This window comes from Zonotrichia leucophrys, unplaced genomic scaffold (assembly GCF_028769735.1).
Source record: "Zonotrichia leucophrys gambelii isolate GWCS_2022_RI unplaced genomic scaffold, RI_Zleu_2.0 Scaffold_83_194374, whole genome shotgun sequence".
In the NCBI taxonomy this organism is placed as follows: domain Eukaryota; kingdom Metazoa; phylum Chordata; class Aves; order Passeriformes; family Passerellidae; genus Zonotrichia; species Zonotrichia leucophrys.
The window spans coordinates 34375-104358 of NW_026992288.1; the positions used below are offsets into that span (position 1 = coordinate 34375).

The window sequence follows — 69984 nt, forward strand, 5'->3', positions numbered from 1 at the left end:
GTAATGAAAGTAATGTCTTATTTCCATGGATACTAACACGTGGGTGTGCATGGTTTAGGGAAGTGATTCCTCACACACCCAGCACTGAAATAAAGTAATGCCTCTTTTCTCACACTGAGCTGGCAGTGTGGATCAGCCCTGCTCGGTAACTTTCATTTTGGTCATTTCTATTGAAGCATAAAGAATGGTCGAACTGAAATCTTTTCCAGCTGTTTCCCTTTGGTTTACCTGTTTGAGGGTTAAAATTGTGTGCTGCAGGTGTCCTGGGTGTGTGCAGAGCAGTGCAGCCCCAGACACCCCTTGGCTTGCCCACAAGGTGTCATGCCTTGCTGCCAGTTGTGCCCAGCTGTGGCAGGAGAAGGAGCCCACAGCGCAGTGGGCACCGTGCCCTGCCCAGCCAGGGCTCTCTGGCACAGAGCAGCAGCAGCGCCAGCACCGTTCAACCCGCTCCTGCCTTGGCTTCCCCTGGCACACAGAAGCCTCTGGAAATCAGCACCGCCAGTGGCGTTCCCAGCTTGGAGCAGCTGCTGCTGGCGGGCAGATGCTGCCAGTTCGACTGCTGCCAAAGGGGAAGAAAGAGCAGAGGAAGAGATGTACATACACAGCAGCCCTGGGAACATCCTATAAACATGCAGATATATGGGGTGATTTGTCAGGAATTACTTCAGCTGCTATGCCAATAGTGCTTTCTCTCCTGGTTCTGTACAATGCTTTGGGCCATTTTCTTGGTCTGGTTTCCTTTGCTGGTGTCCCATCTGTGTGCTCAGCTGGGGTACAGGCTTGGAGCACTCTTGGAGTTCCTCTTGGATCCCTGAACAACAGGGTTTGGCCCATGGGGGGAGTTTGTGCTGCTTTGTGTCAGAGGAGAACTTCCAAGGCCATTTTGTGTTTGCTGTAGGAAAGGCTGGTTATTGCTTTGCATCAATTCACAGACTAACATGCTTTGTGATGCTTTGCTTTGTCATACTTTGCTTTGTGATATCAGGGCATGGTTGGCACATCGTCGTGGTGACATCAGAAGGTTGCCTTGGTGCATGGAAGGCCTCAGTGCCAGAGCAGTCCTAGGGGTTGCTCAGATCAGGAGCATCCTCCTGATTGTGGCCTTTGTCAGCGTGTAGCTGCACACTGACAGGAGTCTTGGGTGGAGTAAACTTGAAGTCCAGTGCTACAATGATTGAGCAACTCGCCGCTGCAGTTTGCACCATGTATGGCACTGTTTATTCCGCCTATTTCATTACCAGCCTGGCAAGTAAGTAGAGGTTTCAACTCTATTTGGGCTAGGTTGTAACCTAACCTGGCTTTTGCATGTCTTCTTGCTCTTTCTTAGTGACTGAGTTGATTTTGAAAGAGAAAGAGCATTAGGATGCCTCTGGTTTGGTAAAGCTCCTGTCAAGAGGTTCAGCTAAAAGGGGGTGTCTGTAGCCACAGGGGCAGCATTTGCAGGGGAACCTGCAGGGCTTCCGTTCCCTCCATGGGAGAGTCTGTGGCAGCAGAGCCTGTCATTTCCTCAGTTTGCTGGGGCAAGCAAGACACCTTTGAAAAGTAGACTGCAGACTTTTGGGAAAGGCCTTCTAAAATCTGCAGTTGTTCCCGAATTCAGGAAAGCTTATTCTTTAAATTTTGTCATGAAGGTTTGACTGTCTAACTTTACTTTTCAAAGTGCTGAATAGTGATTCCCTTTGCAAAGGAAATGCAAACTTCTTTAAGCCGTTGAGTGGTCTGCCACAGCTCGGAGGGATTATAGGAAGTTTCTGGCAACTGTTCAAGCAAGTAAGGAACTGGGTGCATGCAACTGTTGATAAAAAAAAAAAGGACTCAAGAGAGGATGTCAAGCTATTTCATGTTTTGGAAGCTGGGCATGATGTTTAAGACAATTATCATTTCTGGCATGTTTTTTACATTTACTGGACAAAACAGGCCAAATTGCACATGGCAAGAAGATTGTCCTGATCTCTTGACTGACTGTTGATTGAATCTGCTTGTAGGAATGTATGAAACAGGAAATCAATCTTATTGGTTTCCTTGCCTTCGTGGGTTGCAAAGCACAGGCTATTCTAAGCAGCATCTGGTTCAATTTCCTTCCCACTTACAGGTCACCTGTAGCATGATTCTGCAGTGCTGAAGATCTGAGTGAGTGATAAAGGACATCTCATGTTCCCTGTGTTTAGAATTTAGAGCAAGCTGAAGCTGGCCAGTGCAGTAGTGTAGAGGGCCACTAGGAAGGCTGAAGAAATCCATTTCATGCCTGAAGAAAAGGTCAAGAGCCGAAATGGATGTTTTTAAATTTGTATGAGAGCTTTGAAGAATTACTAAACCTAGTTGAAGAGAGAACCTTGCTTGCTGAAGGCAGAAAGGGTAGAATATTTCATATGGAGCAATCCTGTACAGCTTAATTAGACTATTTTAATTTTAGTCAAGATCCTTCAGGAAGAATCTATTCCTATTCAAACATGTATGTACCTCTTAAAGATGTAGTTATAGAACAGGAAGGCCATCTTGCAGACTATTGCATCTGAAGTGCAATGGCAACTTTGTGGCTGGGTGAGCTGTGTGGCCCATAGGTACGCGGTGCTGCGCCGTGAGCAGCTGAGTATGAAGGCAGCGTGGGGATAGGGTGGGCAAGCTGCCAAGCAGAAGGCTTAGTTAGCACACGTGGGCAGCAGACATGGCCGTAGCGTGACCCGCTGGCAGCGCTGCGGCCACTGCTTGCAGGAGAGTGCTGTGCAGCTGAGCCCGTGGGAAGCAGAAAGTCCCTGGAGGCTGCAGGTGGCACAAAGGATCAGGGAGTGGGCAAGGGGTGCGCAGTCAAGGCCCGGGGGAGGGCTGAGGTCTTTAGCCCTGATGATGTGGCTCTGAGGACTCAGTGCAGACTTCCATAGATCCCTGCCTTGGATTCATAGAGCCAATGCTCAGCACAGGGGCTGTTTCCCTGCCAAACATCCCTTCACTGCATCCAAGTGCTTTAGACACTGGAGTAGGTAACACTTTCATATTTTGTTTTTTTATTTGTTTGTTTGTTTGCTAGAAGGAGAAGTCTTGTGTAATTTCTCCTTCTCCAGGGAGCAAGGGAGCTTTTTCTCAGTCTTTCCTGCCCTTTTCCAGCACTGGCAGAAACACATCACTTTCAGGTTAATTACTCCCGTGTCTTTTGGCAGCCCAGGGAATCAGTGTGTGTTGTGTTTGGGAATTGAGCAGGAAATCAATGCCCTTGCATTCCAGCTGGTGCTCAGATATCACAGGAGCTGGGAGGGGCTGGGCTGCATTTCTGACTCCAGCCACTTCAGCACCATCAGTGTGGTTGAGTCCAAGCGAAGAACTTGCCCGAGCACAGATGCACAAAGAGTGCAGTTCCCAGTGCATTGCTCTGGGTCTGATTGCATTCCATAAGGACCCACAAACTCCAGATTCCCCAAGAGTGTGGGTTACTGAAGCAACAGGAGAGCAAGTTCAGGATGGCTGCTGATCGGGGCACTGCTACCGAGTGCTGATGTGTGTAGTGACAGAAAGGACAGTATTGATTCAGGGTGACCCCCATGTGGGGAATAATGTGCTTTGACTCTATGATTTAGAAGGTTAAACAAATGCTTTCTTAAGCTATGTTACAATTCACTAGTAGTATATTAAAACTATACTAAAGAGATAGTATACTAAAAAGCTACTAAAGAAAAACTCATGACTGTCTCCAGACAGTCATGACACAGCTTTTATCTAATTAGCTAATCAAGCTAAACAACTACCACTAAAATCCAATTAACAAATCACTTTCAGTAAACAATCACTAGAACACATTCTACATGTACTAAACAACAAGAACAGCCAGTAGAGATAATAATGGTTTTCTCTTCTTCTCTAAGTTTCTCACTATCTTCCCTTTAAAAAAACCTAGGAGAGAGAACTATATCTCTCTGTGTTCAAAGAATGTAAATACCACAGCACAGTAAAAAGAGATTATAAAAGTGAGATCTGTCTATCTCTCTGTCTATTTGAATCTTCCTGGCTCTGCTCCAAAGCAGTGGAAGATGCAAAGCTCACCTAAAGGCATCCCTTCAGGAGAGGAGTAGAGACAAGTTCCATTGACTGATCCTGAGCAGGCAGAGATGTTTCCCCATCCAGAGATGGTTGTTTTTTCCCCTCATGTTTTCCTACTCCAGCCTCTTGTGCCCTGAAGCCTTCTTTTTATCCTTTAAATTTTTGCATGTCCTGAGGGAGTGGAACTATCCCATGCTGTATCTGGGGTCTTGTGACTTTGCTCATACATGCATTACATGACACAGGGTTTCCTTCACTGGCATCCCCAGGGCTGTATAAGTGCATTCGTTAATGGGGCCTTATGAGAAACTCTGTTACTGCTGGTCAGAATTCTCAGTTGACAAAAGAGGGAGAAGAAACACCTTGGTCCTCCTCCATATACTGAGGTGGCCACAGAGGTTCTCTGACTTCCATCAGAGATCTCTGCATGCATCCTCATCTCCTGAATGACCCGGTTTTCTAACAAGAGTGTGGATGTCAGGAAGGAGGAATGCTGGTGCAGGTCTGAAGAGAAGGTGAACTCCAGAAGTGTGTCTCACAAGGAGTGAGCTCACCCAGGAAGCCCCTGCAGAGCCAGGATGGAGCTGTGGGACAGGGCGGGGTGTCAGTCACTGCTGAAAGACAAACAGGACATGGCAGAAGCAGAGGGAGGCTCTCACCAGACCCTTGAGAAATGCCACCCCTTCCCTGTTAGCTGCCTGACAGGCTGTTGGAGCTTCAGTCCCAGATGGCCCCTGATTGTAGGGCCAGGGGCACTTTGAAATCTGTGCCTCCCCTCGGGCAGAGAACGACCCAGGAGAGCAGCAGCACAGTGCTTTGGGAGCGTGTGAGCCCAGCAGCCTTTGAGTCTTGGCCCACAAAGGGCGTATGGGAAGTTAAAACCCATCTTCTCTTGCTTTCTGTGCAGGTGCTTCTAGAGAAAGAGCAGGAGCACACTGCCTCATCTGAGCTGCCATGCCAGACTCAGGGAGAGCTGTTCCCTGCCCGAGGGCAGGAAGAGCAGCTCAGGCAGCAGGTGGAAGAGCCACAGGAGAATGGCCAGGTGAGCCTGACTGGCCAGGGCACAGAGGGAAGGGCAGGAAGAGGGGCATAAACCGGAGCTCTTGGGACAGAGGCGGCCAGGAGTCCCACAGGCACTGAAAGAACAGAGCCTTGCAATCTGCAGAGATCAGCCCTGGGACAGGAGGTTTGCAATGGAGGCTGATGTGGGGAGGGAAGCAGAAAGAAGTGGCTGAATAAATGTGATTTGGAGGCTGCAAGAGGAAAAAGCTGAGCCTGATGGCAGCTCCCAGTCACTTACTCTGCTTTTGTGTGTACAGAACATCAAGGCAGAGCCACAAGCAGAGCTGCCCAAAGCTCAGAGTGACATCATGGCAGTGAAGAGAAAGAACAAGGAAGACATGGGAAGAATTCAAGAGGAGAATCTCCATCAGCAGAGGGGTGATCAACAAACCAGGTGAATGAAAGAGTGGCAGCCACTCCACTCATGAAATGTCCTCTCTTTTGTTTGTTAGAGAACATGAAGGAACAGCTGGATGCAGAGCTTCAGACAGCTCACAGTATGATCAAGGCAAGGCATAAGCGGCTGGAGGAAGAAATGAAAATCTTCAGAGAGAAACTTAATCGCTTCCGTCAGTCTCTGCAAAACCAAGTGAGTGAAAGAGGGATGCAGCCACTGCAGTCACCAATCTGGTGGTTTCTGCCCTTCTTGCCTTTCCAGTGCAGAGCAGCAGGGAGTGGGGTGATGCCTCTGAGTGCCATGCTGCTGTAGTGTGTGTATCACAGTCACTCTGAAGGACATTTCCTGGTCTGCTGAATCTCAACTGCTGCCCTGGACAGTGAAACTTGTCCTTTGGCCTTTTGGCCAGCAGTCATCCAAATTGATTCCTGCTGGCCTGTTCCTGCTCTCCTTTTTTCTTGAGGGGTTTTTACAGTGGAACTTGGTGACCCAGATGGAGGATTGAAACAGGCTGTTGTATCCCCTGTCAATCTGTTCTTTGCCTTTCCTCACAGTCAATGACTCCTGGCTGACAGGGACAAGCTGTAGTGTCTGACTGCTTTGTTCTGTTTGACTTGAGGTGCAAGTGTTGACATCTCACCGGGCAGCCTGCGAAGACTTCCAGCCAATGTCTGGCAATGAAGGACCCCAAGTTAGGAGTGAGGCACAGGAGCAGTGCCCACCAGAAATGCTCCAGGTCCAGCACATCATGGGCTCTGAACCTGCTGCCGCAGCAGCATCACCTCGAGGAAGCCCTTCTGTGAAACCTGGGAACTCAGGCTCGGGCAGATCCTGGGAACAGGAGACTGAGGAGGAGTACCTGGAGCTGCTGGGTACGTCTGGGGTGTTTCTTATCTGAGGGACAGTGTGTTGTGTGCAGGTGTCAGCAGAGCTGTACCAAATGCTCCTCCTGAGTTTGGTGTCACAGGGCCATTTAGGACTCCCCAGAGGCAGTGCTGTGCTCCGAGGCAGCGAGAGAGCTCTGGGTGTTCCTGCTGCCTCTGAGGGCACCTGGGACTGGCTTGGGTTTGCCTGAGCTTCCCTCTCTGCTAAAGGCTGAAGCAGGGATTGTTCTTGGATCTGCAGAAGGCTGTGACCTAGCAAATGATCTAGGCAAGTCCTGTGTGCTAGTGGCCAAACTGAACAGAATTTTTAGCTTCCTAAATTCTCCTTAGACTCCTGACTTCCAACCAGTCATTAGAGCAAAAAAACTTCACAGAAAGGGACTGGCTTTGGAGTTTTGTCTTTTTGGTTGGGGAGTTTTTTTTTTTTTGGGGGGGGGGGCATTGCTTTTGTGTTGTTCATTTTTGGTGGGGGTTTTTTGTTGTGTTTTTCTCCGTCCTGAAGGAGCCCTTCTACCCCATGTCTTACTGATGTTGTTTTTATGACTGTTACTGTTACCACTACTACATCTGCAGTTTATTTTCATGAGAATGCTATATTTTTGTCAATAAGAGAATGCTATCTTTTTGTCAATAAGAACTACTTTGAAAGAACATCAGGTTACAGGACAAATAGAGAGCACAAGGTATTTTCCATGTGCCCCCAAAGAAAAACCAGAGATTTTGATAACAAACTTTATTTAATCTTCTAGTTTTATGCTTATCAAGATGTGTCCAGGAGACACGTCCAAGTGGCGTGATCAGATAAAAGTGTACTGCAGGCATTTCTCAGGAGAGAGCCTCCAGCCCAGCCATGGTATATCCCTCAGATCCATGGCACTTTTCCATACCTGATTCCCACTCTTTCCCATGACTGTTAGAATCCTACCCATTGGCCCAGCCCTGCTGAGATCAGTCTCTAGGAAAACACATCAAGCCCTTTGTGATTCTGCAGCACAACCCAATGAATCTGCTTCTTGCCCGTAACAGCTGCCAGTGCTGTGCTCTCAGATAAGACCTGGTGGGGCTGAGACCAGAGCCCAGTGGATTCTGTGTCTGCCATCACCTGTTGGGACAAAAAGGGCACTGATCCACCCTCAGTGTGGCTGATCTCAAAGCCCATCCTGTTGTGTCCTGAATGGGGGCAACAGCTTGTCCGGGGCTCAGGCTCACTCTGGCTTCTTCCCATCAGTGCCTGTCAGTGCTCATGCTTGGGCTTTGCCAGCCTTGTTGTGCTAGCTGCCCTGTCCCTGAGGGCTGGAGGGACTGCAGAGGCTGGAGCCTTCCTTAGCTGGGAGAGGGGCATCTTTGAGCTCAGCCTGCTCATAAACAGGTCAGGGTCCTGATGCTGAAAGCCCCTTCGGGATCAGTTACAGCTTGAGCTGCTCTGGTGTACAAATGGGAAGGCATTCCTTTTGCAAATTGCTGAAAGGTGGGGAAGATGTCCTCCTCTCCTGGGATTGCACGTCCCTGTGCTTTGTTTCCTGTCAAGAGAACTCTTCAAAAGACTCTACAAATCAGTCTCTGTGCTGGCCACTTGTGCTGCAGAGCTGTCTGCCTGGTTGTGGTCGTTGTTACCCAGCTGACCACAAAGGGCTCAGAGCTCCAGGCGCTGGGGCTGCCTTTTGTATCTCCTGGAAGCTGGGATCTCTGCTTTAAAGTCAGCATCTTGCATTTTGTTTCCCTCAGGGAGAGTGGTGAACCCCACTGAAAATCCCCTGGTGAAATACACGTTCCTGAAATATCTTGGCAGCGGGTGAGTCCAACAGCAGTTACTCCTGCACAACCATGAGCCAGGTGTTTTTGGGGTGGAATGTCTATCCAGCGTGAAGTCAGGCCAGCTGCAAAGATGTTCACACACTGGGGATAGATTGTCCCATCTCTCAATGCTGCTCAGAATTTGTGAGTGGGCTCAGAAGGCATTGTCAGAGATGCCTTGCTACCGAGGTCTTGCCTGCATCAAGGAACAGGACCTGGAAGGTCTCCTTGTCTCTCAAGTGTGGGACAGCTCTGTGTTAATTTCTTTAGCATTTTTTGTATGTCTCAAAATCATACTGGCACACTAATGAAAAGAGAAGAAACTTGCTTGCCTGAAAGAGCAAATTACGCCCTATCAAAGTTGTGAGATAACAGTTCCCAGGAACAATTCTTTCCCCTGGTTTGAAGAAGAAAACACTCTGTGGTCAGGATAGGAACCACACCGTTCAGACAGTGAAACCCAAGAGGAAAGACTAAACTCCCTTTAGAAGTTGAACCCCAGTGCTTCAGGAACAGGCCCAGTGCCCATGCACTTGAGAGAAAAATGCATCATCTGCCTTCTGGCAGAGTCCTCCTGCATCCCGCAGGTTTTGACACTTCCAGCAGAGATCTCCTGTGTGGGCTGGCTTTCACTGCAAGATCTAAACAGCTTCTCCTTTCTCTGCTTCTGTTTTGTTTCTAGGACGTTTGGAGATGTTTACAGAGCACTCGACACTGCCACAGGAGGAGAGGTAAATGTCAACAGCCCCTGCAGACTCTGCTGCACTCGAGGGCTTTCCCCTCTGGTGTGAGCTGTGGCTGGAGCTTTGGGCAGAGCTGTGCTGAAAAGGCACAAGAAGCACAGACTGGTGCCAGCCCACAAAACACATTTGGGACTTTGTCCTCCTCAGCTGCCGGAAGGAAGGCACGGAGGGCAGCGGTTCCTTTCAGAGAAGGACGCGCTCGCTCGCTCTCCATTGCTAAAACAAAGGTGGTGCCTGTGAGCACCTCACTGCTCTTTGGGGCTACAGCTTCAGAGTCCTGGATTCTCATTTCTGGCTGCCAGCAAATGCATCTGAAAGTTACTGGTAGTTCCTTAGCCACCTGCAGTGCTGCACTTGGGAACTGCACATAGGGAGAGACCTGCAAGGCGTCCCTGAAAGCCCTAAGCCCTGCCCATAGCCCAAGATGTATCCACAGAGTATTAAGGCATGGATTCCTTCTTCTGAGTCCCAAACAAAGCAGCAGAGAGTGTGGTCAGAGGTTTGTGGGTGATAACTGAGACACCGCTGTTACCAAGTGGTCAAGGCAAAATGTCAGTGGCCCCACGTGTCCTGTAACTGGCTCCCAAGGGAGCAGAGAAATGGGCTGTTGGAATGTCAGTTCCTGATTACTGCAGTGCCTAATCACAAGGCAGTTTGGCACAGCTCATCTGCGTCATTGCAAAATCACTCACTCCACGTGCCTTGTGGTCTCATGCCACCAACCTCCCAAGTTACTGATTTTCAATGTCATTTTAGGTGGCAATAAAAAAAATAAATCTTCAAGGAGTGAGGAGGAAGGAGCTAACCTTTAATGAAATAATGATCATGAAGAGATATAGGAGTCCCAATGTTGTGAATTATTTAGACAGGTGAGAGGTCATGGTCTTATCCCATGGATGTGTGTTTACATAAAGCAAACATGAGAGGTTAAAAACCCACTTTGGTCAGTGGCAGCAAGTAGAGCTGTTAATTTTTATTTATTCATATTTCTCTACTCATCTCCAATGGATGAGAAGAGAGTGCATCTTGTCTGCATGAGTCTTCCCTGGCACACCTAGTTTGATAATTACTCCAAAATTATTCAATACCTGGATCAGCTGTATCTTCCTAACTCAATAGCCTCAAAGTTCACTGCCTCCACATTTATTTGAGATTGATTTTTTAAAGTTTCTTAAGTGCAGATGAACCATCCTAAAGTGGATTTCCCTTGGATTGTTGCCCCTCTTTGCCATTGCTATGCATGCCAGGAAGACTAGGTGCTTATTTCCAGAAACACCATGCCTGACATGTTTTTTATTTGGGCTGTTTCTAAACTGCACTTTTCATTTGCTGCCCATCTAAGACATCTCCTTTTTCACAGCTGTGCCTTTCTCTTTGAGACTGCACGGATTGCAAACAATGCACAGCCAAGAGGGAATATCTATTCCTTTGATTCTGTCCTTGTCACAAAGGCATCTGGAAATAAGAAACCTGGAAGCAAAAAATCAACGTAGCCATGCATGTTCATCTCTACCCCCTGTTTCCTTCTTTCAGCTACCTTCTGGGCGAGGAACTCTTGCTGGTTATAGAGTACATGGATGGAGGTGTCCTGACAGATATCATCAGCCAGACCTGCCTGTCTGAAGATGAGATGGCAGCCATCAGTCGGGAGGTCAGCAATCCCAGCTGTGTTTCCAAGGCCTGGGCAGATTGTCTGGGAAACAGGGGCTCAGAACAGGAGAGGTTTCTGTGCCAAGCTTTGTTTCTGTGTTGCTGCTATTCTATGGGCAAGTAAAAGCATCTCAAGTGAAAGGCCTGCCAGTGCCCCTGCACTCCCTGTACTCAGTGCCAGTACTCGTATCTCCTGCTGTTGTATTCTTGCTCTGTCTCTTGTATTTGTGTTTGCTGTTCTCCACCTTGCCTCTCTAAACGTTTGCCTGGAGTCTGTCTTCACTGCATTCCTTGCCTTTAAAGCAAAGGTGCTGGTGGCAGGATTTGAAACAAACAGCAAAGAAAAAAGAGAGAGACTCGTTTCTCTCAGTCCTCAGCTAAAAAGGATAGGAGTGCAGCCAGAATGCTCTTTGCTTCTGAGCACATGCACTGCAGCAGGAGTCATCCTGGCTGGTTGGCAGGGGACAGCCTACAACAGCAGGTGCTGTTGCTCTTTCAAAAGCTGACGTGCCTTTCCTCAGAAAGGTCCTGCTCTGCAGGTGTTGGAGCAGCAAGCTCTTCCTCTCAGTGGCCATTACTGTTCTGCCATTACTCCCCATTCCCCTGGAGAGGGAATCTTTTGGAGCTGTTTCCTTTCTTGTGTGATGAAATCACATCACTCATTTTTGCCCTCCTCTTTCTGTTTTCTCCCTCAGTGCCTGCAAGGACTGGATTTTCTTCATTCAAACGATGTGATCCATCGAGACGTGAAGAGTGACAACATCCTTCTCAAAACTGACGGCTCTGTCAAGCTGGGTCAGTATATTCTTGGTCAGGTGCAGCATTCCAGGGATGTGGGTGTGGGGCTGCTTGGAGTGACTGCCAGCTCCCCAAAAATGGTGCTGGTGGCAGTGCAGGGACCCCTGCTGCGAGCTGAGGGCACAGTTGCAACGTGCACAGAGGTAGAAGGAGCCACAAGCAGTCAAGAGTGGCCTTGCTCTGTGTGTGTCCCTTCCAGAGGGAGGGAGTTACAAGTCTAAAGTTTCCAAAGAACAAAAGCCACTGCTGGAGGCAGTGTAAAAAATGGGGGGATTTTTAAAGTCACCAATGCCAGGAGATTCAACAGCACATTTTCAAACTTCTACTGGGGCATTCTTTTGCTTGCTTTCCTAATTGCACAGAATTCAGATAAAACCAGTATTTTGTTTTCTCCTCAGCTGATTTTGGCCTTGCTACTCAGCTCACCCCTGAGCAGAGCAGACGCTGCTCGCTAACCGGGACTCCTTGGTGGATGGCTCCTGAAGTGGTGACAGGTCAACCATATGGCCCCAAAGTGGACATATGGTCTTTTGGAATTGTGGGAATTGAAATGATAGAACAAGAACCTCCTTACTTGAACGAAAGTTCTGGCACGGTAAGGAGCAAATACTCACTGATCCCACTGTCTTTCTCACCTGTCCCATGTCCTGTATGCCATTGGACAAAATCCCATGCCATCTGCTGGAACTACTTCCACCAAGGTCCCCTCCTACAAATGTCCCTGCAACACATCAGCATCTGCTGTAGTTTTGGTTGCATCAGTGGGAGAATTCAAGCCTTACCACATGCAAACAAGCTCCAAACAAAGAAAGTGTTCTCAGGCAACACTTTCCTTTGGGTTAGTGGTTCCAGTTCTTTTGTCTGTGTAGATGGCCTTAATAACAGGAAAAAAGCATCTTAAAAGTGTTGTTATCTTTCCAGAAATGAAGGAAGGAAACCCAAACCCAACAAAGTTTCTAAAACCGTGGTCTTTAGAGAGGAACCTAACCCTGTGTGCAGTTTCTTCTCACTGGGAAACATGGGCATGAGGGTGTAATGCACAGAGTCTCTTCTGCTTCTTGTGCAGTGCTGCTGAAACACTCAGTGTACAAGTTTAGGGCAAATTTGTTAAAGAATCTGCAAAGGAGGGCCCCTCCAGAAAGCGAAACCCACACGGCCCCTCCCCCCAATCGGTTCGGGAAAAAATTCCTCGGAGAGAGGTGGAAAGAACCTGTTTATTTGACTGTCCCCGCACCCCCCAGCACACAAAATGAACAATACCCGATGACACCACTTTGAGAAAGATGACAAAATCAGAAAGTCTCTTTCGGGGGGTGGTTGCTCTGTTCTCAGTCCCTCGGGCTCTGGGCCAGCCGCTGCAGCCGAACCTTCGGTGTTCCCGGGTCCCAGTCCGGAGCAGGTTCGAGATGGTCACAGGAACAGGAGAGGAGAAAAGGTCCAGGAAGCAATGTGGACTGTTTAGCTAGAACTAGCTAATAAGCAGAGGCAGAAAACAGAGCAGAAGCAAGAGCAGAAAAAGAGAGCAAGCAAAAGCAGCAAGCTGAAACTGGAAGAAAAAAAACAGCCTTATGTACCGCTTTCCTCTGTGTGCCTGATAAGAGAAACCCAAACAAAACTTCCACTCTTCAGAGCTGGTCTTAAAGGCACAGAACAGATGAATGGGGATATACAAGCATCATAACGTCACCCCAGGACACTCAGAGACCCTGTTTCTCTCCTAGCCCAAGCAACATTCTGCACGTCACCAAGCCAGAGCCTGGTGATGCGGAGAGCCTGCCAAAACCTCCTGTTTGTTTCCTGGCGCTTTCTGGGATGAGCCTACCATTTATGCATTGTCTTGAGTAGCCAAATGACTGGAGGGTGACCATAGGGATGGAACCTCTCCTTCTTCTGACCTAGACAATTTTTCTTTTGCTGCAAAAATGGGAAGCTGAAATTTTCAGACTGCTGAGAGACAGAGCTGCAGGTGGCTTCTGTGTACCCAACCAGGCATTTTCATCCCAATACATTTGTGCAGGCATCTTAATGTGTCTGTGTTGAAAGGAGATTGTAAATGTTTGTTTCCCTACCTGGGTATTAACTGATGGATTTCCTTTCTTTTCTTCCAATTCCCATTGTTTTCAAGAACAGCACAAAAAGCTTGATGAGTTTTGTTCTAGGGCACATGCGCTTAAAGGACCAACAAGCACTGCAGAGATGCCTTTCATGTACTAACCCTTGAAATTAGTATAGCAAAGTCCCTCTTCCAAAAAGCCTCTCAAGCTGGCATGAATCCTCAGAGATGCAAATGTCCTTTTGCTGATGTAGTTCCGACTAACTAGGTCAGGCAATGAAATCAGCTGCCAAGGCAAGATCTGCGGGATGGTGGAAAAGCTGTGGCTGCATCGGGGTTTGGGTTTTTGGTTGGTAAAGGAAAGTCATCTCTGGGTCTCTGCCAGGGCAGAAACTGCCACTGAAGAACAGAGGTTAAACACAGGGATCTGGGAGAGCCTTAGAGATGTGAAAGCAGGAGGTGGAGCCTGGTGTCTCCTTTTTCTCCAGGCTACACACCTGATAGCCACAGTAGGGACTCCACAGCTGCGGCAGCCCAAGCTCCTCTCGGCTTTGCTGCGTGACTTCCTGAGCTGCTGCCTGCAGACAGACGAGGAGCGGCGCTGGTCTGCCAAGGAGCTCCTGCAGGTAAAATGGGAAGGGGCTGCAGGTGAAACAGGCTCTGAGGGATGGGCTCCTCCTCCACTCAAGTCCAAGGCAGCAGATGAGCCCCCTTCCTCCTCACCTCCACTCTTGCTGCTCTTCAGATGAAAACAGTGAGGAATCCTAGACTGGGCTGGGCTGGCAGGGCCCTGTAAATGTCCTCTGGTGCAAGTGTCCTGCAATGAGCAGGAACATCTTAAAACAGATCAGGTTGCTCGGAGCCCTTTGCCACCAAAGCTGGAATGGTTGCAGGGATGGGGCTCCTACAAGCTCTTGGGGCAAGCTGTGCCAGGGTTGCACCATGCTCCGAGTAAACAAGTTCTTCCTTAGACCTCTGATTAGATGCCTTTGGTGTTTAAAAATATTTGTCCATATCCTATTGCAACTGGCCCTGTTAAAAAAGATGTCCCCCACTTTCTTCAAAGCCACTCTGAAGTCTTGGAAAGTGGCAATAAAGTCTCCCTGGGGCCTGTTCTTCACAAAACTGAATAACTCCAGCTCCCTCTGCATTTCCTGTGAGGAGAGGTGCTCTGTCCTCTGACTATTTCTGTTGCCCTCTTTTGTGATTTGGTGGAGTGTTCAGTTTTATCTAAAGGCAAAAGAATTGAAGTAGAGCAATGCAGGGTACAGGGACATTAAATGGTGGTGGAGGAACCCAAGGAAGCCAGTCCCAGCCTAGGGGTCAGAGATTTGGCTGTGGGCAGGAGGGGCTGTGGGGGGCTCACTCTGAGGGGCCCTGATTTGTGCCCCCCAGCCCACCCTTAGAGGTTTCTGCCACGCAAACAGGGACAGCTGGGAGGGACTTGTCCCAGCCCTATCTGCTGCCTGGCACGCTCAAGCAGACGGGAACTGCGCCAGGGTTCCTGCCAGGTTGTGCGGCAGAGAGGGAACTGCAGGGCCCAGTGCCACTGGGCTGGCCCTGCTGGGAAGGAAGGTGCCAACCAGCACACGAGGGGCAGGGCATGGAAAGGCAGACACTGCTTTCTGTCCCTGTGGGAATTAGCACAGTGCCCATCTTTCAAAGGCAGGGGCCTGTGTGAGTCATTGGAGTTTCCTGAAAGGAAGAAAACCCAGGGACAGAAAGCACCATTTCTAGAGCATTGGCAGGGAAAAAATCCCAGCATGATGAAGAAATCACAATAAAAGATGAGTGGGATTCTGGGCCAGGTTTGCCTGTGATGGCAATGTCTTGCACACTGGGGATGACTGGGGAGCAGATGGTCCCATTGCTCCTCTTTCTGGGTCTTTCCAGGAACATGATGTATCCTGATTGAGCCCCTGAAGCAATGAGCTTGGAAAGTAATGGTTCACTGTTCTTTGTTGTATTTTTTTTTTCCGGTGGACAGCATCCATTTGTAACTTCAGCCAAGCCACCATTCATCCTGGCACAACTCATCAACTCTGTGAAGAAGACGAATAACCCTAACCCTAAACCCTAAACCTAAAACCTAAACTTAAATGCTAACCCAAACCCAAACCCTAACCCTATCCCTATCTCTAACCCTTACCCTAAACCCAACCCTAAGCCTAAACCTAAGCCTAAGCCTAAGCCTAAGCCTAAGCCTAAACCCAAACCTAAACCTAAGCCTAAACCTAAGCCTAAGCCTAAGCCTAAACCCAAACCTAAACCTAAGCCTAAGCATAAGCCTAAGTCGAAGCCTAAGCGTAACCCTAACCCTAACCCTAACCCTAGGAGACGAGAACATAGCAATCATGTCAAGATGTTATCTCTGTTACCAATTTAGAGTAGGATTGTAGAGTAGGGTTGCTAAAGAGATTTGTAGCATAGAATTATAGATTAGAGTTGTAATTAATAAAGTTTCTGAAACATCAACTCACTTGGAAGATTCTCCTCCTTCTGACCCCTTCAGAAAATTCAACATTTCCTTCTGAATTACCAATTGTTTTTTATTGGTGCTAAGTCACACATATGGCTTCTTTTGTATGGTTTCATAAGTGAGGAGGGGACTTCATATCATTCATCCTCTCCAGACCGCACTGCCTTTGGAATATGAGCCACTGGCTGGTTATTGCACAGCTGCAGTATTTCTAGTTGAGGCAGAAAGGGCAATGGCATTTGAGGGCAAAACCAAAGGAAGAATGAGGCAGCCCAAACACCCTGTGCAGATGCAGGCCTTCAGCTGTGACTGGAGAGCATTGGGGTTCCTGCCACTTGGATTTGTATCCCTAAATGCAATAATCTCTTTGGCTGGAGGAGAGCCTTGCTCAAATGAGAAAGCAGAAAGATCAGAGAGGGTGCTCGGGAAGGTCTCCTGTGGTGCAGAGCTGTCAGCGCCTGTGAGGTGAGAGCGGGCCCGGCCTTGCCCGGGCTGGAGCCCCAGCAGAGCCCCTGCAGAGGCCGGAGCAGCCTGAGCCCCGGCAGAGGCAGGCTGGAAGGAGGCCCTTGGAGCTGCAAGAGGCAGCAGCCGGGCCCTGGGTGCCTCTTGCTGGGAGCGGGTGAATCCTCCGCTCTCAGAGCCCAGGTGGCAGCTGGCTGCTGCCGAGGGGAAGCGCAGCCGTGCTGGGCACAGCCTGGCCTGGAGGCATTGGCCCTCTGGAGTGTGCCCAGGAGCAGGGAAAGGCCAAGGGCAGCCGAGGGCCGCTGGGCTGGCTGAGGATTCCTCCTCTTCTGCCGGCTGCCCTGCAGCTCCTGGCAAAGGCCAGCAGTGTGTGCAGCACTCTGGGCACCGGGGCAGGGAGCCGGGCTGCCCGGCAGGCTGGAGCACAGGGCAGCTCCTTCAGGCCCGGCACTTGTGCCAGGGAAGCGAGGCCAGCGTGAGGCAGGGACAGCTTGGCAGGACACATCTGCAGGAGCCAGCGCCTCACGCAGCTCTGGGAGGAAGCGCCTGCAATCCTGCAGTTCTGCACTGAGCCAGAGCAAAGGTGTGAGATGCAGAGTGTTTGGCAGAAATATTCAGGCCCACCAGGCCAGCCTGCTTTGTGCTCTCTGGCACACAGAAAGCGCTGTGCAATGCAACTCTGAGCTGCTGGGAGAGAGGCAGTCGGGGATGTGCCTGAGGTGTGTCAAGGGGTTAGCTGAAAATGTAATTAGGATAATTGAATAGGGAGGATGAGTTGAGGGGCCAGCTGGGAATAGAATTGGGATAGTAGAAGATTGCATATTTTAGTTAAGATTTTAAAATGAGGGAAGAAGCTAAGTTAGTAATACAGCTAGCAGAAATCACATACCTTAGGTAAAGAGTACCAAATATATTTGGAACATAAAGCTAGGAGTGACAGGAATAGAGGAAGCAATTGTGAAGAAGCAGAGACCATAGAAATACCTTGCTTTAAGAATAATTGAACAGTTAGGAGAGGCTTGGACCATGAGCAGCAGGTCCAAAGGTCTTGCCAACTGGCCATGGAAGAGTTCACCATGAGGAAGACGGCTTTCTTCCTCCCATAAAACCACTCCCTCATTTCAAAATCCCACCAACCCAGTTAAGGGAGTACAATTGCACAGCTGTAATAGATATTCAGCTGATAAAAATGCGAAGCAGGCAGGTAATAATTATGTATTATGGGTCCTTAGAAACCTATTGTAAAACCTTTTCTGTAGAAATAGAGAGCAGGAGTCTGCAACTCCTTGCACGTGTCTTTAGAAACTAGTTCACATGTGTCCAGTGCTGCAATAAATACCCTTCTTTTCTACTATAATTAGTTGAAGAGTCATCTTCAAGGGTTATGCTGGAGTAGTGAACTGATTTGGAAGGGAGCAGAAGAGTTTCAGCAGGCAATTTTTGGAAGAGATGGAAGGCTCTTGTGACTGAAGGGAAAGCCATTTGGAATGAGTAATGATCCCAAAGTCCATACAATTGTATCTTTGTGTCTGAATTTAAATCAGAATGATTATAGATAGCTTCATGCAATTTGTCTACAAATTTATCAAAGTCTTCATTCTTCTTTGGTGAATTTGTGTAAAAGACATGGGGTGTAACTTATCTGTAAGTGCAAGGACAGCATTATATGCTAGTTGTTGGCTCATCTGTAAGACTTCATCAATGCTCCCAGCCTGGGCAGTGGCAGTAGCCCAGGGCCCCTTGCCAAGTTACTGTTGTGCTGTTGAACCATACAGAGGATCACCCTGCACTCTAGGTCTTGCTGCTTCTTGAGCACACTTTTCCTCCCAGCTTTTATGAAACATCACCTGCTGATGGGGTGGCATTATAAGTTTTATTAGGGTATGCATATCTATTGGAATATGAATCCCAATATAACCAGTTAGATGGTGCCTGGGCCAGTTCTGACCCTCGCTGCTGGGCCAAAGGCAGCACTGTGGTGTTTTACCCCAGAGATACCTTGGCTGCTGGAGAGTGCAGCGGCGCATAGGCGCAAGTCCAGGCTTGTCAGGACTCCGTTTACCTCAGGAGAGAGAGCTTCTGGCGATGGTGGAGAGAAAGGGAGTGGATTCTGCTAGAAGGTTGCCAGATGTTTATTCCATGGGTACAGAGATGTCTGCACCGGGCCACTGCTGCTAACAGAATGGAGGCCGCATGGTCTCATTAACATTTTAAGCTCAGGCAGGGGAAGGGGAGGAGACAGGTGAGCCCAACCAGGTGAAGGGGCAGGGTCTCAAGGGACTAGGGACACCTATCACACGACGCCTTGCTGGTATGTTAGCCCGATTGACAGGGCACACTCAGCGAGGGGCGAGGGGGAAGGGAGAAGGTAAAACAGGACATTGCAACACACCGCAACACATATCAGCTGGAATAATTGTGTCAGATGTAAAAATATACTGCAGAAGTGACTGTGCACATTGGGATTTTCAACCAAATTGTGAAATTTCTGCTCTCAATTTTTCTAAAATCTTCCAATTGAAAGGTTCTCAAACTCTACTTGCAGCATTAGTTACTACAGGAAAAGCCTCTACATCATTGGAGAGAAAAGTCCCTTCTACAATAGCTTCTGTAATAACTCTCTTCCACTTTTGTTTCTGAGCTGCTTCAATTTCAAGGTCACATTCCAACTCCATTTCCACATTCTTTACAGCATGACAAGTAGGATTTCGTTTAACCAGCAAGAATGCTGGCTCAGAGACAAACTGAGAGGGTGATAACCGCTTTCCTGGTTGTCTGTCTGAACCTACTATCATTGACAAGTCAATTTTCTCAAAAGAATAATCTCTTTTGGAGACAACTGAATCCTTTAGTTGAATTACCAATTTTTGCAAATTGTCCACTAAAGATTTTAAATCCTCTTCAATAGAAGCACTATTCATAATAACATCTCCTTCCTTATTGTTTTCACTAACAGCATGTTTCTTTTCTGTGGTCAACAGCTTTTTAACTCTGAGTACAACTGTCCTTTGGTCTGTAGCCTAACCCCCCCGAAGAGGCAGCAGCTTCCTCATTCTCGCTCTGAGCTGGAGGAGCAGTCAGTGTAACGCTCGATTCTGAGCTGAGGGGTTGGGGGCTGCGTGAGGGAATATCTAAGGTGGTAGAAAACAGTTGCTGAACTGAAGTTACTGGAAATGCCTGAGGCTGTTCTGACTTGGAGGCGAGGGCTGCGGAAGCCACAGCAGCAGCTTTCCTCTCTGCCTTCAAGGCTTGCAACACCTCTATGATAATTTTCCACACAGTAGAATATTTAGACATCTCTTTTGCTCCATTCCGTCAGACGCAATACAGTCCCACGACATCCACCCCACAGCTTCCCATGTCAAAATCTCAAAAGCAACCTGTGCTCCTGCTATGAGATTATGGTCTCAAGGCAGTGCAATAGTCCCTTCAAATTGGAAGCATCATACTTTTGTTCTCTCTTAGAGAGGATGTGTTGGAGGAGTTTCTGAGCACCTTCCCTTTCATGTTCAGACCCCATCTCCTCCCCGGCTGCTCACCTTGATCAGAGTGAGATTCAAGTAATCTACGATTAGAGCTCCAGTAACCTTTTCCTCTCACCGAGGCAGTGAGGATACTTTAAACCAGCTTCTCCGCTCCTCGAGGGTTGGTTCCGATCTTCTGCACATCAGCCAAATTGCCGACCTCGAGTCCCTTTTTGTGCTATGACATTGAGCCTGCCCGCGTTCTCACCAGAAATGCAGGGTGTGGAGGTTCAGGGATATCACACCATAACCAATATGATCCAGTGAAGCCAAATTTATTATCCCTAAAAAGAGTACATTTATAATAAATCTCTACTGTCCATGCGTCTCTAGCTAATACATGGATTGGTTCCTTCTAGCTGCTCACGCGTCTAAAATAGAATGCTGATTGGATCACCTAATTTTTCACGCATCTTGCTGTGGTCATCTGGTCCAACCATGACTCATTTTTTTCTTACTTTCCCAAGCTCGCTGACAAACCTTCTGAGTCTTAACAACTCTTCTTCTTGTATCTTCTTCAAGGATATACCGGCCCCATTTCTGAATATGTCCATTATTCATTGTTTGTGGATGTGTCCATTGTCCATTAGTACAAGCAGGGTGAATTGTACATCAGCTGAATATGGCCATTGTCTAGCAAGAACTCCTCAATCTGCAAAAACTCTCAACAGTCCCCTATCCCCAGTCTGATGCTGCACATGGAGCCACTCCCACAAGTGCCTGGCTGCGTACATCTAGCCAATGGCTCGTGCCCACAGCAGCCCACTCTGCCAAGGCAGGGCTCTGAGGGTGCAGGTCAGGCTGTCAAGTAGGACCATGACACAGTGGGTGCACGGTGGGACTGTGGGAAGGGCCTGGGCACAGCAAGGGCTGCAAGTGCCCAAGGCCAGGGGCTTCTCCATGCAGCTTCCAGTGGACTCAGCTGCTGAAGGGGCGCTGGGTGTGGCACTTTGTGACACAGGGCCCTTGATTATGCAGGACATGGTGGTGCCTGGAGACCATTATGACATCAGAAAGCCCCACCGTGACTGAGCGTGTATCTAAGGGGCGCAGAGCCCTGGGGTGCCCAGTCCCGTGAGAGCTACTCTCGTAGAAGGAAGCAGCTCCCGGGATCTGTCCATGCTACAGGAGCTCTGAGATGGAAGAGAGCAAGACAAAGCTCAACTCCTTCCAGTCACCCAGCCCCCTGCCCAGCTGGGGGCAAGACCAGGCCCTCAGCGGGCACTTGGTGGGGGCAGTGGGTGCCTCAGCCTGGCCACGGTCAGACACTGAGGAGGAGGAGGAAGAGAAGAAACCTGACAGAGATGACAAGTGGGGAGATGTTGGGGCCCGAGAGCTTGGCCTGAGGGAAGAGGCGACAAGCTGTGAATTCTCCCAGTTGGTGCCAGCAATGGCAGCCAAGGAAGCGTCCCCACGCAGAGCAAGGAGTGCCCACGAGCTCCACCAGTGGAAGGCAGCTGTGAGGGTGCTGTGGAGAGATGGGGCACAGCAACAGCCCCGCCAGTGGCAACAAAGGGCAACAGTCCAGGAGCTGCCCCCAGTGGAAAAGGAGGTGACTGAGCCAAAGCTGAGCCAGTGAGGGGAGGGAAGTGTGAACAGCCGGGAGAAGCAGGCACATTCTCCTGCCCCCAGGGAGGAGGTGCCATCAGCAGGGACACAGAGCCCAGTCCCTTCTCCAGACAGCCCCTGCTGCCCCCCAGCCCTTCACCCATCCCACTGGGAGCCCAAACCCCCAGGGAGCAGCTGGAAGAGACAGAGCAGGGCTCAGTGCTGGCAGAGAAGGAGAGTGAGGAGGGCACCTCAGCTGGCAATGATGAAGACTGGGAATCCTACAGCCAGACTGAGCTGCCCCAAGAGTGCCAAGGTGAGGCAGAGCCAGAGCAGTCCCAAGGAGAGTTCAGCAGTTCCCAAGACCTCTCCAGCTGGGAAGACTGCAGTGAACCAGAGCTCAGAGAACTCCGAGATGATTCCACGGAGGAAGACAGAAGCAGCACAGACCTGCCACAGGACTGCTGTGAAGGTAACAGCATCTTCAGCTTCGGGCCCACTCCCTTGCTGTGGGAGGGGGAGGACAGTGACTGGGATGAAGTCAGCATCCACGAGCTGTCTGAAGGGGAAGGCAGGGCCCAAAGGCTGGCAGATCTTGCGGCAGATGGGCTGCCACTACCCATCCCTCAGGAGGTCTGGCTTGAGGGGCAGGCACCAGAGTCCCTGTGTGCCTCGCTTCCCTCCCTGTGCAGTGAAGGCTCCGTGGGCCAGCAGGGGCCTGAGGCAGGGCCACAGAGCCCAGGGCCTGCCCCGCAGAGCCCTGGCGGCACCTCAGCTGGCCAGCCGGGAGCGCAGGCCCACAGGCAGCAGCAGCTACCCCGAGCAAACAGCCCGGCCGCCTCAGGTGGGCGCTGGGGGCACTGTGGGCGCTGCTCTGCTGGCCCTGCCTGGCGCGGCAGCTGCAGGAGCAGCGCCCATGGCCCTGCCCAGCCCGGGCTGGCCGATGGCGGCTGCTCCCTGCGTGGGGCCCCAGGGAGCCACACAGGCGGCCTCGGCCTGGACATGGCCCCGCAGCCTCAGCTGCCCCGGCCAGCCTGGAGCATCTCCCCAGCACCCACAGGCACTGCTGGGGCCAGCCCCAAACAGCATGCGTGGGACACGATTGGTGACAGAGCGCTCAGCAGGGAATCCCAGAGTCATCGAGGTGGGAAGAGACCCTGACGCTCACCCAGTGCCACCGGCACCCTGGCAGCACCATCATCACTACAAAACCATGTCCCCAAGGGCCACCTGGAAGCAAGGGACCGTTGGGACACTGTGGGGCCCCATGGAACCCAGGGAACATGGAACACCTCTGGCTGGCTTGGCCAGGGGCCACCTGAGAGCTCTGGCTGACCTTGGGAAGTCAAGGGCTGCCTCTCATCAGCTCCTGGAGCACTGAGGCTCCATGCTTTCCTTGCTACGGAAAAGAACTATCTCACTTTTCAGATGCCCATTGCCAAAATTGGTACTCTCCCTAAAAAATTTCCTGTATGCAAGGGTATCTTGCAAAACAAAACCTGCCAGCCCTGGCTGGCCTTGGCCTCTGGTGGTCACCTCTCATCTGCCCCTGAAACAGGGGCTCTGTTCCTTCATTCCTATGGAAAAAAAAAACAGCCTTCTTGTCCAGTGACCATGGCCAAAATTACAATTTGGCCTCCCAAATTCCATATATCCAAGGATTGCTCCCAGACAAAATAGCCAGGACAGGTCAGGCTGGCCTTGTCCTCTGGTGATTTTCTTAGACTATGAGCTGAATGTCTTCATTTGGAAACACCTTGGAGAGGGCCCAGAGGTGTCCCAAGGAGGGGTTTGGAGGCCTTGGGCACATGAGCACTGTATAGGGACAATGGAGCTCTGTGCTCAGTGGGTTGGAGACTGAGGACAGTGGAGCAGAGCCATGAGAGTGTTTAAAGAGCAACTGCAGGGATGGTGGATCCTTTTGATATGATGGAAAACAGCCAGAGAGAGGAAGAATTAATGCAAAGGGGAGCAGGAAAGCCCCAGACTGGCACCAGGAGAAAGGAATTTCCCTGGCAGGGCAGGGCTGTGGTGCAGCATGTCCCCAGCAGGAGCCTGGAGCAGCCCAAGGCTTTGTGTGGGCAGGCAGAGGCAGGCAGGAGGCAGAGCTGTCAGCAAAGGAAGGGCCCAGCCAGGTGGGGCAGCCGGGGGATGCCGACAGCCTGCAGGGACAGAGGCGAAGGGCAGGGACACCGTGGGACAGCCTGGGCTGCACAGGGCGCAGGGATGGGCAGCAGCTGCAAGACAGCCCTGCCAGAGCCAACTTGGGCAGCACTTTGGCCACGGCTGGTAGGCCTGGGCCTGAGCCCACGAGGGGACAAGTGAGCCTTGCAGGCCTGGGGCCTCATTGCCTCCATGTCCCTGCTCAGCAGCCTGGCAGGGGCCGCCCCATGCTCTTGCCCTTGCCATTGCACATCCCCACATGCCAGTGCCCATCCCGGCAAGAGCCCTGAGCAAGGAGGGAGGGACAGCATCTGCCTGGCCAGGGGCTGGGGCTCAGGCCTTGGCCCTTTGCATTCCACAAACACATCCAGGTGTGCTCAGCACCAGAAGCACGTTGGCCTTGTTTGTCCCCAGCTGTCATCACTGCCTCCAGTGTTCTGCTCTAACTGCAACCTGGGGACACTTTCCCAGTTGCGTTCCTCAGTGAGACCCATTAAAACTTTTAGAAACTTCAGAGTTTAAATTTAATTTTGAGTTCTTGAGAAGTTTTTTGAAGACATTCTCAGGGGCTGAGTCTGATGTAAACAACACCAAATCCCCTAGAGGCTCATTAAAGTCCTTGTGCTGTGTCTGTGCTGCTGAGCTTTAAAGGAACAGCTCTTCCCAGGAACAGCTCTCTCCCAGCCCAGCAGGGCTGAGGGCTCTGCCTGCAGGCACTGAGGGGACAGCAGCCAGGCAGAGACAGGCTGAAGGCAATCACGATTGGGAAGACATTGAGCTGAGACTTCACTTGGGGCAAGATCTTCACAGCCCTGTGCATGGTGAGTGTGTGGGTGCAGGGCAATGTCCGCTGTGCTCCTGGAGGGATCTCCTGAAGCCAGCACACCCCACAGCCTGGGGATGTGTCAGGAGGACTCTCCCAGTTTCGCTGTGGCACAGGAGGAGCAGGAAGAGGAGGATGTGCTGCAGAGCGGGGCTGCCTTGGGCACCGTCCGAAGGACAGGGCAGGACAGCTCCTTCTGCCAGGGACGGCTGCAGGGGCTGAAGCTGGGGCTGCAGCCAGGGCTGCCCAGGGCTGTCCTGCAGAGCAGCTCCTGCAGCCCTCGGGGCTCTTGGCCAGCCCAGGGCATGTGCCACCTGCCAGGGGCAGCTCTCAGCCTGCCTGGCAGCTCCCCATGGATGCTGCAGGGGAGAAGTTGGAGGTGGAAGGAGCCACCCCCATCAGGGCAGATTCCTCCTGCTGTGGAGATGGTGCTGCATGGCCAGGGCTGCTCTCAGCTTTCTCCTGAAGGGAAGGGAAAGGGGCTGTCAGCTTTGGCTGTGTCACTGAGACGTCTGCACTGTCACCCTGGGCATCAGCAGATGTGCTTTAGATCTCCCTCAGAAAGTGCCTCCTCAGCCTCCCCTCCCTACAGACAGCAGCAGCAGCACCTTGGTTTGAAGCATCTCTGTTTGTCTGCCCTGCCTTAAGGCCCTGGTGCCAGGGAGATGCCCCTGGGCAGTGCCCTGTGCTGGGAGGGGTCTGCAGGGCAGAGCTGAGCCCCCAGGGCTGGGCTGGGATCGGGCAGCACTGGCAGGGACAAAGTTTGGATAGAGAGAAACAGCTCCCACTAGGCACAACTCCAGGCAGCAGAGAGCCAGACCAACCCTTGGTATCCCTTCCTTTTCAGGTGCACAGGGAAAGAGAGAAGGATTTGGAGATAATTATTTTTAAACTGGAGTGTTCAAAAATTGCACAATATTGTTCAATCAAGTTATAAGTGCAATCACCCTAAAACAGAGAGAGGTGAAATGAGCAAAGGGCACCTGTGTGGGATGAGTAGGTCTGATTTCACTGGGGCACAGGGAGCCCTGGTTTCCCTCTTGCTTCCCTGGTGCTCTGGCAGAGAGCAATGCTGAAGATGAGCCAGCAGTCTAAACCTGAGCTCAGAGATAAAAATGTTCAGCAAAGTTCCCAAAAAAAGGAAGTAATTTTGAGGGGATTCATAATAAAAAAGGATAAATATAACACAATTCATTCTTTCTCAGCTTATCAGTGTCTTCTTTCAACAGCCCATGATGCCCAGAGTGAAGAAATGTCCAACAGCAGCTCCATCAGGCACTTCCTCCTGCTGGCATTGGCAGACACGCGGCAGCTGCAGCTCCTGCACTTCTGCCTCTTGCTGGGCATCTCCCTGGCTGCCCTCCTGGGCAACGGCCTCATCATCAGTGCCGTAGCCTGCAGCCACCACCTGCACACGCCCATGTTCTTCTTCCTGCTCAACCTGGCCCTCAGCGACCTGGGCATGATCTGCACCACTGTCCCCAAAGCCATGCACAATTCCCTCTGGCACACCAGGACCATCTCCTACTCAGGATGTGCTGCACAGGTATTTTTCTTTGTCTTTTTCATTGCATCAGAATTTGCATTTCTCACCATCATGTGCTACGACCGCTACATGTCCATCTGCAAACCCCTGCACTATGGGACCCTCCTGGGCAGCAGAGCTTGTGCCCACATGGCAGCAGCTGCCTGGGCCAGTGGCTTTCTCTTTGCTCTGCTGCACACAGCCAATACATTTTCCCTGCCCCTGTGCCATGGCAATGCCGTAGGCCAGTTCTTCTGTGAGGTTCCCCAGATCCTCAAACTCTCCTGCTCACATTCCAGCTTAAGGGAAGTTGGGCTTCTTGTGGTCACTTTTTGTTTAGGTTTTGGTTGTTTTGTGTTCATGGTTTTTTCCTATGTGCAGATCTTCAGGGCTGTCCTGAGGATTCCCTCTGAGCAGGGACGGCACAAAGCCTTTTCCACCTGCCTCCCTCACCTGGCCGTTGTCTCCCTGTTCCTCACCACTGACACATTTGCTCACCTGAAGCCCCCCTCCATCTCTTCCCCATCCCTGGATCTGGCAGTGTCAGTTCTGTACTCAGTGGTGCCTCCAGCCTTGAACCCCCTCATCTACAGCCTGAGGAACCAGCAACTCAAGGAATCTCTCAGGAAAGCTGTGACTGGCTGCTTTTCAGCCTTTTCATTGTCCCATAAGAGCCCTCACAGTGCTTTGCATTGGGAGCCACAAAGGAGCTGGAAACACACCCCTGCTTTGGCTCCTGCCATCTCTCAGAATTCTCTTTCCCTCAAGGGGCTTCAAGTGGGTCAGGTCCTGGGAAGGGACAGCAGGCCAGAGACCCAAATTAACCAAAGGGATATTCCAGACTGTATGGCACCAGTTCTGGTATAAAAGCTAAGGAAGGAGGAAGAATAAAGGGCATTTCCTATTCACAGTGTTTGTCTTCTTGATAAACCACTCCACCTGCTGAAGTTCTGCATCCTGGGAAGTGGCTGAACATCACTTGCTGACAGAAGAAGAGAATAAAATTATTGGGGTTTTCCTCATTGCTGGTGCCTGTAAAAACTTCCCCTTTTCCTATAGAAAACTGCCTTATCTCAGTCCACAATTTGTCTCCCATAACATTTTCTCTCCCCTGTGCAGCCAAGGAGGGGAGTGCTAGAGTGGCTTGGTAGGCACATGGATTCAGAAGAGGTAACCCACCAGAACAAGCTACAGAAGGCCTGCTTTCCTCTGTCAGCAGCTCTCAGTGCATATCATGAGAAGCCAAGTCTGCCCTTAAGTATATTTTAAATAGCTTTCTGCTTCTGATTCTGTTATAATAAAAGAAATGCTCTTATCCACCCCCTTCAATTTAATTATCCCTCCTGCTTGTGTGACCCAGACAAATTGTGTAAGAAGAGAGTCTCACATTGTATCTAGGTGAAATAAATGAATATGCAACCACTTTGTAAAAAAATTTATACTATTCTTATCACAGTAGGAATGAAGAGAAATGGGCAGAGTTTTGTGGCTGCCCCAGCTTTGGCATGGGCCCTGGGCCTGGAGCAGGAGCAGCTCTTGAGGGCCCCAAGGCCGGGGCTCTTGCGTTGCCCTGGGCAGATGGGACGGCAGCAGGGGCTGCAGAGCTCTCTGCACCTCAGCCCGAGGGGAGCAGGGCAGCCAGGGAGCCTCCTTTGGCCTTGGCCAAGCTCCTTCCCCCATGGCTGGGGCTGAGTTCTGTGGCAGCTGCAGCTGCTGCTATGCCCTTGCCAGGGGCTGAGGCTGTGGGGCAGTGCCCAGAGCAGCCTGGCCTGAGCAGAGCTGTGGGGCAAGAGCCGGCTGGGCTGGGCTGGGGAGAGGCCCTTGGTGCTGCCCAGAGCTCAGGGCAGCTGGCAGAGCTTGCAGGGAGCTGGGCTGGGCTCAGAGAGCCTGGCCCAGAAACCGTCAGTGTCCGTCTCAGCCTGGCTGAGTGTGCAGGGGCAGGACTCAGACCAGGCCTTGTGGGGCAGGGCCAGCGTCTGTGCAAGGCATTGCAAACAGGCAAGTGGCCCAGAGAGGAGGCTGCTCTGTGCCCTTGGAGGCATGGACAGAGCAGGGAGGGGGCCAGGACATTTGTCAGCGCCAGCCTCTGTCCCCATGTGTTGGCAGCCCTGGCTGCTGAGCCCAGCTTTGGCCTGGGCTGAGTTTGCCTGTGGCCCAGCTCCATCCTCCTGCGGCACTCAGGGCCTGTTCCCGGCCATGGCCAGCCCTGGCTGCCTCTCTGCTGGCCCAGAGGCCGGCAGAGCCCGGGGCTGGGCTGTCTGTGCAGCCCCACAGGTGCCACGGGCTCTGCAGGAGCTGGCAGAGGCTGCCCAGCAGGGAGGCCATGGGGCACAGAATCCCAAGGCTGCTGTGGGCACCACAGCACAGGGGCCGTTCCCAGCCGCAATGCTCCTGGCCTGGGCTGGGCCTGCACAGGGGCTGGGCCACCATGGCTGGGCCAGCACAGGGCCCCAAAGGGGCCACGCAGCCACTGCCAGGGCTGACAGCAAGGCCAGGCACACACAAGCAATTGCTGAGCATGGCCTGCGCTGGCCAGGCCTGACTGTGCCAAAGGCAGAGCTCAGCTGCCCTTGGGGGCTGCAGCAACAGTCCAGAGCCCAAAGAGCCTCCATTGCTGTGCTGGAGACCAAGGCTGCAGGAGGGAAATGCAGGACTGCTGTGGAATGGGGAGGGCATTGAATTCCAGCACACACCTCACCTCTCTGATGATCCCAGCACCATGCTGGGCCCTGTTTCAGACTGGAGCAGAGCAGATGTTGATGGGACAGGAGCCCTTCAGGGCTGGCAGGGACCTGCAGCTTGCAAGGTGCTCTGCTCTTCCTCAGGTGCTCTCGAAGAGATCCAACCCCAGCTGGGCACCTCAGGGCACAACTGGCACAACCTGTTCACAGGCACACAACTGATGTCTGCTTGGAAAGTGGCACAGGTGGTAATACCTGTTAGTTTCACAGAATCACAGAATTTCTAGGCTGGAAGAGACCTTTAAGATCATCGAGTCCAACCCATGTTCTAACACCTCAACTAGATCATGGCACCAAGTGCCACATCCAGTCTTCCCTTAAACACATCGAGGGATGGTGGCTCCATCACCTCCCTGAGTAGATGATTCCAGTATTTGACCACTCTTTCTGTGAAAAACGTCCTCCCTAATTCTAGCCTATATCTCCCTTGGCGCAGCTTGAGACTGTGTCCTCTTGTTCTGTCGGTTGTTGCCTAGAGAAAGAGACTGACCCCCAGCTCATCACAGCCATCCTTCAGGAAGTTGAAGAGGGTGATAAGGTCACCTCTGAATCTCCTTTTCTCCAGGCTGAACAACCCCAGCTCCCTCAGTCTTTCTTCATATGGCTTGTGTTCCAAGCCCCTCACCAGCCTCGTTGCTCTCCTTTGGACACGCTCAAGCATCTCAACGTCCCTCCTAAACTGAGGGGCCCAGAACTGGACACAATAATCAAGGTGTGGCCTCACCAGTGCCATGTACAGGGGAAGGATGACCTCCCTGCTCCTGCCGGCCACACTATTCCTGATGCTGGCCAGGATGCCTTTGGCCTTCCTGGCCACCTGGGCACTCTGCTGGCTCATGTTCAGCTGATAGTCAACCAGCAACCCCAGGTCCCTTTCCACCTGAGCACTGTCCAGCCACACTGGCCCCAGCCTATAATGTTGCAGGGCATTATTGTGGCCAAAGTGCAGGACTTGGCACTTGGACTTATTGAACCTCATCCCATTAGATTCTGCCCATCCATCCAACCATTTCAAGTCCCTCTGCAAAGCCCTCCGTCCCTCTAACAGATCGACATATGCTCCCAGCTTAGTATCATCTGCAAATTTGCTAATGAAAGACTCTAATTTCATGACATACAAACAAATCTTTATTATCTGGGTCATTTGAGTACTTTTAAGAATTGGCAGAGTTTTCCCACCAGGAACAGGAATTTCCTCGAGGTGTACTGATGGCAGGAGGAAAAATACTGATCTTCCCTTCTCCGGGTGTCACCAATATTTGGTTTATTACTTCGTCTCCCTTTTCCTTCAGGTGTTTTCAGCTCTTCTGTTGAAATGGCCATGTCTAAGGACATCTCTTCTTTTACAGCAGGTGGATCTATGTACTTCTACTGCTCTCTGATTTCATCCTCTAGATGCTGTCTGGTCATTCAAGGGCCTCTCAACTGACTGGCTTCATGCTTTGAGCTGGAAGAAATTGCCCAATATTTCTGAAGTTCAAATAAATATATAATAAATATCATCTTAATTGTGTTTTTATCTATCACAGAATTACCTTATGCCTTGTTAAAAACTGTTGCTGTACAGAAATCCCTTGGGGATGGGGGACATGTCAGAGGCTGCAGGGACATCACAGAGAGCTGTGATGGTTATTAAACTGTTCAAATGTCCAACTTGTGTTTGTTGGCAAGAAACCTTTCTGTGCCTCTGAGTGTCACCAGTCCCTGAGCCCAAAGAACACAAACCTGATGAGTTGTGGCTCCCACTGCAGGGCCTGCACTTGGACCTTGGCTCTGCACAGGAGAGCTCTTCATCTCCTTTCTCTCTTTTCCTCCCACTGGGCATGGAGGGAGCTCCTGACTTCAGAGCTCCTGACGAGGAGGTGACTCGTGTGTGCAAAGAGCAAATCTGGGCAGAACTGGGGCAGGAAGGGTTTGGGGGACCTTGGGATCTGTGCTGGGCACAGAAGGTGTTTTCCATTGCTCTGAGACTGTCGACTGTGGAAACTGGATTCAATATCCAGCAGAGGAGTAACTTTTGCCTTTGATGGTGCTGAGCCTTCCCTTGACTTTGTTGGCTGACAAGAAATGAACATCCCTCTGTGTCTCGGGCAGCTCCTTCTCCAAGGAAAGCAGGTGGGAGTTGAAGCCAAGGAGCTGAAAGCTGCAGGTGCAGCCTGGGCTGGAGGGAGCTCAGATTTGCACAAGGCTGCTCTGAGTGCCAGGGCTTGGATGGGGGAAATGGTGGGGTGGGGGTAGGGACAGAGTCTGATTGATTGTCAGCTCTGAAGGGTCTTGATTTTCATATCTATTCAAACTGCATGAGGAGGTACATGGATTCAGTGTCAATTGGAGATTGATGTTTACAGAGGAAACAAGAAAAACCTAAACAGGACCTAAAAAATCTTTTCTCACTGTCCTTTAAAATAGATCATATTCAGTTGAATGCACTTCTGAAATCTCTCTTATTAACCACACAAGATTTAGAAACTGAAGTCAAATTATCCCCAGAGGCTTCGCTTGTTAAGCTGTTCTGGATGTTAATGAGCCCTGGGGGCACTGAATTCCTGCACTGAAGAGCTGAAGGCTGAACAAGCCTCTGGAGCCGTACTTAGATTCAGTGTCAATTGGAGATTGCACATATCAATGAATTAACAGGAAAAAAAAAACTAAGGAGGACCTAAAAAAAATGTTTTGTGACTGTCTTTTTAAATATATTGCATTCACTTTAGATGTAATACTGAGATCTGTCCAATTAACCACAAGAGACTTGAAAATTAAAATCAAATTATTCCCAGAGGCTTGGCTTGTTAAGGTGTTCTGAATGGTAATGAGCACTGGGACACTGAATTCCTGCACTGAAGAGCTGAAGGCTGAACAAGCTTCTGGAGCAGGAAAATTCAGCAGCAGCCTCCAAGGTGCTGAGGATGTCAGCAGCCCCCACTGAGGCCATCCCTGCCCAGAGACCGTGGGGGAATGGGCAGACAAGGAGAGCGTCCCTGGGGCTGGGGCAGCACAACTCAGAGGCAGCAGCGGCTCCAGCTGGGCAATGGAGTGTGGAATGTGGCTGGGAAAGCCCTGCCTGGGCTGTGCCAAGCAGGACACACAAGCCCTGCTCCCATTCCCCAAACAATTCTCTCAAACAAGGCGCCCTTGATGCCTCAGGCTCTCCCTGGCACAGCTCCCAGCACGGCACTCTGCCCTTGTGCCCGAGCCCTTGCCTGTCCTGGGGCTGGCCTGGAGCTTTTCCTGCAGCAGGACCTGCCCTGCTCATGGCACAGGAAAGGCAGTTCCTGCTGGAGCAGGAGGCTCTGCCTGCAATGGGCTCCAACAGCTCCAGCAAGGCCCTGTTTGCAAAGCCCCCAGTGGGAAATGAAGGAGGGGATCACGCTGCTTTTGGGGTGAATCATGCTGAAACCAGCCTGACTCCTCCATCCCAAATTTCAGTTTCCTCAGAGGGAATTGAAGCTGTGGCAGAGCTGGAAAAATCCCCCGAGAAAGGAACAACCAAGTGACACCACTGAGAGCTTCTGCAGAGCTGCTGAGCTGGCCCAGCCTGGGCACATCTGACCGACAGGGCAGCACCTCAGACTAGAAAAGCCCCGTCCCAAATTTTAACGGCAGCGTCTCCTGACATTTCCCTTCTTGGGGGAGGTGGGGATTCCTCCCTGCAGTGGGGACACCCCTCAAGGTCACTGCTCCTGGCTGAGCCAAAGGGACTTGCCCACAGTCAATGGTCTGCAGGACTGACATCAATCTCTGCTTAATTACAGATTTTGCTTTAATACAGTTGCTTTGAAATAATTTCTTAGTGCTCTATATAATATATTATACATCTCTTAAATCATGGTTAAATATTTCTGATTTAGACTATTTTCTCTAATAATTACCATAATAGATAATACATATTTACATAAATATATCTGGTTTGCCATCCCTAATCCTGTGGGACAAATTCTACAAAGGTTTATTTCCCACTTTATAATTCTTTACACACAAACTCTTGAAAAGTCTGCAGCTGGGATTGGAAACAGCTGCTCCAATGTGGCTCTCCCAGAAGGAGTTTAGAAAGCCTGGACATCCTTGGGGGTATTTGGGGATCTGTGGGGGCTATTGGGGCTCCTTTCTGCACCTCGTGACCCAACAGGAACTTCTGTAATAAACTTTGACTGAAGCTTCCACTGTGCCCATGACAGGAACCCCTGTGAGTGTCTGGGACATCCCGGCTCTTTGGCAGCCTGGGGACTCCTGGGATGTCACCGTGGAGCCCCCGTGAGTGCCTGTGACAGATCGGTGCCTTTGCAGCCCAAGGTCCCCTGGGATGTCACCGCGGAATGGCTGTGACTGCCTCTGACCACAGGGCTCTTTACCATCCCCAGAAAGCCCTGGGAGGTGTCCATGGAACCCCTGTCTCTGCCTGTGACATTCCAGCTCTGGAACAGGATAGAGACTCTTGGAAAGTTCCCATGGAACCTCTCTGAGGGCCTGTGACAAATCTGATCCTTAGCAGGCAACCGTCACCAGCCTCCTGTTGTTCTGTTCAGTTTCCACGGCGACCATTACCAGCCCCCCTGTTGCTATGGTCAGTTTCCATAGCAACCATCCCCAGCCCCCTGTTGCTATGGTCAGTCCCTTGGCAGCTGCATTGAGACCCCATGGTGGTTGCCATGGACACCAGCTCAGGCCTGCAGCCAGAGCCCATTGCCATGGCAACCATTGGCAGCCCCATCCCCAGGCTCATGGGATCCCAGAACCACAGAATTGGCTGAGCTGGGAGGGACCCATCAGGATCCTCCAGTCCAACTGCTGGCCCTGCACAGGACACCCCAACAATGCCAGCCTGGGCCTGGCAGCGCTGTCCAAACGCTGCTGCAGCTCAGAGAGCCCTGGAGCTGGGACCCTTCCCTGGGGAGCCTGGGCAGGGCCCCAGCAGCCTCTGGGCAAAAACCTTTTCCTGACATCCAATCTGAGCCTGCCCCGACTCAGCTGCAGCCGTTCCCTCCACTCCTGTCCCTGGGCACCAGAGGGAAGAGGTTCCCACAGCCCCAGCCAGGGACCCGCTCCCAAGGCTGTTGCCATGGCCACCAGGGCTGGGACCAGCTGGGATGCTCGGTTTCCACGGGCTGGGATTCAGGAATGGGTTTCCCCAATTTCCTGCTCCTGCTAAAACCGCACTGCCTTCGCTGCCCTTCTGCCTCCCATGGAAAGCACAAAAGGCAAAGATCCCGGGTTGGGATAAAAACAATTTATTGGGAACAGCAATGAGATAAGGAACAAACAGAAACAGAAATAATATTGATAACAGAAGGGATAAGAAAAACTGTTTACAGGGAAAACTAATACATCAACAACAGGCTCTTCCTGGCCATGCCTGGAAAGGACATCCTTCTCCTCAGAGGGAGAGAGAGAGAGAGTCCCTTTCCTGCCCCTGGCAATGACCTGAGGTGGGAGTAAATGTAATGACACGGCCATGGCCAGACCCTCATGTTCTTCCATCCCACATCATGTCTTTGGCAAGGGCAGGAAAAGGGACAGGTGTCTTCCCAGATGGATCACAGGGAAAATGGATCACCATGGTTCTTCCCAATGTGGGCTCTCCAATGAGGGATGAAGCTGGAGTGGTGCATGAAGCTGTTCCTGCATTTGTGGCATTTGCAGGGCTTCCCTTACCGGTGCCTCCGTTGGTGTAGGGTCAAGGCAGAGCTCTGTGTGAAGCTCTTCCCACACTGGGGACACTCGTAGGGCCTCTCCCAAGTGTGGATGCGCCGGTGGGTGATGAAGTGGGACTTTTTCTTGAAGCCCATCCCGCATTCAGGGCAGCGGAAGAGCCTCTCCACTCTGTGAATCCGCTCATGCAGACGGAGATTTGAGCTGGTCTGAAACCTCTTCCTACATGTGGGGCACTGGTAGGGCCTCTCCCCAGTGTGGATGCGCTGGTGCCTGGTGAGTTCTGACCTGTAGATGAAGCCCTTCCCACATTCCCCACATTTGTAGGGCCATTCCCCGGTGTAGATGCGTTGGTGGCTGATCAGGGTGCTGCGCTGGCTGAAGCTCTTCCCACACTGCAAGCACTTGTGGGGCTTCTCCCCATCATGAAGCTGTTCATGGGCCACCAGCTCAGAACTCTGGCTGAAGGCCTGCCCACCCTCCTGGCTCAGGGTGGGTCTTTCCTCCTCAGTGCACCCTGGGCTGGGTTTGGAGCCCCTCCTCATGGGGGAAGTCTGAGGTTTTTCTTCCCTGTTGGATTCCTGTGTGTTGCGGTGTGTTGCAATGTCCTGTTTACCCTCTCCCTTCCCCCTCGCCCCCTTGCTGAGTATTCCAGCAAGGTGTCGTGTGATTGGTCCCTCAGGCCTGGGGGACATTGGCCCGTATAGGTGTCCCTAGTCCCTTGAGACCCTGCCCCTTCACCTGGTTGGTGGCTCACCTGTCCCCTCCCCTTCCCCTGCCCGGAGCTTAAAAAGCTAATCAGACCATGCGGCCTTCATTCTGTTGGAGGAATTGCCCCGGCTCAGACCTCTGTACCCGTGGAATAAACATCTGGATATAACCCTCCAGCAGAATCCACTCCTTCCTTCTCTTCACCATCGCCAGAAGCTCTCTCTCCTGAGGTAAACGGAGTCCTGACAAGCCTGGACTTGCGTCTGTGCCCCGCAGCTCTCTCCAGCAGCCAAGGTATCTCTGGGGTAAAGCACCACAGTGCAGCCTTTGGCCCATGAGCGAGGGTCAGAACTGGCCCAGGCACCATCGAACTGGTTATATTGGGATTCATATTCCAATATATTGGCGTCCCTGAGGGTGGGCAAAGTGACTCCGCAGCCTGAGAACGGACTCCCAATATGTCATGGTTTGACCAGGAGGGAGTGGGAATTCTGGGAAGCTGTGGTCAAACCAATGAAGGTTTTGGGTTTCATACTGACACCTGGTGTAGCCAGTGGGGTTTGGACACACCTCCGAGAATACACAGGGGTTAAAAGCAAGGCACTGCCGTGGCACTTCCTCTTTTGGACATCGTCGGGCGAAGAGGTCAGATCTCTTCCCCGCCCGGCCCGCTGCTGCTGGGCGGGGGAGGGGCCAGCCATGCGGTAGGCCTGGGGCCTGGACAGAGGTGGGGGTTGAGGGGGCTTTCAAGGATGGAAGGGTGGGGGAGCCCCAAGAGACATCGAGACATCAGGCAGCCAGCCCCCCCCCCCCCCCTCCCCCCAGGAGAGCAGCCAGCCAGGAGGAGAAGGAGAGAGACTGCCCGGCCGGAGCGGCAGCATGTGGGCAGCGTGCAAGGGAGTCGCTCCGGGACCGACAGCAGAGACTGAAAACTTTTAACCCTTTCTTGCATGATTGGGGCCTTACAAAAATGCTAATCCTCCTCGAAGCTGAATAAGAAGGGAGATGAGAGATGAGATGACTTGGCCCGGAGATTGTGGAGATGATTGGATGGGGAGAGATGATTTGGAGTGGCCTTTTGGCTGGACTTTTTCTTGTAGCCATGGACTCAGTTGTTCCTGTGACACAGACTGCATTTAGGGGGAGGCAGTGCCTCAAAACCAGGAGGGTTCACTCGTGAGGACCCCCCGGCCCCAGGGGGTTGGAAAAATATGGGGGGGACAGTTGTCCCAAAAGCAGAGACTGTGCCTTTTTGGAGTGAGACAAGGCATCCTTGAAAGACAACCCTAAAAGCAGCTCTGGTCCATGCCGTCAGTGGTGAGAGCACTGGGCATGGAAGGAACATGTCACAAGCGGCAAAAGGACTTTTTTTTTCCCCGGGCGGTGCCGAAGTGACAGGGAAGCACACGAGGTTCTCAGTGTGTCTCCACGAGAAGCCTATGGAACGAGAAGGACTCCTTTCCTCTTCATGAACTGCAGTTTGAGTATACTAAAGTGTCGTGCCGGGCTGGGCAGTTGGTGTTTTTTGAGAGAATGTATTGGATTGGGAAAGTCAGGGAGTGGGGAGGAGGAAAAGTGGTTTTTGTAAGGTTTTCAATTTTTTTCTTTTCCTTATAGTCTTTCCCTATTTTCCTGTAGTTTAAGTAATAAAGTGGTCTTTATGTTTAAGTTAGAGCCTGTTTTGCTTATTCCTGGTCACATCTCACAGCAGACACCAGGGTGAGGCATTTTCATGGGGGGCACTGGCTCTGTGCCAGGCTCAAACCATGACACAATACCTCAGAGAAGTTTCTGCCAGCCGTGCATCCAGCTGAAAGGAGCCTGGCTTCAAGACTCCCAGCTAGAGACTTTGGGAATATTCCCAGAAGAAGTTTCGTGGACTGTTCGGTGCCTTCTGGAAAGTCCAGCTTCATTGTGGTGAGCAGATTTTCCAGAGGAAGAAAAGGGTAGCCTCTCTTGCACCCAGAGAGAGGTCCTTTTCCGGTGGAGACCTGCCTGCCTGGACCCAGCCTACAGCTTCCATTTCACGTGAGTATCTCTGCTTTTGGTAGAGCAGAAGCTCAAAAACAGACTCTGCCGTGAGTTCTGTTCCTTTTTGCCTTTGCATTTTTGGCTGCGCAGCCCCACAGACGGGAATTCATAGCGTTCTAGTTTTAGCTTTCCTGCCGCGTGTTTCACTGTCTTTTAGAATTCGCGCCGGAGCGGGATCGCTCTCTGCCCTTCCCCCCCGGCTCGGCAGCGTGCTTGGACATGTGTTAGGGGACTCTCTTTCTTTCTCTGTGCGGGGGAGGGGGGGGGGCTCTTTTTCCACGTGGCCGGGGGACCTGCGGGGTCGGGAGTGCTCTTTGCACATGCGGCGCTGCGCGGGGGCCCTGGTTTCGGCTTGCCACGTGGAGTGGCTGCTCTCTCTGCTCCGCGGGGGGGCTGCATTCCATGGCGGGAGAGGCTTTGTTTCTGCCTCGGCTCAGCAGGGTGTGCCCTGCTGCTGCTGCCCGGGAATTTTAAAAGCAGTATATACAGCTGCATTGTGAAGCTTTTGTCTGCTCGTTATAGCTTTCTATCTGTAGTTTTTTTTAGAAATTGGTAGCTGATTTTAGCTTTGTTTTTTGGTCAGGCGGGATTAAGTACTTTGCTTTTTACATCTAACATGGGTTCCAAACTCAGCATTGTACAGAGGGGAGTGTATTATAATATTGTTAGCATTTTAGTCAATGGTAATGTGAAATTCTCTAAAGGAAAATTGAAACAGTTTATAAGATGGCTTTTTCTGCAGTTCCCAAACATTTCCCCTGAAGAAATCCACAATATTCAATTCTGGGATAAAGTTGGGAATGAATTGATAACCTTAGGACAATCTGGCAAATCACCCTCAACTAAATTTGTGTTTTGGAGTTTACAAATCCGAACAGCATTGCTCAAACAAAAGGAAATGGAGAAAAAGCCAAATGTAAAGCCATGTACCTCTGCTCTCCCTGTTTCTCCCAGCTCTAAAACCCCTAAACCTCTTTCCCCAAAACTCGGTATTTTAAAGAGTGCAAACTCATTGGGAAGTCGGCTCCCAGAGTGTGCAAGAATACCTGAGTTGTTTAGTTCACAAAGCCCTGGCCAGGCTGCGTGGCTTTCCCAACCCCCTGTATCCCCTCCTCTAAAACCCAGAGCACGTGTTAGCTTTCTGGAGAGCAGTGATGCCCATAATGGCCCCCAGTCCCTAGGGGGTCCACAAGATGGTGGATGCCACGTGGCATCTTCCCAAACCTGGTCTTCTTCTTCCCAAAATCCTCTTAAGCATTCCAAAATTCCATCCCCATCCCCCTCTCCTCCTGTTCCTCGTGACACCGTCCCCCCTCCCCCCGCCTATCCTGCAGTACCCTCAGCTCCGCCCCTCTACTCCTCCCAGGGGGCGGCTGCTGAAGTGATGTCACCAGGTGTCCCCGCCCCCTGCCAGCCCATTGTCCCCGCCCCTTGTTCCCACGGTTTCCCCGCCCCTTGCCGGCTCCCTGTCCCCGGCTCCTCCCCGGGTTCCCACGGTGGGGACACACCCACTGCCTGTCCCCAAACCTATAGCTGTGATCCCAATGCTTCTGATTCCAGGGACACAGAGCAGGGGACAGCAGATTCAATGCATAGTCCCATGTTGTCACTAGCTCCTGTTACGTTTCAGCCTGCAGCTCAGGGAGGAGCAGCCCTGACTGCTAATTGGAGTTCTTTTGGACGACAATTGATTAAAGAGATCTGTAAATCTCATAAGGAATATGGTCCACACAGTCCATATTTCCGTGGCCTTTTAAATTCTGAATTAAGTAGGACTGTTGTGATTCCACATGATTTAAAACAGCTTTTTTCATGCCTCATGACCTCCACGGAATTCAAATTATGGGAATCAGCATTGAAACAACTGCTAAAAGATGCTCTCCCAGGTTTACAGGCTGATCCAAACACAGCGAAAGACAACAGTGGTAACCCTATCACCATGGAGCACCTCTGTGGTGAAGGCCAGTGGTCTTCTCCCTCAGTCCAAGCTGCTGCAATGTCGCAGAAACACTTGAGAAAGTAAAAGAAGCAGCTGAAAAAGCATTCTTTTCCCTCCAACCTCAGGGGCCTTTTGAGCCCTATAGTAAAATCAAACAACTACCATCAGAGCCTTTTTTGAAATTTGTAGAAAGGCTAACTAGAGCCATTGAAATACAGGTTAAAAAGGAAAATGCTAGGGAAGCAATTTTAGAAGAAATAGCGTTTACAAATGCAAATGAACAGTGTCGAGCGGCAATCCTGAGCCTTCCTATGGAACCTTCCCCTACATTAAAAGATATGCTTCTAGTCTGTAACAGGAAAGTGCCTCTGATGACTGTGGATGAAGACACCAGACCAAGGCTGCTGCCAAGACCACTTCAGCGTGTCGCTGTTGCCAGCCCTGCGCCTTTTCCCTCAGCACAGCAGTACCCTGGGCAGCAGCGGAGACCAGCAATGGTTGAGCCCACAAAACCATGCCTGCTTTGTAATACCCTAGGACACTGGAGTAACCAGTGCCCCCTGAAAAGGGAATTTGATGAATTTAGAAATGGCAGGGGAGGAGAACTACAAGCCCTCCCTAGTGGTCAACAACAAAAAAAATGAGAATAAAGCGCCAGCCTGCCAGGCGGGCAGACATAAAAGGAGCAGGCCAAGAGAATAAGGGTAGCAAAACAAATCAAGGCGCTATAATATAAACATTTGTGTAAGTGAAGCAGGTGCTTCAAAGACCAAGTCTGCTAGTCCACTGTTGAAAGTGAAACAAAATAACCTTTGTTATGATTTAAGTGATTCTGTATTAACCGCATCTTCTGTCAATGAGCCTTACAGGTTGCAGCTGACAGTCACTCCACCTGAAGGACACTGACTGGCATTTTGTCTCTGTCAATCCTGAACAGAAGGGTACTTGGAACCAAATTCGTTGTAAGTACATCGTCATTGGGGACAAAAACACACCACAAGAGATCGAAATTGCTCCGGGAATGACAACATCAGATCCCAAGCAATTTGTTCTCAGCCTGCACTGTTTCCACCCACCCCTGTTTCTTCCCAAGGGACTCATTGTTGCTCAAGCTATCCCTGTGCCATCTTTACCTGAAAATGTCGATAAACAGGGGCCCACAGTCGCTCGGGTCCAAGTTATTGGGACAGATAAACCCAAATTGTGGTGCAATGTCAGTGGGGGTGGGGAGTCTAAACGCATTGAGATGCTTGTAGACACAGGTGCAGACTGCACAGTGATTCTAGTACAAGACTGGCCAGCACACTGGCCTTTACAAAATGTTGCTGGTCACCTTCGAGGTGTAGGAGGTGTGCAATTGGCAAAACAATCCAAAAGCATTAATCAATTCGAGGGCCAAACGGACAATTGGCAAATATCCGTCCATTTGTGTTAGATTATTCAGAACCTTTGTTAGGGAGAGATTTAATGGCCCAGTGGGGTGTCACAATTGATATTCCAGACTCTCCACAGCATTTTTGTGCAGCAGTCATTGAACAACAGCGCCCCACCCAAAAACTGAAGTGGAAAACAGACAAACCAGTTGATGTGAAACAGTGGCCACTCAGTAAACAAAAAATAAAGGTGCTTGAGGAACTAGTACAAGAGCAACTAAGAAAGGGCCACATTGTGGAGACCATGTTCCCATGGAACTCTCCAGTGTTTGTCATCCAAAAAGCTGACAAAAAGAGGTGGCGACTCCTCTGTGACCTCTGACAAATTAATAATGTAATTGAAGATATGGGTTCTCCCCAACCTGGTATGCCATCCCCAACAATGCTTCCCCAAGATTGGAAATTAGCTGTTATTGATATTAAAGATTGTTTTTTCCAAATCCCATTGCACCCTGACGATGCACCGCGTTTGGCATTCTCAGTCCCTTCTATCAATTTAGAAGCTCCTATGAAAAGGTACCATTGGACCGTTCTTCCTCAGGGATTAAAGGTATCTCCAGCTATCTGCCAGTGGTATGTCTCTTCCCCGCTTTCCCCAGTGCGTGCAGCCGCAGAGAAGGCCATCATCTATCATCATATGGATGATATCCTTGTGTGTGCCCCCAATGATGATTTACTCACACATGCGTTTGACCTAACGATCGATGCATTGATTGTTGCAGGGTTCGAGCTCCAGGAAAAGAAAATTCAAAAGATGCCACCTTGGAAGTATTTAGGCTTAGAAATTGGAAATAGGACCATTGTTCCTCAAAAACTAGAAATCAATCCAAGGATCAAGACCCTTGCGGATGTCCACAAGTTGTGTGGGTCTTTGAATTGGGTAAGACCATGGCTTGGTCTGACTAATGAAGACCTTGCCCCTCTTTTCAATTTATTAAAAGGGGGAGAGGACCCAGGTGCTCCTAGGTCTATTACCCCAGAGGCACGGAAAGCTCTAGAAAAGGTTCAGATTGCAATGTCCACAAGACAGGCCCACCGATGCCGGCCTGACCTGCCATTCAAATTTATCATCCTAGGTAAGTTGCCACACCTCCATGGAATTATTTTCCAGTGGGAGGAAAAACAAACATCTAAGGCAAAGGACACACCAAAAAAGGACCGGGACCAGAGGGACTCTCTCTTGATCACAGAATGGGTTTTCCTCAGTCACAAAAGGTCCAAGAGACTGACAAAGCCTCAGGAGCTGGCAGCAGAACTGATCCGGAAAGCAAGGACCCGGATCAAGGAGTTAGCAGGATGTGATTTTAAGTGCATTCACATTCCAGGTGAGTTAAAATCAGGTCAAAATACTATGAAAATACTGGAACAATTGTTTCAAGAAAATGAAGTGTTGCCGTTTGCTCTGGATTCCTACTCAGGACAATTTTCGGTAGCACGGTCCGCTCACAAATTGTTTGAGCAAGATGTTCAATTTACTTGAAAATTAAGAACTGCTCTAAGTAGGAGACCTTTAAAAAGGGCTCTGACTGTCTTTACAGATGCGTCCGGGAGGTCACACAAGTCCGTTATGACTTGGAAGGATCCTCAAACCCAGCAGTGGGAGACGGACATTGCTGAGGTGGAAGGTTCACCTCAGGTTGCTGAATTGGCTGCGGTTGTTAGGGCTTTTGAAAGGTTCTCAGAACCATTTAATCTGATTACAGACTCTGCATACGTGGCAGGAGTAGTGTCCAGAGCAGATCAAGCAATACTGCAAGATGTATCTAACATCGCACTTTTTGAATTGCTCTCAATACTGGTAAAGTTAGTCACTCACCGAGAGCAACCCTTTTATGTGATGCATGTCAGGTCACACACTGACTTGCCAGGGTTTATCGCTGAAGGCAACAGAAGGGCAGATGCTCTTGCTGCACCTGCAGTGATGGCCACTCTCCCAAATGTTTTTGAAGAGGCAAAAATCAGCCACCAGCTTTTCCACCAAAATGCACCTGGCCTGGTTCGCCAGTTCAACATCACTCGAGAACAGGCCAAAGCGATTGTGGCCACGTGCCCAAATTGCCAACAACATGCACTCCCTACAGTGAGTACGGGAGCAAACCCAAGGGGACTGAACAGTTGTGAACTGTGGCAAACAGATGTGACACACATACAGGCTTTTGGACGGCAGAAATATGTTCATGTTAGTGTAGATACCTTTTCTGGAGCGGTCTATGCTTCTGCCCACACAGGAGAATCATCTATTGATGCTATTAAGCACCTCTTACAGGCTTTTTCTTTCATGGGCATCCCCAAGGAGCTGAAAACTGATAATGGGCCTGCTTATAAATCCAAGGAATTTGAGAGCTTCCTGCAGCAATGGAGAGTAGAGCATAAAACTGGCATCCCCTACTCCCCTACAGGTCAAGCCATTGTAGAAAGAACTCACCGTGATATTAAAAGGGTCCTGGACCAGCAACAACAGGTTCTGAAGGTAGAACCTCCCCACATCTGGTTATCCAGGGCACTATTCACAATCAATTTTCTGAATTGTTCTTTTGACAGCCTGAACCCACCCATCCTACGCCACTTTGGGGGGAGCAGTCACAGGTTGATGAAAGAAAAACCTCCGGTTTTAGTAAAGGACCCTGAGACTTGGAAAATGGTGGGACCTTACAAATTGGTTACTTGGGGACGTGGATACGCCTGTGTGTCCACCCCCTCTGGTTTAAAGTGGGTTCCTTCCAAATGGGTAAAGCCCTATGTTCCCAAAGTCTCAGAGAAATCTGCAGAAGCACCCCAGGTTGCTCACACTGCCTGGAGAAGAAAATGCCGCACGCGTTCTCTAGAGGAAATTCCATTTAAGCCTCCTATCTGGAATAGTTTGTAATATATGTTTGTCTCAAGTTCCTTGTACCAGTTTAGATCCCACTGTCCCATCAAGACGCCATGATACCGAGCCTGCTTCTCGTCCTACTCGTGATCATCCCACCTGCGATCTCCTACCGCAGCCCAAACCACATATGGACTACCTTGACAAAGGCTCTCAGTCATCAACAGAGAAACTGACAACTGGCTGAATGGACTGTTCAAAAGCTGGGGACTCGCGGGCTGGTTGGGATCTATTCTGAAAACTGTGTTTTTAGTGCTGTTTATTTTAGTTATAGTTATTGTAGTTGTTAGCATTGGTTTTTGGACTAATCAAACGCATGGTTCTCAAGTTACTCTCTAGCTCATCTCCCCCTCCTGAGGTCTACCATTTGGAAGCCCTCAGTGCTCCAGTGGATGACCTGGAAGCCTCAGTAGAAAACACTGACCCTCCTGTAGAAGAAGAACCGATTTACCAACCATGGTTTGGCAATCATTCTGCACCATAAACACAGTCCTCTTCTTTTTAAACAAAACTAGGGGGAGGTGTTGCGGTGTGTTGCAATGTCCTGTTTAAAACTTCCGGGTCCCTTCTCAGGTGTGCCTATACCTTCTCCCTTCCCCCTCGCCCCTCGCTGAGTGTGCCCTGTCAGTCAGGCTAACATACCAGCAAGGCGTCATGTGATTGGTCCCTCACTTGGCTACCTAGGCACACTGCTGTCTCATGTCTAGCCTGCTGTCCCTCAGTCCCCGCAGGTTCCTTTTTGCCTGGCTGCTGTCCAGCCACTCTGTCCCCAGCCTGTAGCACTGGAGCCAAATATCAGGGCCTGGCACTTGGATTTGTTCAACCTCACCTTGTTGGATTTGTTCCCTGGATTCAGCCTGTCCAGGGCCCTGTGCAGAGCCCTCTTATGCTCCAGCAGATCAACACTCACCCAGCTTGGTGTCATTTGCAAAGATGTCCTTGGTTCCATGGGGCCCCTCAATGTCACAGTGGCCTCTTGCTTACACCAGGCCCTGCACTGTCACACTGGTCTCCTTGGTTCCATGGGGCCCCAAAATGTGACAATGGACTCTTTGCTACCATGGGGCTTCAGAGTGTCACAGTGTTCTCGTTGGTGCTGCAGTTCCACAGTGGCCCCTTGGTTCCATGGGGCCCCAGAGTGTCACAATGGCCCCATGGTTACATGAGGTCCCACACTGTCAGCATGGTCTCTGTGGTTCCTCAAGTCCCCTCAATATCACAACGGACTCCTTGTTTCCACGAGGCCACACAGTGGCCTCCTTGAGGCCTCGTTGTGCCACAGTGGCCCCTTGGTTACACAGGATCCTGCAGTGTCACAATGTCCCCTTGGTTCCATGAGGCCCCACAGTGTCAGAATGGCCCCTTGGTTCCTCTGGGCCCTGGAGTCTCCCAATGGTCTCCTTGGTTTTACAGTGTGAAAATGGTGAAACCCCTTGGTTACACAAGGCCCTGCAGTGTTACAATGGCCCCTGTGGTTCCACAAGGACCCAGAGTGTCACGGTGCACTCCCTGGTTCCATTTTGCCCCATAGCACGACGTTGGACCCCTGGTTCTGTGGGGCTGCACGGTGTCACCATGGTCCTCTTAGTTCCACAAGGCCCCACAGTGTCACAATGGCCCCAGAGTGTCCCAATCATCACAGAATGACAGAATCAAATAGGCTGGAAAAGACCTTTGGGATCATCAAGTCCAACCAATGCCCTAATACTGCCTTGTTACCCTGACCATGCCACTAAGTACCACTGGAGAGGGACAGTGACTCTGTCACCTCCCCCCTGGCCAGCCCATTCCAATGCCCACTCATCCTTTCTCTGAAGAACTTCTTCCTATTGTCCAGCCTGAACCTTCTCTGGTGCAGCTTAATGCTGTGTCTTCTTGTCTTGCCCTCCAGCAGACCCACACTCACACCTGGATTGGTGCCACCTGCAATTTGTGCATGGTGGACTCGATCCCCTCACCCAGATCATCAGTGAAGATATTAAACAGGACTGGGACCAACACAGATCCCTGGGGGACACCACCAGTGCCTGGACACCAGCTGGGTGCAGCACCATCCCCACCACTCTCTGGGCCCAGCCTCCAGCCAGCTCTTAAATCTCCCAGCGAGGAGGGAAGCTGTGGGCTGCAGCTTTTCCAGGGAATGCTGACAGAGACAGTGTCAAAGGCTTTGCTGAATTGCCGGCACACAACATCCACAGCCTTTCCCACATCCACAGGTGGGTCACCTGGTCATAGAAGGAGACCAGGTTGGTCAGGAAGGACCTGGCACCCCTAAATTCACGCTGGCTGTCTCTCATCCCTCAGCCATCCTGTGGGTGCCCTGTGATGGCACTCAAGGTGATCTGTTCCATAACCTTGCTGGGCACCCAGGTCAGGCTGACAGGCCTGGAGTTCCCCAGATCCTCCTTCCAGCCCTTCTTGGGGATGGACTCACACTGGAACCTCCAGTCCTCTGGGACCTCCCTGCTGAGCCAGGACTGATGGTAAATGATGGAGAGCAGCTTGGGGATCTCATCCACAGCTCCCTGATCCCCCTAGGATGGATCCCATCCAATCCCATACACCTGTGAGCACCTGAGTGTCTCAGCAGGTCATCAACTGCTTCCTCATGGATTCCAGGGGGCTGTTCTGCTCCCTGTGATCATCTACCAGCTCAGGAGAACACTTTTCCTGAGGACAGCCTGTCCTAATATTGAAAATAAAAACAAGATATTAAGTAGCTTAGTCTTTTACTTATCTTCAGTTACTCTGTTATCAACTGGAATCAATAAAGGGTTGTGGTTCTTCTCCCTCCTTTTGTTATAAACTTTTTAAAAAAACATTTTTTATTCTTCTTACAGAAGCTGCCAGGTTAAGTTCTAATTGAGCTTTCACCACCCAACTTTTGTTTCTGCATAACCTAACAATATCCTTAAATACTTCCTGAGTTGATGGCCCTTTTTCCCTGAGTTCCTAGGAAAGCTCCATGCCCTGCCAGGCCAGACATTTACCTCACTAGCTCATCTTTTGCCGCACTGGGACAGGCTGCTCCTTCCCCCTAAAGATGATTTTCTTGAAATGTGTCCATCCTTCTTGGACTCCTTTGGTTTAAGGCCTGTTTCCCTTAAAACAATCAGTACCTGATCTGGTGCTCCCCAAATCTGCATCCTAAATAGGCCAAAGTCTGCCCTTCCTAATTCCAGTGCAGAAGTTTTGTTGCTGCCCCTCCTTCTTTCACAGAACATTGAAAACTTGATTATTTCATGGTCACTGTGGCCCAGGCAGCCTCCGAGCCCCGCATCTGCCACCAGCCCTTCTCTGTTTGTGAACAGCAGGAGACAGAGCTTTCCTTGGCAGTGAGAGTGTTACCAAAAATTCAGTAAAAGAGAGAACTCCTTAGCACCAGTGTAGCATTAAGAAGCAGCATTCTTAATTCAGCTGGATGCCCAGGGGATAGCTCCTCTCAAAGCTATGCAGGCTGAGTACAGGAAGGTTTCTGTTTATATTCTGTATTTTGCACACATATTCATTGATTGTCCTGGACTAAACATACATATGATAATAATTTCTCCAAAATCATTAACATATTTCCCCTCCCCTTTACCCATGGGTTCTTCTGCCCTGGGGGTCTCTCTGGTGATCCTTGCTGATGGTGGACCCCAATGTTCCAGTGGGCCTGGCTGATCTGGCAGGACACTGAGGCTGGTGAGCTTCCAGTTCCCCTTCTCACACAATGGGCATTGTGTGGTTTCCATAGGCCTGTAGTGGTGGAGAACAAGCTCCAGGTGTCAGCTCAGCTGGTGTAGACAATTTCTCATCTGGTAGCAAGAGGTGACAGAGTGGGCTGTGACATCACAGAGTGGGTTATGTGAGGTCATTGAGCAGCTATGACATCATAGGCCATATCTGTGACATCACAGATCCACCTGTGACATCACAGGGCAGACTATGGCATCACAGACTCTGGTGTGACATCAGAGACCAGCTCTGTGACATTAGAGACTGGGCTGTGACATCACAGAGCAGGCTGTGGCATCACAGAGGGGCTGTGTGACATCCCAGCAGGGCTGTGTCAGGTCACTGGCTTGGTCACTCTGCCCCAGCTCCCCCTCACCGTTTCTGCCAACAAGTCCAATGCTGTTCATGCCCAGCAGGGTCCCTGTTCCCCAGGATCCCCCCGGCCCACCTGGAGCCACAGCCTCCACCAAAGGATGTTCCACAGGATCCATCCCAGGGCCTGACAGGGGGACAAGGGGCCAGGGTTGTGTGACCGGGACATCAAGGACGGGAATTATCCAGGTCACTGTGGCCTGGTTTGGGTTGCTCAGGTCAGGAAAGATGTCTGGCAGCTGGAGCAGGGTCTGGGAAGGGCCTCCAAGGTGGGGCTGGAGCCCTTGGGCTGTGAGCAGAGGCTGAGGGAGCTGGGCTGGTCCAGCCTGAAACAGGGAAGGCTGAGGGGCTCTTCATGCCAGCCCGGCAGTGCCAGCCAGGAGGGGATGGAGAACACAGAGCCGGGCTCTTTACCGGCGGTGCTAGTGGGAGACAAAAGTCAATGAGTGGAAGGGGAAAGAGGGGAGATCAGCCAGGGCATGAGGAGATTAAATGAGTCAGGCTGCTTTCAGCATTTCCTCAACACCAAGAGCAGCCTGAGTCCCTTCTCCATCCACCGCTGTCAGCTCTGCAAATCAGGAATTCTTTGAGCTGTTTTGCCCCCACTCAAGGATGAGCATGCTGATACAAGAACTTAATTGTGTTTATACCTATCACAAAACGCCGTTTGCCTGAAATTAATTTTAGTATGGAAATCACTTGTGGATATTGAACATCAGATGCTGCTTAGACATTGCACATAGCTCAGGGAAGAGCGTGATTGTTATTAAATTGTTTTCTGCTCAACTTGGGTCTGTTTGCCATGAAGAGAAACTTTCTGTGCCTCTGAGTCTCACCAGTTCCTGATCCCCAAAGGACACAAACTTGATGAGTTGTGCTTCCCACTCCAATGGTGGCACTTGCACCTCCCTCCATATTCAGAGCAGAGCTCCCTTGTCCCACAAAGTCCCTGGAAATGCAGGGATGAAGGATACAGGACAGGCTGTGGGGATCGGGGCAGGGCACAGCCAGGGATTTGGAGGCTGATTGTGAGCCCAGGGCAGGGCTTGTCCGCTGGCCTTGGTGAACCTCATTCAATTGTCCTGGGCCCATGGATGGCTCCAGCCTGTCCAGATCCCTCTGCAGAGCTTCCTGCACTCCAGCACAGCCACACTCCCACCCAGCTTGGGCTCACCTGGGAACTGACTGATGGTGCCCTTGATGGCCTCATCCAGATCAGCAATAAAGAGATTGAACTGACCGGGCCCCAATTCTGAGCCCTGGGGACACCCCTAGATGTGACTCCATTCCTCAGCTGCTCTGAGTGCCAGGGGTTGGGTGAGGGAAATGGCAGGGTGGGGGTAGGAACAAAGTGTGATTGATTGTCAGCCATGAAGGGTCATGATTTTCATATCTATTCAGACTGCATTTGAAGGGATTAGGGGTCAATATCAACTGGACATTGCTGATACCAATCTATAAACAAGAAAAGAAAACTGGACAAAACCAGTTCTCTCTGCTTAGTTTTCAATATACCATATGCACTTTAAATATACCTCTGAAATCTGACTAATTAACCGCAGAACAATTGAAAACTTCAAATTTTCCAGAGGGGTTTTCTTGTTTAAATGTTTTAAACAAATGTTTAATAGCCTTTTTCACTGAATTCCTCAACTGAGTAGCTCAAGAAAGAAGAGGCCTCTGGAGGAGTAAAATTCATCAGCAACCTCCAAGTGGCTGAGGATCCATCCCCATCAGAGCAGCAATGAACAGAAATGGGCACAGCTTTGTGGCTGCTCCAGCTCTGGGATGGGCCCTGGGCCTGGAGCAGGAGCAGCTCTTGAGGGCCCCAAGGCCGGGGCTCTTGTGCTGCCCTGGGCAGATGGGATGGCAGCAGGGGCTGCAGAGCTCTCAGCACCTCAGCCCGAGGGCAGTAGGGCAGCCAGGGAGCCTCCTTTGGCTTTGGCCAAGCACCTTCCCCCACGGCTGGGGCTGAGTCCTGTGGCAGCTGCAGCTGCTGCTGTGCCCTTGGTGGCATGGACGGAGCAGGGAGGGGGCCCAGGACATTTGTCAGCACCAGCCTCTGTGCCCATGCATTGGCAGCCCTGGCTGCTGAGCCCAGCTTTGGCCTGGGCTGGGTTTGGCTGTGGCCCAGCTCCATCCTCCTGTGGGGCTCACGGCCTGTTCCCGGCCATGGCCAGCCCTGGCTGCCTCTCTGCTGGCCCAGAGGCCACAGAGCCTGTGGCAGGGCTGTCTGTGCAGGCCCACAGGTGCCACGGGCTCTGCAGGAGCTGGCAGAGGCTGCCCAGCAGAGAGGCCATGGGTCACAGAGCCCCAAGGCTGCTGTGGGCACCACGGCACAGGGGCCGTTCCCAGCCGCAATGCTGCTGGCCTGGGCTGGGCCTGCACAGGGGCTGGGCCACCATGGCTGGGCCAGCACAGGGCCACAAAGGGGCCACGCAGCCGCTGCCGGGGCTGACAGCAAGGCCAGGCACACACAAGCAATTGCTGAGCATGGCCTGTGCTGGCCAGGCCTGACTGTGCCAAAGGCAGAGCTCAGCTGCCCTTGGGGGCTGCAGCAACAGTCCAGAGACCAGAGAGCCTCCATGGCTGTGCTGGAGACCAAGGCTGCAGGAGGGAAATGCAGGGCTGCTGTGGGATGGGGAGGGCATTGAATTCCAGCACACACCTCAGCTCTCTGATGATCCCGGCACCATGCTGGGCCCTGTTTCACACTGGAGCAGAGCAGATGTTGATGGGACAGGGGCCCTTCAGGGCTGTCAGGGACCTGCAGCTTACAAGGTGCTCTGTTCTCCCTCAAGTGCTCTCTGAGTGATCCAATCCCAGTTGGGCACCTCAGGGCACAAGTGGAACTGGCTGTTCATGGGCACACAACTGATGTCTGCCTGGATAGGGGCACAGCTTTTATTATCTGTTAGTTTCATAATATACAAGCAAATCTTTATTATCTGGGTCATTTGAGTACTGTTAAGAAATGGCACAGTTTTCCCATCAGGAACAGGAATTTCTTGGAGGTGTACAGACGGCAGGATGAAAAATACTGATCTTGCCTTCTACTGGTGTGACCAATATTTTCTTTATTACTTCCTCTCCATTTTCCTTCAGGTGTTTTCAGCTCTTCTGTTGAAATGGCCATGTCTAAGGACATCTCTTCCTTTACAGCAGGTGAATCTATGTACTTCTACTGCTCTCGGATTTCCTCCTCTAGATGCTCTCTGCTCATTCAAGTGCCTGTCAACTGACTGGCTTCATGCTTTGAGCTGGAAGAAATTGGCCAATATTTCTGAAGTTCAAATAAATATATAATAAATATCATCTTAATTGTGTTTTTATCTATCACAGAATTACCTTATGTCTTTGTCTAAAACTGTTCCTGTACAGAAATCCCTTGGGGATGGTGGACATGTCAGATGCCGCTGGAACATCACAGAGAGCTGAGGAAAGAGCTGTGATGGTTGTTAAACTGTTCAAATATTCAACTTGTGGTTGTTGGCAAGAAACCTTTCTGTGCCTCTGAGTATCACCAGTCCCTAAGCCCAAAGGACACAAACCTGATGAGTTGTGGTTCCCACTGCAGAGGCACTTGGACTTTGGCTCTGCACAGGAGAGCTCTTTGTCCCCGTTCTCTCTTTTCCTCCCTCTGGGCATGGAGGGAGATCCTGACTTCAGTGTGTGACTCGTGTATGCAAAGAGCAAATCTGGGCAGAACTGGGGCAGGGAGGGTTTGGGGGGACCTTGGGATCTGTGCTGGGCACAGAAGGTGTTTTCCATTGCTCTCAGGCTGTCTGCTGTAGAATGTGGATTTAATACCCAACAAAGGAATGACTTTTGCATTTGATGGAGCTGTGCCTTCCCTTGGCTTTGTTGGCTGACAAGAAATGAACATCCCTCTGTGTCTTGGGCAGATCCTTCTCCAAGGAAAGCAGGTGGGAGTTGGAGCCAAGGAGCTGAAAGCTGCAGGTGCAGCCTGGGCTGGAGGGAGCTCAGATTTGCACAAGGCTGCTCTGAGTGCCAGGCCTTGGATGGGGGAAATGGTGGGGTGGGGGTAGGGACAGAGTCTGATTGATTGTCAGCCATGAAGGGTCTTGATTTTCATATCTATTCAAACTGCATGAGGAGGTACTTGGATTCAGTCTCAATAGGAGACTGCACAGACTGATTTATGAACAGGAAGAAGTCCCTAACAGGACCTAAAAAATCTTTTCTCACTGTCTTTTTAAATATCATGCATTCACTTAGAACACACTACTGAAATCTATCAAATTAACCACAAATATTTGAACACCTAAATACAATCAACACTTAAATCAAACTCTAGAGGCTTGGCTTGTTCAGGTGTTCTGAATGTTAATGAGCCCTGGGACACAGAATTCCTGCTCTGGAGAGCTGAAGGCTGAACAAGCCTCTGCAGCAGGAAAATTCAGCAGCAGCCTCCAAGGTGCTGAGGATGTCAGCAGCCCCCACTGAGGCCATCCCTGCCCAGAGACCGTGGGGGAATGGGCAGACAAGGAGAGCGTCCCTGGGGCTGGGGCAGCACAACTCAGAGGCACCAGCGGCTCCAGCTGGGAAATGGAATGTGGAATGTCGCTGGGAAAGCCCTGCCTGGGCTGTGCCAAGCAGGACAGACAAGCCCTGACTCCCATCCCTGAAACAAATCTCTCACTGAGACATTTGAAGTGAATTAGAATTGTTTGTGTACTGTGAGTTGGACTCCCTGGAGAAATACCAACAGGAGATCCTCAGGAGCTCAAAACAACAAAACAGCCTTTACTGGTAACTTTACAAAAGCAGAGAAACTTTGGCAAAAGGTTCTTTATGACTTTGTAGTGGTTTTGGTTTGTTAATTCAAGATTTTTCTAATTTTGAGATTTCTTAATTAATGGATTTGTGAGTGTGGTGGGTTTTATTGTTGGGTAATTATTTATGTATGTATTTTGTTGTAAGATAGGATTACAAGAAAGGTAAAGTAGGCCTAAAATTTTAATAAGGTATAAATGAATTTTATTAAAAGCAAATTAAAAAAGAAAAAAGTAGAAAGAATTAAAATAAAGTCTTTATTACACTTTTTTGTCTTTACAACTTTTTACTGATAACTGGAGAAACGAAACTTAAAATTTCTAGTTAGTTTACTATTTCTAGAGTAGTCTTTTTATTAGATTACCTTGAGAGAGAAGTATTCGTGTTAAGCATATGGAGATTTTTTTACAAGAGGAAAAAATAGGGTTTTTGTGGTTCTTTATTTGGTCATGGATAGCAGTTGCTGGCAGAAGTTAGTTAATGTGAAGTCATTTTTATTGCTACAAGCTTTTTTACAGTTTGCTGATGGGCCATGTTGACTTATGGGGTATTGTTTAAAAGATGAGTTGTTTAAAGGTAAAAGTTTTTATTATTTACTTTTAAAATTATTTTGATCTCTGGGAATAGAGATTTTCTCTTGAGGATACTGGACTTTTATTCCTGTTTAAACTTTTGATGAAATTCCAGTTATTTTAACATTTTTTTTATTTTAGTATGGAGGTTTTTGTTTGATATTATTTTGAAAATATTTTAATAGTTTCTTTTGTTTTAAAGAAAAAGAGTTTTTTCTTTATAGTTTATAAGAGGATTATAGTTTTAAGATTTAGGTAATGTTTCTTATTTTTTTTTATTTGGGATTAATTTTCTTTTTTACTGACTTTGATGGTTTCAGATTGTTTTTTATATGCTTATATTTTGCTTTTTTCCTATACTCAAGGGAGGATTTACATTTTGAAAGGACTGACACCTGACCTGCCAGTAAGTTGTGGTGGAAGTTGTGGTTTGGCTGTGTTAGGATTGGTTTTATGGTTTGTTTTTGACTTTTTTTTTGTGTTTAAGTTTTTAGTTGTAGGGTTATTTTTTCTGGGTTGTGGGTTGTAGGAGTTTTTGGTTTGAATTGTGTTGGAGGAAAGGGACTTGATGGTAAGATTTTAATAGCTGTGGCTAGCTTTGTTTTGGTTGGGGTTCTGTAGCCTTTTTTGTTTTCCTGTTTGGTAGTTGTTGGGGTTTGGTTTGGTTAGAATGGGGCTGATGGGAAGGAGGGGCAGCCTGGGGAGGAGGAAAGGGGCTCAGCCCACAGCAGGGTTGCTTGGTTTGGTTTGGTTGAGATGGGGGCCGGGGTCAGGGCCCACTGCTTTTTGTTGACTGGAAAAGAAAGAGGAGGTTCCCGAGTATTTTGTCTTTAACATTTGTGTTTCACAGAGGCGTGTTCAGTATCTTAGTAGTTTAACAGGTTGTCAGTTACACAAAAACTTTTGTACTACTTTTAAAAATTCTTCTCATGTCAGAATATGACAGATATTCAGTCAACAAAAAGCACTTCTCAAGGCATTGACTTGGCCCATTCAACTTCACAAACTCGAAGCCTGTTCAATTAATTGTTAATGAAAATTTGCAGGAGCACAGAAACAGAAGAAGAAGAAACAGTAGAGAGAAAGACAAAAAAGATACGGAGAAACATACACACAGCTACCAACTCCTGGATTTCAGTGGTGTTCAGATGGAAATTCCAAGAAGAGGTAGGGTCAAGATGGGTGCTTGCCTTGTGGTCAGCCTTCAATACCCCATGGTCTTCCTGGGCCCTGCCCCAGGTGGGACTTGGGCTCATTTGGTCCCTCAGGAGCTGGGCTGGGGCTGCAGAGGTGGCTGTGGAGCATTGCCTGTGCTGTGCCAGGGACTGGCAGACACTGCTGGGCTGGGATAGAGGCTCTGGGGGGATTGGGGTTCCAGGGCAGTGCAGGGCTGGGGTTCCAGGGCAGGGCAAGGCTGGACCTGCCCCTTCCCCCCCCACACATGAAATGTTTGCAGCCAAAGATCTCCTCCAGTCTTTCACAATAGACAATGTTGGAGGTAGAAATCCCAATCTTGGCCATGGGCACCTGGGCAAGAAGGACAGTTCTATTCCATAGCACAGAGCCACAGTGTTTGGAAGGCAGGTGAGAGCCTCACTAGGTCAAGGCCAGCCAGACTTGTCCATAAGGGCAGATTTTGTCTGGGAGCAGTCTTTGAATTTAGGGAATTTTGGAGGTGGAAATCCAATCTCGGCCATGGGCGCCTGGAGAAGCAGGACGGTTTTTTCCCATAGGAAGGAGAGCATGGAGCCTTCCCCAGTGTTTTGGGGATAGATGGGAGGTGACCTTTGTAAAACCACTGCAAGACAGACTTGTCCTGGCAGTATTCCTATGTGAACAATCCCTGGGTATAAGGAAATTTGGAGGTGAAATCGCAGTTCTGTCCACAGGTGCCTGGAGGAGAAGGAGAGCTCTTTTCAATTGGGAAGGAAGGCACAGAGCCCCATCATTTGAATAGGAGATGAGATGAGACCCTCAACATGCCAAGGTGATTTATCAGGCAGCCCCTGGGAGGCCAAACCAGCCAGACCTGTTTCATGTTCCCTTAGTTTTGTAGGGCCCCATAGTGTCACAATGCTGCCTTGGATCCATGAGGCCCCACAGTGCCATGATGACAACTTGTTTCTATGGAGTCCAGCTGTGTCACAAGGGCAAAGTCGTGCAGTGTCACAATGGACCCTTGGGTCGATGGGGTCCCACAGTTTCACACTGGCCCCTAGGTTCCAGAAGGCCCTGCAGTGTCACAATGGTCCCAATGATTCCATGAGGCCTTGCTGTGTCACAATGGTCTCCATGGTTCCCCAGGCCCCACAATGTCATGTCTCTCCTCTGTTCCATGAGCCCTGCAATGTCACAATGGACCTTTGGACCCTGGGGCTTTGCTGTGTCACAATGGTCTCCTTTGGCTCCACACTGTCACAATGGGCCATTGATGATAGGAGATATAATAAAGCCTGTATTCTGGCCTTATTATCAAGCAGTGCAAGATAGCCCGGGAGCCCAGTCCTCAGGGAGACAGGGTGCCCTAAAGCTAGGCTAGCCGGAGGCTGATGCTGCGGGCTAACCCTCTTAGCAAGCTTGGTGATTATCAGCTCTTTAGTGGTTGCAAGCTCTCTTAGGATCTCAGCTCTTGCTTGCTAGGTAGGTTGCCCTTGGCTGAGGGCAGCAGAAGGCAAGAGAGGAGAAGGAGGTCCTGGTGTTCCACAGTGATGGCTTCATTGGGGGAGTCTGTGAAGGGTCTCAGCGACAGCTGTTCTTCTGTCAAATGGGCTAAAGTAGGCCCCTTTCATTGGGTTAAGGGGGATCCAAACTTGACCAATAGTTAGGGTTTAGGTAACATAGCCTATAGGGTTACAGAGATAAGCTATGGGGCAGAGATCAGAGAGACAGGAACTTATGTTGCTGTCTCAGCAGTTCCTATTGTTCAATCCTCCATGGAGCCTTACCCAGGTCCATAGGGTTTACTATAAGGAGGCCCCTCTGTGTCACCTTGGAGCTTTGGTTCCACACAGTCCTGCTGTGTCACAATGAACCCTTGGTCCAATGGAGTTCTACAATGTCACCATGGCCCCTACGTTCTATGCAGCCCTGCAGTGTCGCAATGGTCTCCTTTGGTTGGGCAGTGTCACAATAGACCACTGATGACACAAGGCTCCACAATGTCACAATGGAACTTTGGTTCCATGCAGCCTTGCATTGTCACAAAGGCCTCTTGGTTTCATGAGGCCCCACAGTATCACAATGGTCCTCTTGGTTCTGTGGGGACCGCTATGGTCACAATGGTCTCACTGGTGCAATGAGGCCTCACAGTGTCACAATGCTTTGCTTATCCATGGGGCCTCAAAGTGTCACAAGGGTCTTCATGATTTCATGAGTTCCCTCAGTGTCAAAATGGCCCCTTGGTTCCGTGACGTTGTGAAGTGTCTTAATGGTCTCTCCATGGTTCCCCAAGGCCTTACAATGTCACAATGGACCTTTGGCTCCATGGGGCCTCAAAGTGTCACAATGGCTCCTTGGTTCCATCACACTCCAGAGTGTCACAATGGTCTCCACAGTTCCAGGAGGCCCCATGGTGTCACAATGGACCCTTGTTTTGATCGGACCTCTCAGTGTCACAATGATCCCTACATTCCATGGAGTCACACAGTGTCAGTACAGTCCCCTTTGTTCCATGAGGCCGAGCAATGTCACAGTGCTCTCCATGATTTCATGAGGCCCCACAGAGTCACAATGGTCCCTTGGTTCCATGGGCCCTGTGCTGCTGCATTCCCCCCTCCCCTTCTCAGGCCGCCCTGCCAGCTGAGAAATGCTCCTTGGGCCTGGACCTTGGCCAACAGCCCCTGGGCTCAGCTCCTCTGCAGCTCATCACAAACACTGTCTGCTCCAGGCACTGCTGCTGCTCAACCAGCTCCTGGTTCCTTTAGCAGCAGCCCTAGGAACTGTTTTTGTTCCCTCAGTGGCACAACATCCCTGTTCTCACACTGCCAAAGAAAGCTGTTGGTGCCAAGTGTGGCCAGGATGACCCATTGCTGGGACTGAAGCCCCTCTCTTGGGGCCCTGCAAACAGCGCTCCAAAAGAAGCCCTTGCATCTCTCCTGGGCCAGTGACTCCCTCTGAGTGGGGCCTCTCCCAGCAGGAACTCTCCGGTTTGCTGCACTCGGGGATCCTGAACAACGACGGAGCCTGGGCCGATCCCCCCACTCCTCCAGGCTCAACCCTTTGCCCTTTGCTGCTGAGATGCCAAAGGATCCACAGTGAGCATTTCCTGCCCTCAGGGGAATTGCTCACAGGTGCCTTGCACTGACTCTGTGTCTGTGTGCACACGGGAGTGCCTGTGCTGGGGAAAAGGGGAAGAAATGCTGCTCTCTGAGGGGTTTGAGTGCCTTGGATAGCTGAGTCACTCAGATATCCAGATAGCTGTAAGTAAGGTTCAGTCATGAGGTCTAAGCTAAGTTCAATTCTCCTAGGAGTTGTTCTTTTGCAAAACGGTTACATTTAATTTAAGTTATTAACTAAGTTAAATATTGTTAAGTGTTATTCCTCTGTTAAATTGCTAAGTCATAGGTTATAAGTAAAGTTAAATACTGTTAAGTGCTGTTATTTTGATAAACTTTGATGTTTAAGGTATCGGTTACATTTAAGGTGTAAGTTAAGTCCTGTTAAGTGTGAGGGTTGTTAAGCCTTAGGCTATATTCCTTTTATCTTTGCCCTCACTGTCCCTGTGTCACACACACACACAGGAACAGTTCTCAGTTCATTTTTGTTTTGATTTCCTGGATTTGATTTGATTTTGTTGTTGCTTTGTTTCCTTGGTGTGCCTGAAGTGTCCAGTCAGGAGCAGAGTGACTCTTGCCAAAGAACTTTGTGCTGCTGTCCCTTAATATTAAATCTGGTTTTTCTGATCTCTTGCTGGGGATTTTTTCAGTGCTCTCAAGCCCTCGTTGATAGCAGGGTGAAGGAGCCCTGGCCCAGGCTCTGGTCCTGGGGGACACGGGGACGCTGCCGGGGGGTCCCTGTCCCCCTGTCCCACCCCCAGGGCCCCGGCCCCCTGTCCCCATGTCAGGCTCTGGGGTCGATCTCGTGGAACATCCTCTGGGGGAGGGTGCGGGGCCAGGGGCGTGGGGACCCGGGGGGACAGGGGACCCCGCTGTGCACGAGCAGGGTTGGACTGCTCTGGGGGAACTGTGAGGGGGGCCGGGGCAGAGTGACCTCCCCAGTGACCTCCAACAGCCATCTGTGATGCCACAGCCCCCTATGATGTCATACAGCCCTTTTGCAATGTCACACAGTCATCTGTCATGTCACTGCCCACTCTGGGACATCACGCAGCACCCTTGTGATGTCACAGAGCCAGCTCTGGGATGTCTCCCTGGAATGTCATGCACCTGCACTGTGATTTCACAGAAGACTCTGTGGTGTCAGAAAGTCACTATGTGATGTCACAGCCCAACTCTGTGATGTTACATAGCCACCCAGTGATGTCAGAACCCACTCTCTGTTGTCATAGAGCCAGCCTCTATGATGGCAGGATCTGCTCTGTGGATGCTCATTCTACCCTATGATGTCACAGAACTCTGTGTGATGTCACAACCCACTCAGTGATGTCACAAAACCCTCTCTGTGATGTCATACTGCTACTCTGTAATGGCACAGCACACACTTTCACCTCAGAGCCTGCTCTATGATGTCATCCAGCCATGCCATGATGTCACAGCCTGCTTTGTGATGTCACAGAATCCCCTCTGTGATGCTGTAGCTGCTCATTGATCTCACACAACAAACTCTGTGCTCTCATAGCCCTACCTGTGACCTCACACAACCCACTCTGTGCTGGCCTTGGCCTCTTGGGGACCATCTCTCATCTGCTTTCAAAACACGTGGGGGCCTGTGCTTTTCTTCTCATTGAAAAAAATATCTCTCAAGTCCAGGCATCCATGGCCAAAATTGAGAATCAGCCTCCAAAATTCCTTATATCCAAAGATATCTCCCAGAGAAAAGCTGCCAGGTCTGTCCAGGTTCTCTTGGTTTCCTGAGGGCCAGCTCTCATCTGCCTTTGAAACACTGAGGCTCTGTACTTTTCTTTCTGTAGAAAAGAACTGTTCTTCTTGTCCTGATGCCCGTAGACAAAGGTGGGCTTTGGCCCCCCAAATTCTGTCTTTCCAAGGATTCTTCCCTGACCACAGGTCTGGCTGGCCTTGGCCTCATTGGGGCTGCCTCTAATCAGCCATTAAAACACTGGGGCTCTGCCCTTTCCTTCCCATGGAGAACTGTCATTCCAGTCCAGGAACCTATGGCTGAAATGGAATTCCACCCCCAAATCTCCCTGAATATCTAAGGGTTACTGTAGGACAAAAACTGCTAGGACAGACAGGTCTGGCTGGCCTTGGCTTCTGGTGACTGCTTCTCGTCTGCTTTCAGACTCTGGGGTTCTGTGGTTTCCTTCCTATAGAAAAGAACTGTCCCTCTTGTCCAGGTGCTCCTGGCCTCAAGCACTTGACAATTAATAGGGACATGGGAGCCCTGTGCTCAGTGGGGTGGGGAGTGAGGACAACAGAGGAGAGCCCTGGAAGGGATTGAAGGGTGGTTTCAGAGATGGTGGATCCTTTCCACATAGTAGAAAACAGCCAGAGAAAGAAAGAATTAATTCCAAAGGCACCTGAGGAGACCCAGACTGGACACCAGGATAAAGGAATTTCCCTGCCTGGGCAGGGCTATGGTGCACCACGTCCCCAGCAGGAGCCTGGAGCAGCCCAAGGCTCTGTGTGGGCAGGCAGAGGCAGGCAGGAGGCAGAGCTGTCAGCAAAGGAAGGGGCCAGGCAGGTGGGGCAGCCGGGGGATGCCGACAGCCTGCAGGGACAGAGGCACAGGTTTGCTCAGGATCAGAGACACCTTTCCCCTGCTTGCCCCAACTTGTCATCACTGCCACCAGTTCTCTCCTCTACCTGGAACCTGGGGACACTTTATCAGTCTTGTGCCTCATCTGGATCTACTGAAAGTACAAGAAACTTCAGTGTTTCAATCTCACTTTGAGGTCTTGAGAAGTCTTTGAGCCCACTCTGAGGCACTGATGAGTCTGATGCAAAGCGCACCAAATCCCCAGAGGCTCATAAAAGTCCCTGTGCTGTGTCTGTGCTGCTGAGCTGGGCCGGGCTCCTGGCCCAGAGGCAGCTCCTGGCAAGGGCAGCGCTGCAGAGAGACAGCTCTGGCCAGGAGCAACTCCTGTGCACAGCCCAGCAGGGCTGGGGCACTGCCAGGGCCCCTCAGGGACACCAGCAGGGCACAGACAGAGCTCACAGGGGCTCAGCACTGGCAGGGGCTGTGGGATGGCCTTGAGGGGGCTGTGTCACAGCAGCACCTCTGTGGCTGTGTCATAGAGGCACAGAACAGCTGTGACGTCAGCAAGGGGATGTGTGACAGCACAGAGTAGCTTGTGTAAGGTCACAGATTGGACTGTGACATCACAGAGGTTGCTGTGAGAGGTCATTGAGCAGCTACAGCATCACAGAGAGGATTGTGGGACATGACAGAGCAGTCTGTGACATCATGGCATGGCTGGATGACATCACGGAGCAGGCTCTGATGGCAAAGTGTGTGCTGTGACATTACAGAGTGGCAGTCTGACATCACAGAGAGGGTTTTGTGACATCATTGAAGGGATTCTTACATCACAGAGCTGACTCTGGTGTCATAGAGTAGGGTGTGACACCATAGAGAAAACTCTGCCATCATAGAGGGTGGCTCTGTGACATCAGAGAGTAGGTTATGACATCACTTGGTGACTGAGCAAAATCACAGAGCTGGCTGTGACATCGCAGAAAAGACTGTGATGTCGCAGTGTGACTTTGTGACATCACAGAGTCTGCTGCATGACATCACAGGATGACATCTCAGAGTAGGCTCTCTGACATCACAGGAAGCTGTGTGACATCACGGGGGGTGTGTGACATCACAGTTGGCTGTGTGACATCCCAGGGACAGTGTGACATCCCAGGGGCTGTGTGAGGTCACTGGGGAGGTCACTCTGCCCCGGTCCCCCTCACAGCTCCCCCCAGAGCAGTCCAACCCTGCTCGTGCACAGCAGGGTCCCCTGTCCCCCCGGGTCCCCCCGCCCCCGGCCCCGCAGCCTCCCCCAGAGGATGTTCCACGACATCGACCCCAGAGCCTGACACGGGGACGGGGGACGGGGCCCTGGGGGGTGGGACAGGGGGACAGGGACCCCCCGGCAGCGTCCCCGTGTCCCCCAGAGCCGGGGCCAGGGCTCCTTCACCCTGTTACAAACAAGGGCTTGAGAGCACTGAAAAAATCCCCAGCAAGGGATCAGCAAAAACCAGATTTAATATTAAGGGACAGCAGCACAAAGTTCCTTGGCAAGAGTCACTCTGCTCCTGAGAGGACATTTCAGGCACAGCAAGGAAACAAAGCAACAACAATACCAAATCAAATCCAGGCAATCAAACCAGAAATGAACAGAGAACTGTCCCTGTGGTGTGTGACACAAGGACAGTGAGGGCAAGGATAAAAGGAACACTGCCTAAAAGGTTAACGGAGGTCACACTTAACAGGACTTAACCTTGACTGATACCTTAAGCTTCACAACTGTGCAAAAGAACAGCACTTAACAGTATTTAACCTTACTTCTATGACTTTGACATTTAACAGAGAATAACATTTAAAAGTATTCAACTTTGCTTATAACTTATATTCAACAACTTTACAAAATAAAAACACTTCACAGCAATTAACTTAGCTTAGACTTTTTGACTTCTCACTTACAGGGCTGACAGACTCAGCTATTGAAATCCCTCAGAGAGCAGCATTTCTGCCATGTTTCCCCAGCACAGGCACTCCCGTGTGCACACAGACACAGAGTCAGTGCAAGGCACCTGTGAGCAATTCCCCTGAGGGCAGGAAATGCTCACTGTGGATCCTTTGGCATCTCCCCAGCAAAGGGCAAAGGGTTGAGCCTGGAGGAGTGGGGGGATCGGCCCAGGCTCCGTCGTTATTTGGGATCCCCGAGTGCAGCAAATGGGAGAGTTCCCGGCTGGGAGAGGCCCCACTCAGAGGGAGTCGCTGGCCCAGGAGAGATGCAAGGGCTTCTTTTGGAGCGCTGTTTGCAGGGCCCCAAGAGAGGGGTTTCAGTCCCAGCAATGGCTCATCCTGGTCTCACTTGGCATCAACAGCTTTTTTTGGCAGTGTGAGAACAGGGATGGTGGGCAATGGAGGGAACAAAAACAGTTCCTAGGGCTGCTGCTAAAGGAACCAGGAGCTGGTTGAGCAGCAGCAGTGCCTGGAGCAGACAGTGTTTGTGAAGAGCTGCAGAGGAGCTGAGCCCAGGGGCTGTTGGCCAAGGCCGAGGCCCAAGGAGCATTTCTCAGCTGGCAGGGCGGCCTGAGAAGGGGAGGGGGGAATGCAGCAGCACAGGGCCCATGGAACCAAGGGACCATTGTGACACTGTGAGGCTTCATGGAATCATGGAGAGCACTGTGACATTGCTGAGCCTCATGGAACCAAAGGGACAGTACTGACACTATGTGGCTCCATGGAATGTAGGGATCATTGTGACACTGACAGGCCCCATCAAACCAAGGGGCCATTGTGACACTGCAAGACCCCATGGAGCCAAAGATCCATTGTGACATTGCAAGACCTCATAGAACCTAATGGAGAGACCATTTGGGCACTGCAGAGCCTCATGGAACCAAGGTCCATTTTGACACTGAGGGAATTCACAGAATCATTGAAACTCATAGAATCATTGGGACACTGTGAGGCCCTATGGAATAAGGAAAGTATTGTGACACTCTGAAGCCTCATGGAACCAGTGAGACCATTGTGACCCTGGGGATCCTCACAGAACTAAGAAGACCATTGTGATACTGTGCGGCCTTGTGAAACCAAGAGGCCTTTGTGACACTGCAGGGCTGCATGGAACCAAAGGTCCAGGGTGATATTGCAAGGCCCCATGACATCAGTGGTCCATTGTGACACTGGGCAACCAAAGGAGACCATTGTGACACTGCAGGCTGCATAGAACCGAGGGGCCATGGTGACATTGTGGAACTCCATTGAACCAAGGGTTCATTGTGACACTGCAGGCTTCATGGAACCAAAGCTCCAGGGTGACACAGAGTGGCCTCCTGTTATCAATTGTCCATTGTGACAATGTGCAGCCAAAGGGAGACCATTGTGACACCACAAACCCCCAGGATCCAAAGGTCCATTGTAACATTGCAAGCTGCTTGGAACAGAGGAGTCACATGTCATTGTGGGGCCTGGGGAACTGTCGGGATCATTAGCTTATCAGAGTGACCCCGAGAAAAGTTCAAAAGTCTCTTTTCCCAGCCCGGCGCTTTAAGAAGGAGTCAGGGCTCTTCATTTCTCGGTCTCAAGGTTGTTTATTTTATCTTATCTATTAAAAGATTTCTAGTGCCCTGCCGAGGTCAGCTCACAAAGACAGTCCAAGGCATTCTGCCTGCCCACAGGGCAGTGTTATGTCTTTATACAAAAACTATGTATACAATGTTTACAATTACTTTCCAAAACCTATCACCTATGTTAGACAGTGAGCTTCTATTCTAAACCAATCTATAAGTGCCCACACCACAGCAGAAGATGGAAGCCAAGAAGAAGGAGAAAGGCTGGACACAGTTCCCTCCATCTTGCCTCCTGAACCCCCATACCAAAAATGCAAAAATCTACTTTTCCACCCTGTGATGACTTCACTAATATTCTATTTAAACTGTTGTGGCTTGCTGATCTTCATACAATGTGTGTAATTTTCTCCACGGGTCATAATCAAAACCACAGGGGCATTTTGGGCTCTGTGTCAGGGTCTCTGAGACCCCTGACAGGGGTCTTGGCTGCTCAGTACAGCCAGAGGGATGTCCTGGGTCCTGACAGGGAACCACAGAGACCATTGTGACACTGCAGGGACTCATGGAATCATTGGGACCATTGTGACACTATGGGGCCTTATGGAACCAAGGCACCATTGTGACACTATGGAGCACCATAAAGCCAAGGGAACACAGAGCAGGTCTGGTTGGTTTTACCTCCCATGGACTGCCTGACTGGTCCAACTTGGCATGTTGAAGGTCACTTCTCATCTGCTGCTGAAAAACTGGGGCTCTGTGCTTTCCTTTTGATGGAAAAGGACTCTCCTTCTTCTCCAGGCACCCATGGCCTGAATTGAGATTTCACCTCCAAACTTCCTTTTATCCAGGGATTGTTCCCATAGGAATATTGCAAGGACAAGTTTTTCTGGCAGTGGTTTTGCAAGGGTCAGCTCTCATCTTTCCCCAAAACACTGGGGAAGGCTCCGTGTTTTCCTTTCTGCGGGAAAGAATTGTGCTGCTTCTCCAGGTGTCCATGGGTGAGATTGGTGCTCCACCTCCACAACTCCCTAGATCCAAAGACTGCTTCCCGACAAAATCTGCCATTCCTGACAAGTCTGGCTGGCCTTGGCCTAGTGAGCCTTTCAGCTGCTTTCCAAACACTGGGTCTCTGTGCTTTCCTTCCTATGGAACTGTCCTTCTCAGCCAGGTGCCCATGGCCACAGTTGGGGTTCCCCCTCTAACATTGCCTGTTGTGAAAAACTGGAGGAGATTGTTGCATCAAAACTTTTCATGTGTGGCGGGAGGAAGGGGCAGCTCCAGGCCCTGCCCTGTAACCCCAATCCCCCCAGAGCCTCTATCCCAGCCCAGCAGTGTCTGCCAGTCCCTGGCACAGCACAGGCAATGCTCCACAGCCACCTCTGCAGCCCCAGCCCAGCTCCTGAGGGACCAAATGACCCCAAGTCCCAGCTGGGGAGAGGGCCCAGGAAGACCAAGGGGTATTGAAGGCTGACCACAAGGCAAGCACACATCTTGACCCTGGGTCCTCTTGGAATTTCCATCTGAACACTGGAATCCAGGGCTTGGTAGCTCAGTGTGTGCTTCTCTAAATCTTTTTTGTCTTTCTCTCTTTCCATGTCTTCTTATGTTTCTTTGCTCCTGCAGATTTTGAATAACATGAAATTGAACAGGCTTAGAGTTTGTGAAGTCAAATGGGCCAAGTCAATGCTCTGAGATGTGGTTTTTGTTGATTGAATGTCTGTTGTAGTTTGACATGAGAAGAATTTTAAAAAGTAATACAAAAATTTTGTGTAACTGACAATCTGTAAAACGACAAAGATACTGAAAATGCCTCTGTTAAACACATATGTTAAAGATGAAAAAACCCAGGAACCTCCTCTTTCTTTCCCCGGCAACAAAGAAGCAGCGGCCCCCATCTCAACCAAACCAAACCAAACCAAACCCAACCAAACCCAAACCAAACCAAACCAAACCAAACCAAACCAAACCAAACCAAACCAAACCAAACCAAGCAACCCTGCTGTGGGCCGAGTCCCTTCCCCCATCCGCAGGCCACCTCCCCCACCAGCCCCATTCTAACCAAACCAAACCCCAAGAACTCCCAAACAGGAAAACAAAAGAGGCTACTAAACCCCAACCAGAACAAAGCTGACCACAGCAATAAAAATCTTACCATCAAATCCCCTCCCCCAACACAATTAAAACTAAAAACTCCTACAACCCATACAAAATAACCCTACAACTAATATTAAACACAATAAAAAGCCCCAAAGCAGTCATAAAAGCAATCCTAATACAACTCAACCACAACTTCCCCCACAAGTTATCAGTGGGTCAGGTGTAAATCCTTTCAATGCTTCAATCCTCCCTCAATTAAAAAAAAATAAATATATATGTATATATAAACCCCATAAAACCATAAAAGTCAGTAAAAAGTTAAATCCCTCCCCCAAAAAAGAAGAAAAACTACCTCAATCTTAAAACTAAAATCTTCTTATAAACTATGATAAAAAAAATCTTTTTCTTTATAACACATAAAACTATAAAAAAATTCAAATTAATCAAAATATTTCAAATTAATCAAAGAAAAACCTGCATGTTAAATAAATGAATTCTAAAATAACTGTAATTTTACAAAAAGTTTAAACAGAGAGAAAAAAAAAGTAATCCAGTATCCCCAAGAGAACATCTCTATTGTCAGAGATAAAAATAATTTTAAAAGAAAAAAATAAAAACTTTTACCTTTAAACAGCTCATCTTTAAAACAATACCCCTTAAGCTGACATGACCCATCAACAAGCTGTAAAAAAGCTTGTAGCAATAAAAAAACATCACAATAACAAAGTTCCCCAGACAACTGTTATCCATGACAAAATTAAGAAGAAAAAACAACCAATTTTTTCCTCTTGTAAAAAAATCTCCATCACCTTAACAAGAAAAACTTCTCCCCACAATAAACTAAAAAAGTTTCTAGGCGATTCTAGAAATAGTGAACTGACTAGCAATTTCTAGTTTAGTTTCTTGACATTTTCAGTAAAATGAAAAAAATGTAAAGAAAAAAAAATATTCGAAAAAATTTATTTTAATTCTTACTACCTTTTATTTAATTTTACTTTTAATAAATTTTTATTTATACCCTTTTAAAATTTTAAGCCTACTGTACCTTTCTGGTAATCCTATCTCACAACAAGATAAATACATAAATAATTAACCAGCACTAAAACACAACATACTCATCAGTATATTAATTAAGAAATCTCAAGATTAGAAAGATCTATAATTAACAAACCAAAAGCACTACAGTGTCATAAAAAACATTTTGCCAGAGTTTATCTGATTTTCCAAAGTTGCCAGTAAAGGTTGCTTTGCTGTTTTGAGTTCCTGAGAATCTGCAGTTCGTATATTTCTAGGGATTCCAACTCACAGTACACAATCAATTGTAATTCTTTTTAAATGTCTCCTTGAGAGAATTGTTTGGCATTTAGGGGTCAGGGCTTGTGTGTCCTGCTTGGCACAGCCCAGGCAGGGCTTTCCCAGCCACATTCCACACTCCATTGCCCAGCTGGAGCCCCTGGTGCCTCTGAGTTGTGCTGCCCCAGCCCCAGGGACGCTCTCCTTGTCTGCCCATTCCCCCACGGTCTCTGGGCAGGGATGGCCTCAGTGGGGGCTGCTGACATCCTCAGCACCTTGGAGGCTGCTGCTGAATTTTCCTGCTCCTGAGGCTTGTTCAGCCTTCAGCTCTTCAGTGCAGGAATTCAGTGTCCCAGGGCTCATTAACACTCAGAACACCTTACAAGACAAGCCTCTGGGAATAATTTTATTTCAGTTTCCAAAAAATTTGTAGTTACATTGATCTCAGTAGTGTATTCAAAGTGAATACATTATATTTAAAAAGACAGTGAGAAAACATTTTTTAAGTCCTGTTTAGTTTTGTTTTCCTGTTAATTCATTGACATATGGAATCTCCAATTGACACTGAATCCAAGTACCTCCTCATGCAGTTTGAATAGATATGAAAGTCAAGACCCTTCATGGCTGACAATCAATCTGACTCTGTCCCTACCCCCACCCCACCATTTCCCCATCCAAGCCCTGGCACTCAGAGCAGCCTTGTGCAAATCTGAGCTCCCTCCAGCCCAGGCTGCACCTGTAGCTTTCAGCTCCTTGGCTCCAACTCCCACCTGCTTTCCTTGGAGAAGGAGCTGCCCGAGGCACATAGGGATGTTCATTTCTTGTCAGCCAACAGAGCCAAGGGAAGGCACAGCTCCATCAAACGCAAAAGTCATTCCTCTGCTGGATATTAAATCCAGTTTCCACAGCCAACAGTCTCAGAACAATGGAAAACACCTTCTGTGCCCAGCACAGGTCCCAAGGTCCCCCCAAACCCTCCCTGCCCCGACTCTGCCCAGATTTGCTCTTTGCACACACGAGTCACACACTGAAGTCAGGAGCTCCCTCCATGCCCAGAGGGAGGAAAAGAGAGAAAGGGGATGAAGAGCTCTCCTGTGCAGAGCCAAGGTCCAAGTGCCCCTGCAGTGGGAACCACAACTCAACAGGTTTGTGTCCTTTGGGCTCAGGGCCTGGTGACACTCAGAGGCACAGAAAGGTTTCTTGTCAACAAACAGAAGTTGGACATTTGAACAGTTTAACAACCATCACAGCTCTTTCCTCAGCTCTCTGGGATGTCCCAGCAGCATCTGACATGTCCCTCATCCCCAAGGGATTTCTGTACCTGAACAGTTTTAGACAAAGACATAAGGTAATTCTGTGATGGATAAAAACACAATTAAAATGATATTTATTATACATTTATTTGAACTATAGAGATATTGGGCAATTTCCTCCAGCTCACAGCCTGAAGCCAGTCAGTTGAGAGCTACTTGAATGACCAGAGACCATCTAGAGGAGGAAATCAGAGAGCAGTAGAAGTACATAGATCCACCTGCTGTAAAAGAAGAGATGTCCCTAGACATGGCCATTTCAACAGAAGAGCTGAAAACACCTGAAGGAAAAGGGAGAAGAAGTAATAAACAGAATATTAGTGGCACCAGTAGAAGGAAAGATCAGTATTTCTCCTCCTGCCATCAGTACACCTCCAGGAAATCCCTGTTCCTGGTGGGAAAACTTTGCTATTTCTTAAAAGTACTCAAATGACCCAGAGAATAAAGATTCGCTTGTATAATATGTAACTAACAGGTACTAAAACCTGTGCCCCTATCCAGGCTGACATCAGTTATGTGCCCATGAACAGTCAGTGCCACCTGTGCCCTGAGGTGCCCAGCAGGGATTGGATCTTTCCAAGAGCACCTGAGGGAGAGCAGAGCACCTTGCAAGCTGCAGGTCCCTGACAGCCTCACAGGGCTCCTGTCCCATCGACATCTGCTCTGCTCCAGTCTGAAACAGGGCCCAGCATGGTGCCGGGATCATCAGAGAGCTGAGGTGTGTGCTGGAATTCAATGCCCAACCTTGCTCATTCTGTGATTCTCTGGAACCAGCCATGGAGCAGTTGTTTGAGCCTGGGGACAATGGAACCAAGAGGCCACTGTGACCCTGCAGGGCCTTGTGGAACCATGCAGAGCATTGTGACAAAGCAGGACCTGGTGTCATGATGGGGCCATTGTGACACTGCAGGGCCCCATGGAACCAAGGGGCCAGTGCTGCTCCTCAGGGACTCCTGGAATGAAGGAAACATGTTTGATACCGTGGTGGCCCTTGGGACCAAGAGGCCATTGTGACACTGTGGAACCAAGGAGAGCATTGCTGCCCTGCCAGACCTCATGGAACCAAGGATCCACTGTGACACTGCAGGGCCTTGGGGGACACGGTGAGATTGTGACACCAAGGGATGCCAGGGAACCAAAAGGAACATTGTGACACTGGGAGGCCTCATGGAATCATGGAGACCATTGGGACACTCTGGGGCCTCATGGAATATTGGTGACACCAAGTTGTCAGGGAGTGTTGATCTGCTGGAGGGTAGGATGGCTCTGCACAGGGCCCTGGACAGGCTGCATCCAGGACCCAAATCCAACAAGGTGAGGTTTAACAAGTCAAAGTGCTGAGTCCCGCACTTTGGCCACAACAACCCCTGCAATGCTACAGGCTGGGGACAGCGCAGCTGGACAGCAGCCAGACAGAAAGGGACCTGCAGGGACTGATAGACAGCAGGCTGGACATGAAGCAGCAGTGTGCCCAGGTGGGCAAGAAGGCCAATGGCTCCTGGCCTGGATCAGGAGGGTGTGGCCAGAAGCAGCAGGGCAGTGATTCTTCCCCTGTGCTCAGCACTGCTTGGGCAGCACCTCGAGTGTTGTGTCCAGTTCTGGGCCCCCTGTGGTAGGCAATTAGAAGAAATTTGTACCAGGAGAAGTAAAGAAAGCAAAGATGAAGCAAAGGAAATGCTCAGGGCAGTTTGGGGGCAGCTGCCAGGCAGCTCTGGCTCTGAGAAACAGCATCTGCAGTGGGACAGGAAACTCCCAGCTGATGGGAACAAACTTTCTGGCTGAGTGCAGAGGCCAGGACAAAGCTGAGTGGTTTCCCTGGTGTCCCCCAGCCCTTGCTGGCCCCAGGGGCTGATGGCATTTGTGCTCCCTCAGGTTCATGTCCCCACAGCAACAGCATGGGGGTGCTCCCCCTACTCTGTGCAATGCAAACAGGGGCTGCTGAGCCAGTGCTGCTGTGTCTGTGCCTGCAAGGATGGGGCACCTGTGTGAGCTGGGGGAGAGGCCAGGGCTGCAGAGGGGGGATGTTGTTGGCAGCTCCATGAGGACGCTCTGGGACGCTGCCCTGGGCTGTGCAGCGCACTGGGGATGGATCAGCCCCTGCTCTGCTGCTCCTTCCATCTGCCCAGGGCCCTTGCAGAGCCCCAGCCAT

At 50.2% G+C, this 69984-nt stretch overlaps 2 protein-coding genes and 1 long non-coding RNA gene across 3 annotated transcripts in view; all 3 read left to right on the forward strand.

The window, feature by feature from the left end:
- LOC135460665 (serine/threonine-protein kinase PAK 1-like) overlaps nt 1-15883 on the forward strand; it is a 19644-nt gene extending 3761 nt beyond the window's left edge. Inside the window, 9 exon segments of the mRNA XM_064737568.1 lie at nt 4937-5071; nt 5349-5478; nt 5481-5680; nt 9666-9778; nt 10443-10560; nt 11255-11354; nt 11756-11952; nt 13899-14036; nt 15398-15883. Coding sequence (XP_064593638.1) covers nt 4937-5071; nt 5349-5478; nt 5481-5680; nt 9666-9778; nt 10443-10560; nt 11255-11354; nt 11756-11952; nt 13899-14036; nt 15398-15490 — 1224 coding nt within the window. The 3' untranslated portion in view covers nt 15491-15883.
- Nucleotides 15884-25661: 9778 nt separating this feature from the next.
- LOC135460666 (olfactory receptor 14J1-like) lies at nt 25662-26906 on the forward strand. The gene is made up of 2 exons (XM_064737569.1): nt 25662-26567; nt 26883-26906. Exons 1-2 carry the CDS (start codon nt 25662-25664, stop codon nt 26904-26906), a joined length of 930 nt encoding a protein of 309 aa, XP_064593639.1.
- A 24955-nt stretch (nt 26907-51861) lies between these two features.
- On the forward strand, nt 51862-54789 carry LOC135460661 (uncharacterized). Its single transcript, XR_010443273.1, has 4 exons — nt 51862-52166; nt 53128-53168; nt 53809-53929; nt 54652-54789. It is a non-coding gene; the product is annotated as an uncharacterized LOC135460661 (long non-coding RNA).
- Nucleotides 54790-69984: the final 15195 nt, after the last annotated feature.

What these genes read in the sequence shown, in the direction of transcription:
- LOC135460666 (XM_064737569.1), top strand. Translation starts at nt 25,662, where the DNA reads ATGTCCAACAGCAGCTCCATCAGGCACTTCCTCCTGCTGGCATTGGCA. An exon ending in AGGAATCTCTCAGGAAAGCT is followed by an intron (nt 26,568 to 26,882) that starts GTGACTGGCTGC and finishes CACCTGCTGAAG; the next exon opens with TTCTGCATCCTGGGAAGTGG.